The sequence below is a fragment of the Salmo salar genome, chromosome 09 (genome assembly GCF_965601325.2).
Source record: "Salmo salar chromosome 09, fSalSal1, whole genome shotgun sequence".
Taxonomy (NCBI): Eukaryota; Metazoa; Chordata; class Actinopteri; order Salmoniformes; family Salmonidae; genus Salmo; species Salmo salar.
Genome location: NC_138299.1, coordinates 158,786,064 through 158,851,063, shown reverse-complemented (window position 1 = coordinate 158,851,063; position 65,000 = coordinate 158,786,064). Strand labels below are relative to the sequence as shown.

General features: G+C 45.3%; 2 protein-coding genes across 4 annotated transcripts; one reads left to right on the top strand and one right to left on the bottom strand.

Moving 5' to 3' along the window:
* Positions 1-12,181: 12,181 nt before the first annotated feature.
* Positions 12,182-18,911, bottom strand: LOC106613363 (intraflagellar transport protein 20 homolog). The gene is made up of 5 exons (XM_014215517.3): positions 18,793-18,911; positions 15,352-15,522; positions 14,988-15,073; positions 14,561-14,664; positions 12,182-12,545 (listed from the first exon to the last, which is right to left on the bottom strand). The coding sequence occupies exons 2-5, from the start codon at positions 15,476-15,478 to the stop codon at positions 12,464-12,466; spliced, it is 399 nt and encodes a 132-aa protein (XP_014070992.1). The 5' UTR covers positions 15,479-15,522; positions 18,793-18,911; the 3' UTR covers positions 12,182-12,463.
* Positions 18,912-21,075: 2,164 nt separating this feature from the next.
* On the top strand, positions 21,076-34,893 carry tnfaip1 (tumor necrosis factor, alpha-induced protein 1 (endothelial)). 3 transcript variants are annotated; one of them, XM_082956498.1, is made up of 8 exons: positions 21,076-21,265; positions 22,411-22,597; positions 22,640-22,661; positions 22,855-23,043; positions 23,326-23,495; positions 30,576-30,712; positions 32,737-32,932; positions 33,040-34,893. In XM_082956498.1, exons 2-8 carry the CDS (start codon positions 22,523-22,525, stop codon positions 33,286-33,288), a joined length of 1,038 nt encoding a protein of 345 aa, XP_082812624.1. In that variant the 5' UTR covers positions 21,076-21,265; positions 22,411-22,522; the 3' UTR covers positions 33,289-34,893. The 3 variants fall into 3 exon arrangements, with proteins under 3 accessions (XP_082812624.1, XP_014070993.2, XP_045580820.2); XM_014215518.3 differs by having other exon boundaries at positions 22,411-22,661; XM_045724864.2 differs by having other exon boundaries at positions 22,383-22,661.
* Positions 34,894-65,000: the final 30,107 nt, after the last annotated feature.

Genomic DNA, 65,000 nt, shown 5'->3' with positions numbered 1-65,000 from the left:
ATAATGCTGTACTTTAGCACTAGTTTATTCGTTATTATAAACTGGGTGGTTCGAACCCTGAATGCTGATTGGTTAACAGCCGTGGTATGTCAGACCGTATACCACGGGTATCACAAAACATTTACTGCTCTAATTATGTTGGTAACAAGTCTATAATAGCAATAAGGCACCTCGGGGGATTGTGGTGTATCCAGGCTCTCCGTGTTGCGTCGCGCATAAGAACAGCCCTTAGCCATGGTATGTGTGTATGTATATGTATATATCTATATTTATTTCAGCTTTATTTAACCAGGTAGGCTAGTTGAGAACAAGTTCTCATTTACAACTGTGACCTGGCCAAGATAAAGCAATGCAGATTCGACACAATACAACAACACAGAGTTACACATGGAGTAACCAAACATACAGTCAATAATACAATAGAAAAAGTCTATATACAATGTGTGCAAATGAGGTAGGATAAGAGAGTTAAGGCAATAAATAGGCCATGGTGGCAAAGTAATTACAATATAGCAGTTAAACACTGGAGTGATAGATGTGCAGAATATGAATGTGCAAGTAGAGATACTGGGGTGCAAAGGAGCAAGATAAATACATAAATACAGTATGGGGATGAGGTAGATTGGCTGGTATATTGGCCACACCCCCTCGGGCCTTATTGCTTAATTAGAATTACTAAATTCTCTATTATGTGCTGTATACATGATGTTATGCGTGATATAACATGATTATCTACAATATGTGATCATTTGCACAGATCAGCAATAGTCAAGAATGTTGACACCTAAAACAATAGAAACAAATATATATTTTTATTCACGTATACCTGTCTTGAGCCCTATACTACGAATGTAGTTTGAGGAGTTAGCAAGTCAACGGAATTCAACGTGGGATAACCAACACTTGTAAAAGTCTATTTCACATGATAGTCTACTTAATATGCAAGACACCTTTTCTTTGATTTAGGAAATTAAAACGTAGCACTGACATTCCTCTGGTTTTGATGTTTCAACATTGTCTCAATGAAAAGGTCTGCGTTCGATTAGCAACGTGCAACATGCACGCGTGGTTACAAGCCTGCTAGAGTTATAATGGATAAAGCCTGAGCTGGAATAGGAAGCTAACCGAAGCTGGCTAACCGAAGCTGGCTAACCGAAGCTGGCTAACCGAAGCTGGCATACTGAAGCTGGCTAGTTTTAGACAACCCAGAGTAGATCTAGTTTGCTTTGTACTATACCCCTCTGCATAGCCACTGGAAGTAGGGGTGCTGAGGGTACTAAAAAAAAATATATAAAATAATTCCCCCAAATATAATATATTATAAAAATGATTATAATTGAGAAAATAATAATGTCTAACAAAAGTAGTGCATTGGGCCCTTAATAGTCCTGTATTAGCGGATATATCGCTCTGCAGCTCCAGCGTGGACACAAATATTTGCCCAGCCTCCGTCTGTCTTCCTCTCAAGCTCTCCCTGGACTGTCACTCCTCTTCCTCGTTCTCAATCTCTCCCTAGACTGAGGGTCCTTCTCTTCCTCCCTCTCTGGACTGTTGGTCCTCCTCTTCCCCTCTGGACTGTTGCTCCTACTCTTCCTCCCTCTCTGGACTGTTGCTCCTCCTCTTCCTCCCTCTCTGGACTGTTGCTCCTCCTCTTCCTCCCTCTCTGGACTGTTGGCCCTCTGTCTTTTGCTCTTTCTGTCTCTCCTAGCAGGAAACCCCACTCTTCCTCCTCTTCTTCCTCTCCTTCACTCTCTTCCTCCACTAGACCGTCAACCTCCACCTCTATTTCAGCCCTCTCCTCCCTCTCCTTCACTATGCTGATTGTACGGAGATTGTGACAGCTGGTTAAATGGTGTCCCTTGAGAAGGCAGGAACAAGCTGTATGTCAGGAGAAGGAGAAGGCAAGGACAAGCTGTATGTCAGGAGAAGGAGAAGGTAAGGACAAGCTGTATGTCAGGAGAAGAAGGCAAGGACAAGCTGTATGTCAGGAGAAGGAGAAGGAGAAGGCAAGAACAAGCTGTATGTCAGGAGAAGGAGAAGGCAAGGACAAGCTGTATGTCAGGAGAAGGAGAAGGCAAGGACAAGCTGTATGTCAGGAGAAGGAGAAGGAGAAGGCAAGAACAAGCTGTATGTCAGGAGAAGTGCAGAATTATCATAAGGAGATGTGTACTTAGAATACGGAGGAGGAATGGAGGGAAAAAAGAGAGGCAGAGGAGGTCTAAGAAAGAGAGGGAGGAAGACGGTGAGGTTGAGTAGGTTAAAAATGGCGGGAAAAAGGGAAATGTTTTGTAAAAGAAGAATGGTAGAAAGTGTAAGCAGAGTGATCTGAAGACAGGAGGAGAAATGGAAGTGAATGAGGGCGAAGTATCCGAGGTGTTAGGTGTGGTGAAGTTCTCGGAGGCCGAAGCTTGCACACCAAGGGTCAAGATAAAGATGAGTCTGTGACAGTAGGAGTGAAGTTTTTGGAAAAATGTCCTGTGCGAGAGAGGCAGGTTGAGGTTTCCAGGGTTAGAGTAGTGCAGAAGTTGTCATATGCTGAGGGTGTGAAGAAAGTAGAGGAAGATGGGTCAAGGTGGAAGGATACTGAGAGGAGTAGTAGATCTGTACCAGTACAGAGGGAGAGGCCAACAAGTTATATATACACTTCAGTGAGATTGGATTTGTAGCAGTTACAGAAGTGGTTATCTACTGTATTGCAGGGACGGAACGTAAGTCACAGAAAATTTTAGTTGTGGTGGTTTGGTGGCTCGGCACGTGACTAATAAAATTTGATTTGGTGGCAGCTGCAGAGAGGTATTTGGGTGTGTGAGACTTGACATCAGAAGAGTTACAGGGTGTGTTAAGTGGTGGTGTCTCATCCTTTCAAGTTGTTGGCCTGCGGGAGGACTACATAGATTTAAATAGTGGATCACTTGCTTCTACACCTGCATTGCTTGCTGTTTGGGGTTTTAGGCTGGGTTTCTGTACAGCACTTTGTGACATCAGCTGATGTAAGAAGGGCTATATAAATACATTTGATTGATTGAGTAGGGTGTTGTTGTTTTTTTTACATTATTTTTGTGAGTGTAGTGTTAGATGGTAGGGTATTTATTTATTTTTTCAAGCTAATTATAAAGGAGTTGTACTCCAGTCTAGTAGGTGGCGGTAATGCAACATGTACTAGATGCCATCCGCCGTTAAACACCATCGAAGAAGAGCGTAGTCACTCTTTTTGACTAGCTAGCGACGACGTTTGAACTTCCAGATCCGGTGTTTTATGTCTGTTTACGAACACTAGCTACAGGTCAGGCTAGTCTGGTAGTTTATGCTTTACGACACGACATTTTAGACACAGAGGCAAACATGGCTCTTTTTAAAGATGTTATTGCTCGAGGTTGAACAGCTATTACTACAGAGGAGAAGGAGGAAAAAAAGACGGAGAAAATTTAGTTTGTCCACTGAACACTACAGGAGGGGACGATGGAGAATTGAATTGAAGACATGTCTCTTGTCCAACCTATGCGAAGCATTGACGGAAAAACAACATTTCTAATACTTTCGGATGTCGGTTGCCAGATTTGAGGACTTGTTTCAGCGGCTTGCCCGTAATTGCTGCAGAAAGGATGTCTGATACCTTTCGGTTTTTGTCGAGTGGCAGCAAATAGCAAAGTATCGCTGCAAATGATAATTTATAATGTAGGAATCCCGACAGTTTGTGCCATCGTCACTGAAGTGTGCCAGTCCCATGGGGAGGCGCACAATAGACCCAGCGTCGTCCAGGTTTAGCCGGGGGAGGCTGTCATTGTAAATAAGAATTTGTTCTTAACTGACTTGCCGAGTTAATTAAAGGTTAAATAAAATTAAAATGGTTGACTGTTTCATGTTGTGAGCTACACACTTGGTTTTGCTATTTCTATTATTCACATTTGACATCTAAAGAGTAATCACAGTCACTTCCTCCTTGTTTTAGTTTTTCATATTTTTTGGGAGGCTAGACCCTCAAGACATTTACCTAACCTTGTATTGTGTAGTGGTCTTTCAATAGAGAACTTCCTGCTTGGGTACATGTGAGTGTCCAGCTGTAGCCAATGAGGACCCCTAAGACATTAACCTCATCTACATAGCTCAGTACAAGTTTACTGAGTGACTGATTCGAAACAGTAATATTGTCTGTCACAAATACATTTGCAGACCTTTTTAGATATTTAATTCCTATCATAAGAGGTGACTTGTGAAATGTAAATCACAGAAGTGTGATGAAAGTGGACATAAGATAAAACACTCATGTAAACACCAGTAACATGTGAACCCCCCAGTAAATGAACGACCATCCTAAAGTATGAGGAAGAAAATAAAATAAAAAGCGCAGCAGTTTTTGGGGCGAGACAAACGGGAGACGTTCATCAGTAAGAATAGACACCATCCATGGTACCATGCCGTCGAAGGGCTCAACTCCATCTCTCGGCTATCACCCCCCCCAACACCAAGAAGCAGATGGCAAATACAATATAAGCAATCTTAAAACATCCACCTGGGCTCCTTTGAGTTAAAATGTTTACCCAAAATAACTGATTTCCCACTGTCGTCTTGTTTTCTGATGATTTAACTAGCCCTGCTAATCTTATAACACGGACACTGAATATCTCCCACTCACAATTTCTCTCATCCAGAAAAGAGCCGATTTCACATGTTCTAACTAGGTCTGCTAAACATAAGATCACAATCACACTGACTGTACGAAAGGACTCGGCTGCATGACGAGTACACACTGGTGTCTGTCTGACGATGTTTAAGGTGAACACCAAGCTAATCCAGTTGTCTGACAGTCGGTGGGGCACAGCAGCGGCAGCCCCGCTCCTCGTCTCTAACCCTTTTCCAGTTTGAGAACATACCGGCCCTGAATCTTTCTCCATGTTTCTCTGATATCAGTATCGGTGTTCAAATGTTGTGACATCTCCCTACAACTTGTCTTTCACTTGCTTGTCCGATTAACAACCGCATCGAAGGGTTGGAGAAGATATCGTTTAGTCTCACCAGCTCGCACACAGGCTCCTCTAAACTGGACATGGACATAATTGGATTTAGCAAATCTCTAAATAATAAGGCCCAGTTTGTGTATTTTCTGTAGACCCCTTTAATCTCTGGCTTTCCCCTGTGGATATCATTGAAAAGTGTCATGTAAAAAGTTTGCCATTGACAGAATATGCAGTGCATAGGATGAGGCTTGTCTAGATACAGTATTAATACAGTGTGAAAGTAATATTCTGGAATGATTTACCACATGTATGAATGAACCATATTATGTAGTCTGTGATAAAGTATTCCTCTATGATATCTGATCAGATCGACATCTGCACACACGTCAGCAAGTCAAGAATGTTGACACCTAAACAAAAAAAGGCAAAGAAATGTTTATTTTCTAAAACTGATTTCCAATACAAAATAAAATGGCAATTGACATTCAGTGACACAAGATGTCATAACATCTTGTTATAACACTTGGTGTATCATATTTATGACCATGTTATGAAGTACAGTTCAGTGTCACCACCTGTATTGTAAGTTGGTACCCAAACTATGATTGGTCCCTTGTTGTTCAGAGATGTAGCCCAGGCCTAGATCTGTAATCTACAGACTCTTTGTTAGGCTACTTCTCTAATCACTCTCACAGGTGAGGTTTAATCCAAAGTATTCAGTCTCTGAATCCACTGTTGAATCAGAATCCTCTTCCTGTCTGTCATTTCCTTCTAGTGCTGATAATGTTTGTCCCTCTTCCTCTCTTTCTGTCTCTCCTAGCAGGGAACCCCTGTCTTTCTCCTCTCCTCTCTCTTCCTGCACTGTTGATCCTCTTTCGGTCTCTCCTAGCAGGAAACCCCACTCTTCCTCCTCTTCACTCTCTTCCGCCATTGGACCCCCAACCTCCACCTCTATTTCAGCTTTCTCCTCATCCTCCTCCTCTTCTTCCTCTCTTCCGGTCTCCTCTGTCGGTTTAGCAGTAGGAGGTGGTCGTGGGCAGACTTCACCGTTGACACTATGTTGGAAAAACAGCTCACAGTCCTCCCTCCAGCATTTGATGTTGATGTTGTACCCAGCTGCCTTCATCTCGTTCTGCTTACTGCTGGCACATTGGTATGATGTTACAATGCCCATCTTAGAGAGTCTTTTGAAAATGGGCTTAACCCCTCCTTGGGTCAGTGTGGAGTTGATGACATAGGCCAGTGCAGAAAGCCTGGGGTTTCTACCTCTCAGGGCCACAGAGGCGGCTACACAGTTATGGATGGTGGATCCACCTGTTGCAGTATTGATGGTGGTATAAAGCCATGGTGTCTTCTTGGACAACTCATCATCCAACGCTTTGTATGAAAAACACTTCATATTCTCCAACGAGGTACTACTCAAGATGCAAGGTTCAAAAACATTAGGGAGGCTTGCATATGCCTTGTCCTCCGCTTGTATTTTGTTTACAATCTGCTTTCTGATTTCTTGGGATATGTTCTCATTTGTCATTGCAAAATTAGCCAAGGTCACCACATTGCCCATAGCCAAGTTTTCAATCATGCCTGAAAATTCTGAAGAAATTACCTTCCTCTTTTGCTTCCACATCCTTCCCTTGTTGTCAGGGGAACCAACTCCTGGTTTTGGATGACTCCATTTTGTGTCGTATGTAATGACAACCTGCAGAATAATATGGATCAAACATTAGATCTATATTATGAACATACACATCTAGTGTCGAGGGCTTGGTGTTGCACGTCTGGTGTCGGGGGCTTGGTGTTGCACGTCTAGTGTCGGGGGCTTGGTGTTGCACGTCTAGTGTCGGGGGCTTGGTGTTGCACGTCTAGTGTCGGGGGCTTGGTGTTGCACGTCTAGTGTCGGGGGCTTGGTGTTGCACGTCTAGTGTCGAGGGCTTGGTGTTGCACACACGTTCTGGACATTGCAACAGTTCATTCATGCATAGATCATCAGAAACACTACCAACATAACCACCAACATGCATACAGGTTTCAGACCACCAACATGCATACAGGTTTCAGACCACCGACATGCATACAGGTTTCAGACCACCGACATGCATACAGGTTTCAGACCACCGACATGCATACAGGTTTCAGACCACCAACATGCATACAGGTTTCAGACCACCGACATGCATACAGGTTTCAGACCACCAACATGTATACAGGTTTCAGACCACCGACATGCATACAGGTTTCAGATGGAAACGCAACGGTTATCGACAGCTGTATAAGATGCTTGGTTAGTATAGCCAGAGTTGATGTCTCAAGAGACAGTCTACATTAGTTAGAGTTGTAGCTATAAATGATCGTGTTAGGATTATAGAGAGGTATAATGTTATAGCTACCTCAACCATAATGTTTTTCTCGGAGGGCTTTGTAGAGGCATTGCATCTCTTCTTGGCACCCCTGCCTGTAGCTGATGGGCTTTGTTCCCGTTGACGCTTCTTCTCGGGTACCTCATTCAAGGCATTACAGTTAAAACACCTGGTCTTGGTAGCATCTCTTCCTGTCTCTACTTGGCCTTGTTGGGACTTCATAACTTCTTCGCCGGGAGTTCCAAACGCCGGTGTTTGCGTTTTCAACCTTACTAATGTTACGAAAACACTTTTGACATATCATTGTCGATGTATCTTCGTGCAGTGTCAGGTTTATGCCCAGGGTTGATAACCTAGTCAGAATAGTACAATTCGACTTTGACACAAGGGAACGCACATGTTGGAGCGCACCAAATATCCTTAGATTTTGATCGCAGAGACGGCATCTATCAAGATGGTTTGCAGCTTTAGGCATAGTTCAACAAAACAGTATTAACTAAACTGTACCATAACAATGTCAACAAACTGAAAACGTCTCATCCCGACTTTCTGGCTGCCAGTGTCGCGATAAAAATCACGTGTAATTTAGACATATAGGGAGGGCCTGGTTCGAATTGTGTTTATCTACCTCCCTAGGCGTGGGAGTAAATCACTGGTCGGTTGAAAGTCAAGGAAGGGGTTGCTGTGTTTAAAATGTGTACAGAGTCTACAGGTTCAGTACTGCCCCTCAGCTGCAACCAAGCAAAAAGCCCAATAGAATCGAGCCATCCGACCAACCTTACCACCACACTAGCCTACCCCTCTTTTGCTTCAATTCTCGCTAAAACATTTTTTCAATTAAAACTTAGAAAGCTGTATATAGTTTTGGTGTATATTTCCTTTGCTACATTATGGGTATTCTTCGTATATTAGAGATACGTTTTTATATATCTTCAGTTGTTGCTTCCTGCAATTCCTACATGAAAAAAAGGTGTTGTTGTTATTATTAAATGAAAGATATTTGGGGATGAGTTCAGAGACCCCATGATGCTTGATCCCCCCTACCTGGTTCAAGTCCTTCATCTCCTGCGAGGACCTGGTCCAAACAAATGTCTTCCCCGTAGCTGCAAACGCATTCCTCAAAAGGTCCATATAACATGAGATATGTCCCAAATGGCACTCTTGTGCACTACTTTTGACCAGGACGGTCAAAACTAGTGCACTACATAGGGAATCGGGCCCCATACGGCTAGCAAACTAATGTAAACATCTGTGGTGTTGAGATTGACCAAAATTAGGCCCATGTTGCAAGAAGACCTTTGATTTGACACGTAGTAGATAGTAATTTAGTCGTGTGTAACTCAGCCCTTTATCAGTGTATGTATCCCAAATTGCACCCTATTCCCCATGTGCTGCACTACTTTTGACCAGAGCCCTATGGGTAGTGTACAATATAGGGTGCCATTTGAAACGACGACGTTATGTCATAGATCAGACGTGACGACAAGGCTGTCATGACATGAGCTGAAATCAAGCTGATGCGGTTTTCTTCCAAGAGGCTGCAAGTGGATCAGGACCCCCGGCATTGTCTAAACCACCACCCCGGTCCCCCATCCTCTACCACCCCTTCCCCACAGAGCCACCACCCTCTACTACCCCTTCCCCACAGAGCCACCACCCCCACCCTCTACCACCCCTTCCCCACAGAGCCACCACCACCACCCTCTACCACCCCTTCCCCACAGAGCCACCACCCCTACCACCCCTTCCCCACAGAGCCACCACCCTCTACCACCCCTTCCCCACAGAGCCACCACCACCACCCTTACCCCCCCTTCCCCACAGAGCCACCACCCTCTACCACCCCTTCCCCACAGAGCCACCACCCCTACCACCCCTTCCCCACGAGCCACCACCACCCTCTACCACCCCTTCCCCACAGAGCCACCACCACCACCCTCTACCACCCCTTCCCCACAGAGCCACCACCACCACCCTCTTACCACCCCTTCCCCACAGAGCCACCACCACCCTCTACCACCCCTTCCCCACAGAGCCACCACCACCCTCTACCACCCCTTCCCCACAGAGCCACCACCACCCTCTACCACCCCTTCCCCACAGAGCCACCACCACCACCCTCTACCACCCCTTCCCCACAGAGCCACCACCACCCTCTACCACCCCTTCCCCACAGAGCCACCACCACCCTCTACCACCCCTTCCCCACAGAGCCACCACCACCCTCTACCACCCCTTCCCCACAGAGCCACCACCACCCTCTACCACCCCTTCCCCACAGAGCCACCACCACCCTCTACCACCCCTTCCCCACAGAGCCACCACCACCCTCTACCACCCCTTCCCCACAGAGCCACCACCACCCTCTACCACCCCTTCCCCACAGAGCCACCACCACCCTCTACCCACCCCTTCCCCACAGAGCCACCACCACCCTCTACCCACCCCTTCCCCACAGAGCCACCACCACCCTCTACCCACCCCTTCCCCACAGAGCCACCACCACCCTCTACCCACCCCTTCCCCACAGAGCCACCACCACCCTCTACCCACCCCTTCCCCACAGAGCCACCACCACCCTCTACCACCCCTTCCCCACAGAGCCACCACCCTCTACCACCCCTTCCCCACGGAGCCACCACCCTCTACCACCCCTTCCCCACAGAGCCACCACCACCCTCTACCACCCCTTCCCCACAGAGCCACCACCACCCTCTACCACCCCTTCCCCACAGAGCCACCACCCTCTACCACCCCTTCCCCACAGAGCCACCACCACCCTCTACCACCCCTTCCCCACAGAGCCACCACCCTGGTCCCCATCCTCTACCACCCCTTCCCCACAGAGCCACCACCACCCTTTACCACCCCTTCCCCACAGAGCCACCACCCTGGTTCCCATCCTCTATTACTCCTTCCCCACAGAGCCCCCACCCTGGTCCCCATCCTAGCCCACATCCTCTACTACCCGTTCCCCACAGAGCCACCATCCTGGTCCCCATCCTCTACTACCCCTTCCCCACGGAGCCACTACCCCTTCCCAACAGAGCCCCACCCTGGTCCCCATCCTCTACTACCTGTTCCCCACAGAGCCCCCACCCTGGTCCCCATCCTAGCCCACATCCTCTACTACCCCTTCCCAACAGAGCCACCACCCTGGTCCCCATCCTCTACTACCCCTTCCCAACAGAGCCCCACCCTGGTCCCCATCCTCTACTACCTGTTCCCCACAGAGACCCCACCCTGGTCCCCATCCTAGCCCACATCCTCTACTACCCCTTCCCAACAGAGCCACCACCCTGGTACCCATCCTCTACTACCCCTTCCCCACGGAGCCACTACCCATTCCCCACAGAGCCCCCACCCTGGTCCCCAGACCCAGAAAGAGCATTACACCCTGGCAGTCATCTATGCTCTGTACCTCCTGGTTCCTCTGATGCTGCTGCTCACAATGCTCTTCAGATCAGGGAGGAAATGACTCAGTTAAGGCCAAGGATGGGGAAATGACTCAGCTACGGCCAAGAAGATGAAATGAGACACATATTACTAGTCTGACTGACAGTACAGGCGGATTACTAGTCTGACTGACAGTACAGGCGGATTACTAGTCTGACTGACAGTACAGGCGGATTACTAGTCTGACTGACAGTACAGGCGGATTACTAGTCTGATTGACAGTACAGGTGGATTACTAGTCTGATTGACAGTACAGGTGGATTACTAGTCTGATTGACAGTACAGGTGGATTACTAGTCTGATTGACAGTACAGGTGGATTACTAGTCTGATTGACAGTACAGGTGGATTACTAGTCTGATTGACAGTACAGGTGGATTACTAGTCTGATTGACAGTACAGGTGGATTACTAGTCTGATTGACAGTACAGGTGGATTACTAGTCTGATTGACAGTACAGGTGGATTACTAGTCTGACTATACAGGTAGATTACTAGTCTGACAGTACAGGTAGATTACTAGTCTGATGGCCAATCTCAAAGTATGACCCCACTGTCTATCCATCCAGACAATAATCCCTCTAATCTAGACTATAGTACACATGTTCAGAGTGATTTTTTCCCCCCTTCTCAAGTGATGAATTATCAATTGGTACATTTTAAACCAAGAAAAATATCAAGGTTATGTTAAACATTCTTCATAAGCATTTAAATGTTTGATAATCTGCACACTGATGAGCAATGGTCAAGAATGTTGACACCAAGAAAATCTAAATATCATTTTTATTCAAGTATACCTCATCTATTGATGACGTACGTCTATTAACGTTTAACATAGATTAGATGAATGCAGAGTATGAGAATTTTTGAAAATTTCTGGATATATACACTGTAAACATAAAACGATTAATATACTTTTCGAATGTACTTAGTGTTTGGTTCTAAATCTGGCCTGAAATTCCAATAAGGCACCTGAGGGAAAATGTTCTGGTGTGGTCCCAGACAATGGTGAAATGATCAGATAAAACACGGACACAACTTATTCGTACCTTACATGTAAACAAACAGAGTTATGACAACAGTGAGGGGGGGGGGGGGGGGGTGTACAGTCAACACTCAGCAACAAATAAATGATTCCCCCCCACCCCTCAAAATCATGAAATTATTTACAGTAACATGCAAATACCTTACTTAGCCGTTTACCTTTTCTACAAATGGAAAACAATCTATACATAGGAAATCCTTTGATATAAAGTATTAATCCATTCCTTTGTATATAAATAGCTTTCTTCCCCATTTGTACTGTAGTGGTGTGAAAGGTATGACGACTATAAAGACTCAGGTTCTAATTACATTCAAGCGTTCAACACTTAAAATGCAACAAAACAAATCATTATAACTGGGAAGGAGGTCACTTCATACACCTGCTAGTGAAATAAACATGTTTTGCTGTAAAAGACGGGTGACAAGTTACTTCTAACGTCGCATGTAGTCCGTCTGGCTGTCTAAGCAAAAACGTGTCCGTTTTAGTTGGAGCAGTTTTGGATTGCTTGTGTGGGGTGTAAGAGAGGTTGTGTTCAGATGAGCGATTCCCATGAACCCATAGTGTAGTGGATATCACCCATAGAAAACAATAGACACCCTGGAAACATGGTCACACAAACGCACACTAATACTGCAGGCCTTCAACACGCTCCTTATTTCTGCAGAATGAACTGGTCAATGAACTCATTCTGCTCAGCCTCCACTTTGGAGAGAGCTTCATACTCGATACGATACCTGGAATAGATTAAACAAACAAAACTTAATTAAAACCCAGGCGACTAAATAACCGACCGGCCGGCCGACTAAATAACCGACCGGCCGACTAACCAACCGACCGACCGGCCGACTAAATAACCGACCGACCGACTAACCAACCGACCGACTAACCAACCGGCCGGCCGGCCGACTAAATAACCGACCGGCCGGCCGACCGACTAAATAACCGACCGGCCGGCCGACCGACTAAATAACCGACCGGCCGGCCGACCGACTAAATAACCGACCGGCCGGCCGACCGACTAAATAACCGACCGACCGACTAAATAACCGGCCGACTTTAAGGCCAACCCTTGAGAATGAGACACTAACTGACTAGATTTCCTCATCATTATTGATTTCACAAGGAGTTGACACATCTTACATTTCTTTCCTAATAAATTTCCCCAATGACGTTCATTTTTTTTAATTATGTCCTTTTCTTTACCCCTTTTTCTCCCCCATTTCGTGGTAGCCAAATTGGTAGTTTGTCTTGTCTCATCGCTGCAATTCCCGTACGGACTCGGGAGAGGCGAAGGTCGAGAGCCGTGCGTCCTCCGAAACACGATCCAACCAAGCCGCACTGCTTCATGACACAATGCCCACGTAAACCCAGAAGCCAGCTGCACCAATGTGTCGGAGGAAACACCGTACACCTGGTGACCGTGTCAGAGTGCACTGCGCCCGGGCCCGCCACAGGAGTCGCTAGTGCGCGACGGGACAAGGACAACCCTGCAGGCCAAACCCTCCCCTAACCCGGACGACGCTGGGCCAATTGTGCGCCGCCCCATGCGTCTCCCGGTCGTGGCCAGCTGCGACAGAGCCTGGACTCGAACCCAGAATCTCTAGTGGCACAGCTAGCACTGCGATGCCTTAGACCACTGCGCCACTCGGGCGGCCAATCACGTTCGTTTCTGCCTTGAGGCAGAGCGGTCCTCAGAACAAGATGGAAGAAGAAAAACACTACATCTGCTCAGTCTTCTTAGCCTGGGTGCCAGTCCGTTTCTGCTCGCTTGCCAACACCATATGGAATTGTCATTGTGGGCAAAAGCACAAACAGATCTTGGACCATGCTACAGGGTCATTCCATGTCATTTCAGAAAATTATGAAACCCACCATCTCAGATTGTTTCCCCCAAAATAATTTCTGTAGTTAAAAAACAGATAAGATTAGCATTCCTGAAAAACATTATTTTGTTGAAATTGTATTTGACCTAAGAATTTAAGCTAATTGACTCCCACCAAAAAATGTCCCTTTTAATATATAGGATTCACATAATATTAAACAAAAATAGTACCCAACGTCTGATTTAGACCAAACTTCTTCCTGTCATTGAGTAAGAAATGAGGAATCCAACTTTGGGAATGCATTACATAGTATGAAGAAACAATAATACAAGCAGCAGCTCCATACTACATGTCAGACATTAGGAACTGATACTGTATACTGGTTGTTGGGGTGGGAGTGTCTTACTGTATACTGGTTGTTGGGGTGGGAGTGTCTTACTGTATACTGGTTGTTGGGGTGGGAGTGTCTTACTGTATACTGGTTGTTGGGGTGGGAGTGTCTTACTGTATACTGGTTGTTGGGGTGGGAGTGTCTTACTGTATACTGGTTGTTGGGGTGGGAGTGTCTTACTCATGCTTACAAAGAATTGTGTTCCAAATCGTATGTTAGGTACTATATTTATTGAACATTATATGAATCAGTTGGGAACCCCTCCTCCACAATTAAGGTTCCACCAACAACCTGTGATATGAATCCTATAAATAATAAATAAAAAGACCAATTTGGTTGCAATCAATTACCTTATTAATTTCTCAGACATCAAATTATATTTCAACATAATAAAATGTTTCACGAATACTAATCTGTTTCTAACAACAACAAAAAAACGATTTCAGAACAATCTGATATGGTGGGTGTCAATCATCTTTCTTGTGCCTTTTGAGGTGAAAATGATTATTTTTTTATTTGTTTTAAGTCTTAATACCTCTCCAGCTGCATCATCTTCTCTGCTATCAGGGCCTGGAGCTGCTGTTGCTGGGCCTCCCTCTGCTTGGCCACAGACTTCAACAGATTCCTGGCTCCAATAGCCTGGGAGAAGGAGGAAGCAGTGCAGCAGCAGGTTGTTTACCCAGATAAGACGTCCTCAAGTCATTCCCACAGAAAAGTGCAACAGGTGTACTTAGTGGCCTAGCTAGATAGCAGTCAGTCCACTGTTTTGTTTTCAACCTGAGATTGCTTGCAAAAATAGGCAGATTATAGAGCCAGCGGGCACGTTGATCTGACTGACACGTTGAAACCAATTGACTGAAGGAGTGAACAACAAGCAGCTAATATCGGTGTGTGTGTGTGTCTGAGCCCTGTAAAGATGAGACTAAGAAACTCAACACTTTAGAGCCAACGTAGACCCTTACCTTCATCTTCTCTGTCTCTGCCTCTTTTGCCAAATCATCCACCAGCTCGATGAGACCACCTACTATCTTCTGAAACTGGCCCATTTCTGTGTATTGAATGAATGCACAAAAGTTTGTAAATACCCTACGCGGTAATTAGGGGTCAACAACATTTGAAGAAAACAGTTTTAACATTAGGAAGAGATGTGAGTGGACATCTCCACTGATCTTTACAAAAGAATATTCTATGCAAATTACAGAACCACAGTCGTCCATACCAAACTGCACCCTATTCCCTGGGCACTACTTTTTTGCCCAGGGCACACTATATAGGGAATATGGTGCCATTTGGGACACAAATCAGAAGATAATGGACTGCTCTTACTGTCAACAAAGTCTTCACACTCTTCCTTAAGCTCCCTGGTCTTCTGGTCCACCTCTGGTTCCAGCACCCGCAGCTTGTAGAGTTCATCAAAATGAAGACCAGCTTCAGCCAACGGGTCTTTCGCCATGGCCACAAGACCTGTCCCCAAGAGCTGGGTTATAGATTAGGGGGCTGGAAAAAAAACAACTGCTTTAACACCATGGATTAATAATTTATTTAACCATTTTATTTTATCCTGCATCCCAATATAGTCTAAAATAAGTTTCCTGTCCTCATCTCTCGATAATCTGCACTGATCTAAGAGGGAGGAATAGGTGAAAGATAACTTGAGGATTTGTATTATTTTGGGTCAGGTGTGTCACATTATTTTATTTATTTATTTATTTCACCTTTATTTAACCAGGTAGGCAAGTTGAGAACAAGTTCTCATTTACAATTGCGACCTGGCCAAGATAAAGCAAAGCAGTTCGACAACATACAAAAACACAGTTACACATGGAGTAAAACAACATACAATCAATGATGCAGTAGAAAAATAAAAAAATAAAAAATAAATAAACATTAGTATAGTAATGCATATGCCCCGCCCACCTGAGGATATATATTTTTTCAGACATCCATTTCCTGTGTCGGAGGGGTGCAACATCTTGTCACTAAAATTGAACGCTTTCATATTTCACTCATGCGACTCCATACTCTTGTCATGTTTTCCAGTTAACGTTACGACCGCGGAAATGGTTTGTAATGACCTGTCAAACACACCCCCGGGTAATTGCCGAAATGAAACGCAAACGGGGATACATTGTCTTTCCGTTGATTTTATGAGAAGACTTAAGCTTTGTCAGGGATTTAAAAACGCACCGCCTAAACATTTACATCACAGGCATTTCGCTACAACTGCAATACCATCTGCTTTGTATGCGACCAATAACATTTTATTTGAGAAAGAATAAAAGATTGATGGGTGTTCTTTTGAGGAATAAAAAAAAAGTACTAATTTAATCCAGTTTAAATGTTTACAAATGAGATGCGCTGAAATGAAAGCAACTTCAATAAACATTGTTACAGCACCTCCTCTTTCCAAAGATCTAATTTAACTTTAATCTATATAACAATATGTAAATATGAATAGTGTGTAAACAGTATTTGTTGTCTCTAGGCATCTTTCCAACTCATTTTAATGTAATATGTTGTTCTTGTCTATAACTGCATGGGCATTAGCTAATGGGGATCCTAATAAACGAAGCCACACAACAGTAATTAATGAGGCTGTCTAGACAAAAACAAAGCGTTTGATTGTTGCAGCCCTGTTCCACCCCTTTATGTTAACTTATTCACCCCCATCAATCTACACACAACATCCCATAATTACAAAGCAAAAAAAGAGGTTTAGTTATTTATGCTAAATTATTATTATTTTTTTAAATCTAACTTTTACGTAAGTATTCAGACCCTTTACTCAGTACTTTGTTGAAGCACCTTTGGCAGTGATTACAGCCTCGAGTCTTCTTGGGTATGACGCTACAAACTTGGCACATGTGTATTTGGGGAGTTTCTTCCATTCATCTCTGCAGATCCTCTCAAGCTCTGTCAGGTTGGATGAGGAGTGTTGCTTCAAAGCTATTTTCAGGTCTCTCCAGAGAGGTTCGATCAGGTTCAAGTCCAAGCTCTGGCTGGGCCACTCAAGGACATTCAAAGACTTGTCCTGAAGCCACTCCTGCACTGTCTTGGCTGTGTGCTTTGGTTTGTTGTCCTGATGGAAGGTGAACCATCACCCCAGTCTAAGGTCCTGAGTGCTCTGGAGCAGGTTTTCATAAAGGATCTCTCCATTCATCTTTCCCTTGATTCTGACTACTCTCCCAGTCCCTGCTGCTGAAAAACATCCCCACAGCATGATGCTGCCACCACCATGCTTCACCGTAGGGATGGTGCCAGGTTTCCTCCAGATGTGATGCTTGGCATTCAGGTCAAGTAGTTCAATCTTGGTTTCATCAGACCAAAGAATCTTGTTTCTCATGGTCTGAGAGTCCTTTAGGTGCCTCTTGGCAAACTCAAAACGGGCTGTCATGTGCTTTTTACTGAGGAATGGCTTCAGTCTGGCCACTCTACCATGAAGGCCTAATTGGTGGAGTGCTGCAGAGATGGTTGACCTTCTGGAAGGTTCTTCCATCTCCACAGAGGAACTCTGGAGCTCTGTCAGAGTGACCATCAGGTTCTTGGTCACCTCCCTGACCAAGGCCCTTCTCCCCCGTTTGCTCAGTTTGGCCGGGTGACCAGCTCTAGGAAGAGTATTGGTGGTTCCAAACGTCTTCCATTTAAGAATGGAAGCCACGGTGTTCTTGGGGACCTTCAATGCTGCAGACATTTTTTGGTACCCTTCCCCAGATCTGTGCCGACACAATCCTGTCTCGGAGCTCTATGGACAATTCCTTCGACCTCGTCGCTTGTTTTTTTTAAAAAATGTATCTGACACGCACTGTCAACTGTGGAACCATATACAGAGTGGTGTGTGCCTTTCCAAATCGTGTCCAATCAATTATGGGGTATTGTGTGTAGATTGATGAGGGGGAAAAAAATATTTAATCTATTTCAGAGTAAGGTTATATAACAAAAGGTGGAAAATGCAAGGGGTCTGAATACTTTCCAAATACACTGTCTTTATTTTAACACAAAAAAGGTCAAAAGGTGAAAACACTGATACACTAAGAAAATATGAGTGCATTCTAATAAAGAAAGTGAAATTGTACAATAAATGAAATTCCTGAATTCCCACCAAAATCCCTGAACATTCATTATTTGTCCGTGCCAGTAAAATGTGCCATAATTCAGTAAATATCTAATGGACTATAAATATTCTAAAAGTTTGGAGTATCTTCATCCATTGCCCAACTTTTGCATTTATTCACTTTTTTTTTTTATAACCGTTTAACAATTTATGACCGTTGCTACATTGGTAAACGCGAGAAGTAGGTGACAAGAGAGAATGCCTGTTAGGAAAATATATTTACCTATAACAAAAATAAAAACATACCATTTCATTCTGTGACCTTTGACTAATCAATAGCAACATATCTGACATCAATTAGTTACGAATTAGTTGGCACACATGCAATAACCGTTAATCAGTCCTAGACCAGCTGCTACTTTGGCAATATTATGTAGCTAGGTTAACGTTAGCTAGCCAACGCCGGTTCTTCAGTGCGGTCTTACTACTTAACTAGCCATCTTGATAACTAATTAACGTTAGATGGCTATCTCACAACTTGCCCTTATCGGACTGTCCTGTTGTGGGCAAAATAGATAGTAGAGGCCAGTAGCAGAGCTAGGTAGCATTTAGCTGACCAGCTATTAGCCGAGCGTGAGTTGCTAACTACAATATGTATAAAAGTCTTATTGTTTACAAGTGGGAAAAAAAACTATTAAAATCAGTAATTCACTTACCTTTAATGTATTTAAACGTAATATCAACGTGGCGGTTATGTGGCATATAATCCACAGAACACTTCGGCTGCCAGGGAACAGCTGTGTTTGACCAACTAGTGTAACTTCCGGTAGGGAGGGAGGATGAGTGCTTGATGGGAATTGTAGTACACAAGCGTTATTTGTAGTAAAACTCGTCGTGTTGCGGGAAAGGGTATCAAGCTAGACTGCGGTGGATGGTGGTTGGAAGAGCGCGTTTATTTAAAATGGAAAAGAGTCGCGGTAGCTTTTGATGAAGAAGAACATCAAAACGAAGCAGCTGTTTTATAAGTTGGATGCACTGATTGTACGGAGATTGTGTCCCTTGAGAAGGCAAGGAACTAGATGTAACGTTATGTCAAAAGATGTGCAATATTAACATAAGGAGACGTATACTTAGAATACGGAGGAGGAATGGAGGGGAAAAAGGCAGAGGAGAGAGGAGAGGAGAGGCAGAGGAGGTCTAAGAAAGAGAGGGAGGAAGACGGTGAGGTTGAGTAGGTTAAAAATGGCGGAAAAAAAAATGTAAGATGGTGTATTAAAGAAGAATGGTAGAAAGTGTAAGCAGAGTAATCTGAAGACGGGAGGAGAAATTAAGTGAATGAGGGCGAAGTATCCGAGGTGTTAGGTGTGGTGAAGTTCTCGGAGCCCGAGGCTTGCACACCAAGGGTCAAGATAAAGATGAGTCTGTGACAGTAGGAGTTGTTAGGGTTGAACTGGCTATTTGTATGCATAACCTTTATAATATACTGGGGAAGCTATGCTAAGTACATAAACTACGAGTAAATCATCTGTTGAAGACAAGAACTACAACCGGCAACAGGAAGTGCGTCACGACGCTGGGATCAGCCTACACGCCGACGACAGGAGGAGCAAGTTTAAACCACGCTCCTCCTCTCTCGGACAGGCCAGCATTGAGCAGGAACTATCTCTGTTAGAGTATAAAAGAGAAAACAATAGGATGTGTCACTCTCTTCTTCTGTTTTGCCCTGCGAGGTGTCACAGAGAGACCGTATACGAACGACACATTTACCATACACGTGTTTGCATTAATTAAAGTACAGCTAAATCAGAAGTTACTATGTGCTGACTATTTTGTTCTGTTACCAGAAACGAACTGTCGCAACATTAACAGAGTGAAGTTTTTGAGAAAAGTGGACCCTTGCCTTTTGGCTGATCCATTTGTGGTTTCAGGGTGGGTGAAAACAGTGGTCTTGTGATAATTGTTTGTATTTCTGCTGGTTAGAGGGAGAAGGTGCTCCGTGATAAACAAATGGGGGCAACAATGTGAATTGTTTTGGTCTCAAGAAAAGGGTGCCATTGAAAGGAGTGATTTACTGGGGTAGCAGTAAAAGTTGACCAAGTGAAGGGAAAGATTCCAGGTGTTTGTGCTGCTCGTTGTTTGGTGTGACGCAGACAGGGTGGCGTGAGTGGTGAAACAGAAGAGTTGTTGTCTGTTTTGATGTTGAGTCTTTTCCCTGCAAAGTGATGTTAGGATATTTAAGTTATCCTGTACGAGCTTTTGTGCCGAATACATTACGTTGTTACAGGTGTCAAGCTTATGGGCATGTGGCAGCAGTGTGTAAGAGGGAGGTTCCTAGGTGTGAGAAGTGTGCAGAAGAGCATGAGACAAAGGAATGTGTAGCATTGGGGAAAGCAGTTGTATGTGTTAATTGTATGGGTGCCCATGGGGCTGGGGATCAGAAACGTCCCGTGCGAGAGAGGCAGGTTGAGGTTTCCAGGGTTAGAGTAGTGCAGAAGTTGTCATATGCTGAGGGTGTGAAGAAAGTAGAGGATGGGTCAAGGGGGAAGGATACTGAGAGGAGTAGTAGATCTGTACCAGTACAGAGGGAGAGGCCAACAAGTTATATATATACTTCAGTGAGATTGGATTTGGATTTGTAGCAGTTATAGAAGTGGTTATCTACTGTATTGCAGGGATGGAATGTAAGTTGCATAAAATTGAGGTTGTGGTGGCAGCTGCAGGGATGTATTTGGGTGTGGGAGACTTGACATCAGAAGAGTTACAGGGTGTGTTAAGTGTTGGTGTCCCATCCTTTCAGGTTGTTGGCCTGAGGGAGGACTACATAGATTTAAATAGTGGAATAGGGTGGTTTTATTATTATTTTATTATTTTTTGTGAGTGTAGTGTTAGATGGTAGGGTATTTATTTATTTTTTCAAGCTAATTATAAAGGAGTTGTACTCCAGTCTAGTAGGTGGCGGTAATGCAACATGTACTAGATGCCATCCGCCGTTAAACACCATCGAAGAAGAAGAATTATTTGTAGTAGTCAACTCTTCTATAGTTGGCGATAGTTATTTAACGTCGTTGCCTTGTGAATATCTACAATTGTAGTCGGCGTATTCTAGGTGGCATAGCTACATTTACATAGCTTATAATGTACTGAACTGTTCAGCAAAAAAAGAATTACCCCGAGAGAAAGACGGCGTGGGTGAGTATCTAGATAATATACTACCTAGCTCATTTTAGCTTATCTTCTTCAGCTAGCTGTTGTCGGGGTGGCAAAGGAGAAAGTCCGTAAGAAACACATTTCACACTTTATCTTATCAAGTTAGGTTTGCCAGCTAACGTTAGCTAGTTATTAAACACTAGGACAAGGTCATTTTTATGTTCGTCTCAATGATCTTGAACTTGTGCTTAGACAGATATTTATATATATATATATATATATTTGTTTTTATTAGACAGATTATAAATGGCTAACAACAGTAAGTTAGCCAGTAGCTAGCAAGCAAGCCAGCACAGCTAACTTTAGGTAGCAAGTTGAAATACAATTTGTGACTCAACCTTTATGGCATGTTGCTAGTTAGCTTAATCTCATAATTATACGTACATACGTTGTATACTTATTGCAGTAATCTCTAATACGACTACTTATTAGGACTTATGCCATGACCGTTATGAACATACACGACATTGTATTTTTATAGTAGTAACCATAATATGTAGAATGGATTGATATGAATACACAATTTCCCGTGCTGGTTTGAATTACACTGCTGCACCCAAGTTCCCCAGAGACTCTCTCTCTTCCCCTGGTATGCAACGTTTTTGGGGACATTCTCCCAAATAAGACAGTTTGTTTATTGTATGAAGATGGACATGGCCTTCCCTGTGGCTCAGTTGGTAGAGCATGTTGTTTGCAACGCCAGGGTTGTGGGTTCGATTCCCACGGGGGGCCAGTACGGAGGAGAAAAAAATGTATGCAATGAAATGTATAAGAGTGTCTGCTAAATGACTAAAATGTAAATGTAATGGAAATACATAGTGGGCCCTACCACATTCCATGCTAGGGGAAAGGGAAATCGAGAGGAAGATAGTGATTGGGTGGGTGGTTTCCTCCAGCCATTGTGTTCACAATGTTCTCGACTATTGGTGTTTACGTATGATCGCGTTGGGCCAACTCTGGTCTAATTTCAGTCAACGACTATACATTTTAAAGTTTCAGATTTCAGTCCTTTCAGAAGGACGTTGTCCCAACTGTGACCTTGTTAGTCTGTCATCTCAGCAGAGGCCAGGGCTTTGAGAGCAAGGCCTAAAGAAAGCAGTGGTTTTCTATTGCCTACCCTCCACCAGGTATGATCTGCAGGGCCAGTGAGAGGCTGTGGCGGCCCCCCCAGTAGCTCTCACCACGGCGGGGGACATCAAGACCTCCGTCTGCAGGGTGGTCATCTACCTTCAGAGGGACATGTCCGGGGACAGCTGCCAGCTCCCCCTGCACCGGCTATGCCTCCAGACCCAGGCCATCTCCACTGGCTCCCAGGCCATCTCCACTGGCTCCCAGGCCATCTCCACTGGCTCCCAGGCCATTAGACCTCCCTATGAAGGTATACATGGAACAGTGGGCAATAAGAGCAGTGGTCTGTTATGAATGAATTAGCCAATATCCTCTGTGTTTTATATAGGCTATACAGTGTGCTAGGCTGACAGTTTTGTTGTTGTTATGTGTATGATATCTTTTACATTCTTGTATGGTGATGCCAACGAGACATTTCCATCCTATTATCGACCATTCCCCAGCCTCCCACATGGTGTGTCCCAAGTCCAAGACGTGCAGCTACAGAGCGGCGGTGGGCCTGGGTAACAAGTATGTGCGTCTAAACGTAGGGGGGACCCTGTTCTACACCACGCTGCAGGTGCTCACCAGGCAGGACTCGATGCTGAAGGCCATGTTCAGTGGCAGGAAGGAGGTCTTCATTGACAGAGAAGGTGAGAAAGACTTGTCAATTAACAATTTACAAAATAGCTGAGTTCCCTGTCACTCTTATGGATCAGAAACACAGAGGAAACTCTACTTAGTCTAATATAGACTTCAGAATGGAACAGGTGGCTAAAGCAACAATCATCAGCAATGATTAGAAATACCATTTAGATGTACAGGTCCTATGGCAGGCACATCATCAAAAAGATACACGGAAATACACTAATCTAAAAATCTGACCGGAAAAATCTGACCGTTGCCTTTCACTTGCCTTGCATGGCCCTTTCCAGGCTGGATCCTGATAGATCGTTGTGGGAAGCACTTTGGCTCCATCCTGACATACCTGCGGGAGGAAGCGGTTACCTTGCCCCCTGGCAGGCAGGCGGTTCTGGAGCTGCTGGCAGAGGCCAAGTATTACCTGATCCAGGGTCTGGTGGAGCTGTGCCAGGGAGGCCTGCAGGTCAGTGACACAGAGAGAGACGTGTGCCACAAATGGTCCATAGGACTCTGGACCAAATTATGGCACTACATAGGGAATAGGGTGCTTAGGGTGCAGGCTGTGTGTTCCAACCTGCAGATTTGCTAGATCCTAAATGTGTGAATGAAGGCAACAGACTCTACTGTAATGTAATGTGTATTTGCTGCTGTTTGGGTCATGCCGACTTGAACATGACATTCGCTCCACACGTTGCTTCATCGTGTTGTGATAATTGCTTTAGCCAGTGTGTCTACTCTGTTAGTGGCTGAAGAACAACGGTACTGTTTGTTTACTAGAAGTGGCAGTTAGGGCTAACACAATTATCATTTAACTGATGGTTATGGATGAAGACTGTCGTGAAAATAAAATAGTTTTGTGGAATGAACAGCCGATTGAAGACGGGAGTCTAGTTGAGTCTGTTTCGGCCCTAAGGTGGACTCTTAACAATGGGATTAAATGTTTTTTGTTCCTTGCTGAAGCAAGTAAACAGCTCTTTAGTTGCCAAGGCAATGCCCCCCCACAATGCATCAGCAGTAATGTAATTTGAGTTGAATCGACAAATCATAGCACATATACTATAAATACAAAAGTATGTGGACGCCCCTTGAAATTTGTGGATTCGGCTATTTCAGCCACACCCGTTGCGGACAGGTGTATTAAATCGAGCACACCGCCATGCAATCTCCATAGACAAACATTGGCAGTAGAACGGTCTTACTGAAGAGCTCAGTGACTTTCAACGTGGCACTGTCATAGGATAACATTTCAAGTCAGTTTGTTTCGTTTCTGCCCTGCTAGAGCTGCCCCCGGTCAACTGTAAGTTCTGTTATTGTGAAGTGGAAATGTCTAGGAGAAACAACGGCTCAGCCACGAAGTGGTAGGCCACACAAGCTCACAGAACGGGACCGTCGAGTGCTGAAGCACGTAACAATCGTCTGTCCTTGGTTGCAACACTCACTACCGAGTTCCAAACTGCCTCCGGTAGCAAAGTCTGTTCGTTGGAAGCTTATTGAAATGGGTTTCCATGGCAGAGCAGCCGCCACAAGTCTAAAATCACCATGCGCAATGCCAAACGTCGACTGGGGTGGTGTAAAACTCATCGCCATTGGTCACTCCGTTCTCTGGAGTGATGAATCACAGTTCACCATCTGGCAGTCCAACGGATGAATCTGGTTTTGGTGGATACCAGGAGAACGCTACCTGCCACAATGCATAGTGCCAACTGTAAAGTTTGGTGGAGGAGGAATAATGGTCTGGGGCTGTTTTTCATGGTTCAGGCCCCTTAGTTCCAGTGAAGGGAAATCTTAACGCTACAGCATACAATGATATTCTAGATGATTCTGTGCTTCCAACTTTGTATCAACAGTTTGGGGAAGGACCTTTCCTGTTTCAGCATGACAATGCCCCCGTGTACAAAGCGAGGTCCTTACAGAAATGGATTGTTCGAGATCGGTGTGGAAGAACTTGAATGGCCTGCACAGAGCTCTGACCTCAACCCCATCAAACAGCTTTGGGATGAATTGGAATGCTGACCGCGAGCCAGGCCTAATCGCCCAACATCAGTACCCGAGCTCACTAATGCTCTTGTGGCTGAATGGAAACAAGTCACCTCAGCAATGTTCCAACATCTAGTGGAAAGCCTTCCCAGAAGAGTGGAGGCTGTTATAGCAGCAATGTTCCAACATCTAGTGGAAAGCCTTCCCAGGAGAGTGGAGGCTGTTATAGCAGCAATGTTCCAACATCTAGTGGAAAGCCTTCCCAGGAGAGTGGAGGCTGTTATAGCAGCAATGTTCCAACATCTAGTGGAAAGCCTTCCCAGGAGAGTGGAGGCTGTTATAGCAGCAATGTTCCAACATCTAGTGGAAAGCCTTCCCAGAAGAGTGGAGGCTGTTATAGCAGCAATGTTCCAACATCTAGTGGAAAGCCTTCCCAGAAGAGTGGAGGCTGTTATAGCAGCAATGTTCCAACATCTAGTGGAAAGCCTTCCCAGAAGAGTGGAGGCTGTTGTAGCAGCCAACTCCATATTAACCTTTTTATTCAACTAGGCAAGTCAGTTAAGAACAAATTCTTATTTACAATGAAGGCCACCATTGACTTGAATGGGGATGCCTGTTCTATTCATTCTATTTATATGGCAGCATACATAGTTGGGAGCAAAGGAGACAATGGGCATCTAAAAATAAAAAAAGTAAATTATTTTTTATTTATTTTGATTATTTTTTGCTGTTCGAACAGGGACCCACTGTCATTTGGCTGGACAATCAATCCTCCAAAATTCCATGACTGTCACAACCCTAGTGGCAGTGGGTATAATGTGTTTGCGTCTCAAATGGCACCCTATTTCCTATGAAGTGCATTACGTTTGACCAGGGACGCTAGTGCACTATATTGGCAATAGGGTTCCATTTAGGATGCAGGCTGTGTCAGTGTGATGTCATTGGAATGCCTGGCATTCAGTATTTGGACTAGCCAAGGTTCTACTGGGGAGATTCTGCTGTCTCCATGGTGACCGGTGACAGCCACACATGCGGTAATGAGATCAATCGAACCCGACCAAAACAATGGAAATGCCATGGAAACACATGGGGGGGGGGGAAAGATCCCGAATCTCTTCCTTTCCCCCTCCCAGCCTAAATTAGCCTTCATTTAAGCTAATGTTTCTGTGTTTTTCACGCTGTTGAGGGGGGGAAAAAATCGGAGTATAATGTTTGTATGGATGTCAACCCCAACAATATGTTTTGTCATCGTCACCAACCAATGGCATTACAGTTAAAAATGACTGACTACCACCACCGATTTCTGTATGCTAGCTATGCTACCAGCTTGTACCAACAGGAGTTAGCATTTAGCTGTCGCTTCTTTTTAAACCTGGAAAAGGGACAACTTCTAAATGTTGTGCAGTGAAAACAGCCAAATATATTCAAATCGGACTTCAGTTAACACATTGTAGGCCTGTTACAATACATAAATCGTGACGGTTTTGACAAATATCCACCAATCCGGCATCTTTCCTCTATCCCCCACGGTCTGCGTTCCGTTGACCTCTTTACCTCATCTATGCTGAGGAGTCTTGAATCAATGTCATGTTGAATTTAAAAACCCCTCTGGCTTTCATTTATGTCATGTCCCCTTTTTTTGTTGTTGTGACGGATAGGGGATGTTACTCAACAGTTTATGAATGAAGTGTAGTCTATTTTCAGATTGGAATTTACTGCTCAGAGATTTATATGAATTAATCTTTGAGCAATTTTAAGACTGAAATGATAGAGCTTTATAATAGAGATTTGCTCAACCTCAGAGATGCTTTACATTTTTTACAACGTTTGATGTAATATGCTCTACACTTGTGGTAGTTTAGTAAATACAAGTTTAAACTATTTTAAATTATTTGTATTTGGAAAAGTCCACAGGATGGTTTTTCAATACCATTTTAAACGATTTTCTTAATTCTTTTTTTATATATATTTGAATCTTTTTAAAACTACTTAAGTTAATACCTGCAGTCAACTTGTTCAAAACGTTAGACGATAAAGAACATTGCGTCACATTTATGAAGCTTACGGTAGTGACACACAATGATGAGAAGCCGGAGCCTTGTGAGTCACTCTCTGTCATGCAGCATGCTCCGGGTGATGAAATGAACACTATGGAATTCACAACTAAATGTTTACCAGCTAGATATCTTATACAGTGAGGGAAAAAAGTATTTGATCCCCTGCTGATTTTGTACATTTGCCCACTGACAAAGAAATGATCAGTCTATAATTTTAATGGTAGGTTTATTTGAACAGTGAGAGACAGAATAACAACAAAAATATCCAGAAAAACGCATGTCAGAAATGTTATAAAATGATTTGCATTTTAACGAGGGAAGTAAGTATTTGACCTCTCTGCAAAACATGACTTAGTACTTGGTGGCAAAACCCTTGTTGGCAATCACAGAGGTCAGATGTTTCTTGTAGTTGGCCACCAGGTTTGCACACATCTCAGGAGGGATTTTGTCCCAGTCCTCTTTGCAGATCTTCTCCAAGTCATTAAGGTTTCGAGGCTGACGTTTGGCAACTCGAACCTTCAGCTCCCTCCACAGATTTTCTATGGGATTAAGGTCTGGAGACTGGCTAGGCCACTCCAGGACCTTAATGTGCTTCTTCTTGAGCCACTCCTTTGTTGCCTTGGCCGTGTGTTTTGGGTCATTGTCATGCTGGAATACCCATCCACGACCCATTTTCAATGCCCTGGCTGAGGGAAGGAGGTTCTCACCCAAGATTTGACGGTACATGGCCCCGTCCATCATCCCTTTGATGCGGTGAAGTTGTTCTGTCCCCTTAGCAGAAAAACACCCCCAAAGCATAATGTTTCCACCTCCATGTTTGACGGTGGGGATGGTGTTCCTGGGGTCATAGGCAGCATTCCTCCTCCTCCAAACACGGCGGAGTTGATGCCAAAGAGCTCCATTTTGCTCTCATCTGACCACAACACTTTCACCCAGTTGTCCTCTGAATCATTGATGTTCATTTGCAAACTTCAGACGGGCATGTATATGTGCTTTCTTGAGCAGGGGGACCTTGCGGGCGCTGCAGGATTTCAGTCCTTCGCGGCGTAGTGTGTTACCAATCGTTTTCTTGGTGACTATGGTCCCAGCTGCCTTGATCATTGACAAGATCCTCCCGTGTAGTTCTGGGCTGATTCCTCACTGTTCTCATGATCATTGCAACTCCACGAGGTGAGATCTTTCATGGAGCCCCAGGCCGAGGGATATTGACAGTTCTTTTGCGTTTCTTCCATTTGCGAATAATCGCACCAACTGTTGTCACCTTCTCACCAAGCTGCTTGGCGATGGTCTTGTAGCCCATTCCAGCCTTGTGTAGGTCTACAATCTTGTCCCTGACATCCTTGGAGAGCTCTTTGGTCTTGGCCATGGTGGAGAGTTTGGAATCTGATTGATTGATTTCTTCTGTGGACAGGTGTCTTTTTTACAGGTAACAAGCTGCGGTTAGGAGCACTCCCTTTAAGAGTGTGATCCTAATCTCAGCTCGTTACCTGTATAAAAGACACCTGGGAGCCAGAAATCTTTCTGATTGAGAGGGGGTCAAATACTTATTTCCCTCATTAAAATGCAAATCAATTTATAACATTTTTGACATGCGTTTTTCTGGATATTTTTGTTGTTATTCTGTCTTTTCACTGTTCAAATAAACCTACCATTAAAATGATAGACTGATCATTTCTTTGTCAGTGGGCAAACGTACAAAATCAGCTGGGGATCAAATACTTTTTTCCCCTCACTGTAACTAAGTTAACTGTCTAAAATGTGCTAAATGCTCTGCAGTTGTGCATTTGGTTTGTTAATTAAGTATCTAGTTACCTTTTTAAGGGGGTTAGCATCTTCAAAAATCAACCATTCGCTTGGTAACAGTAGAGAATCCCTTCCTGGACCAAGAGCCTTGCTGGCTAATGTTTGTTTTTGGGGGGTGCAGCAAACTGTGAGTAGCATTTTTGAGGTAGTTCTATACTTGACAGGAGGTTGGTGGCACCTTTTAATTGTGGAGGACGGGCTTGTGGTAATGGCTGGATTGGAATCAGTGGATTGGTATTTGTTCCGTTCGCTCCGTTCCAGCCATTATTATTATGTATAGTCCTCCCCTCAGCAGCCTCCTCTGGTATACTGGTATTAGTTCAGGTCAGAAATCGTAAAAAATGTTCAATGCGCTTGTTAGCATTTAGTTAGCGTGGATGAATTTTGGCCAACATTCTGCACATTTTCTCATCAATGAAACATTTAATCTCAATGCAATTTTCTGTTCCAATAAACTCATCTGTTACGAACACAGTGGACAAAGTTTTTTGTTGTTGTTATAGACTTTAGTCTTTGCAAACGTTTTTTTTTTAAATGTCATTGTTTAGAAGTGCAAAGGTGATTTGAGTTAATGCACACGCGCACTTCACAGAGTAGGCGTTTCCCTAATGCTAAATATTCAAATGTATGCTAGAATGCACTAAATAAGATCTTGCTAGCTCATGCTTGGCTCTGCCCACTTCCTTGCTTGGCTCTGCCCACTATGACTCATTTGTTCCCATTGGAAACGACAGGCTGTGGTTTATCTTAGTTATAATAATCTTTGGGAGCTTTGTGAGGTGATAAAGTTACTCTTCTACTGTTTGCCAGCAATATATCTTAGAACTATTATTAAGTTAACTATCTAAGATGTGCAAAATTTTCTCCAGCTGGATTTTGCTAATGTTAGCTAATTGGCTAACGTTAGCTTGCAGCACACAATCTCCTCCTGGATTAAGATCCCTGCTACCTAATATTTGTTTTGTTGGGTGCTGCAAACTGTGTTTTTTAAAACTTTATGAGCTGGGTTGTCTATCCTAGAAGTAAATGTTTGCATTTGCTCATTAGCATCCGCTATGAGAATGCCTTAGTACTTGTTAGCATTTGGGTACATTTTTTAAATTTATGTTACCAGGCCCCCCCAAAAAAAATGGTTTGAAAAAACCCAAAACATTGCGCCCCCTTGTGTGCACTACCAGTAATGTCATATATCCCGGGATGGCATGGTATGGAAGTCTGGATACAGCCCAATCCTAGTTACAACAATGTTTAACCTCTTATATTTAGGGGTTGAGGGTTAAGTTCTGGTCCATTCCAATTCTGTGAACATGCTTCAATCAATAAAGGAACTTTGACTTAACCTGGCCTTCTGACCTCACTGAGTTGTTGAAATGGCATTGACCCGAGACCTAGTATATGTCCTGACACAAAGCCCTTTGTATTGTTCAGCAGCACAGAGCCAGTGAGAGTGGAACTAGGCATTGTTTAGACTGCTTCTGGCCCTTTTATCTCTCTATGTACTGTAACGGGCTGCCTGTGGTGTCTGCTGTGTACTGTAACGGCCTGCCTGTGGTGTCTGCTGTGTACTGTAACGGCCTGCCTGTGGTGTCTGCTGTGTACTGTAACGGGCTGCCTGTGGTGTCTGCTGTGTACTGTAACGGGCTGCCTGTGGTGTCTGCTGTGTACTGTAACGGGCTGCCTGTGGTGTCTGCCGTGTACTGTAACAGGAGCAGAAGGAGCTGTCTCTGTGTGTAATCCCTGTGGTCACCTCTGCCAAGGAGGAGATGAGACTGATCCAGGCCTGCACCAAGCCTGTAGTGAAGCTGCTGTACAACCGAAGCAACAACAAGTACTCCTATACAAGGTACTACTACTACTACTACTACTACTACTACTACACAGTCAAGTGCCTTACAAAATGGCAGCACTATGCTGGTTCTATTGTTTGGAGAGTCAATACTAGTTAATGACTGTTGGAAAGTGCTTAGTGAGGGCCTCTAAAATACTCATCATGTACTGTGTTGACAATGAAATACTTACTGTACCTCTTGACCCATGGATTGTAATTCCTCCACAGTAACTCAGACGACAACCTGTTGACCCGTGGGTTTGTAATTCCTCCACAGTAACACAGACGACAACCTGTTGACCCGTGGGTTTGTAATTCCTCCACAGTAACACAGACGACAACCTGTTGACCCGTGGGTTTGTAATTCCTCCACAGTAACTCAGACGACAACCTGTTGACCCGTGGGTTTGTAATTCCTCCACAGTAAGACAGACGACAACCTGTTGACCCGTGGGTTTGTAATTCCTCCACAGTAAGACAGACGACAACCTGTTGACCCGTGGGTTTGTAATTCCTCCACAGTAACACAGACGACAACCTGTTGACCCGTGGGTTTGTAATTCCTCCACAGTAACACAGACGACAACCTGTTGACCCGTGGGTTTGTAATTCCTCCACAGTAACTCAGACGACAACCTGTTGACCCGTGGGTTTGTAATTCCTCCACAGTAAGACAGACGACAACCTGTTGACCCGTGGGTTTGTAATTCCTCCACAGTAAGACAGACGACAACCTGTTGACCCGTGGGTTTGTAATTCCTCCACAGTAAGACAGACGACAACCTGTTGACCCGTGGGTTTGTAATTCCTCCACAGTAAGACAGACGACAACCTGTTGACCCGTGGGTTTGTAATTCCTCCACAGTAACACAGACGACAACCTGTTGACCCGTGGGTTTGTAATTCCTCCACAGTAACACAGACGACAACCTGTTGACCCGTGGGTTTGTAATTCCTCCACAGTAACACAGACGACAACCTGTTGACCCGTGGGTTTGTAATTCCTCCACAGTAACTCAGACGACAACCTGTTGACCCGTGGGTTTGTAATTCCTCCACAGTAACTCAGACGACAACCTGTTGACCCGTGGGTTTGTAATTCCTCCACAGTAAGACAGACGACAACCTGTTGACCCGTGGGTTTGTAATTCCTCCACAGTAACTCAGACGACAACCTGTTGACCCGTGGGTTTGTAATTCCTCCACAGTAACTCAGACGACAACCTGTTGACCCGTGGGTTTGTAATTCCTCCACAGTAAGACAGACGACAACCTGTTGACCCGTGGGTTTGTAATTCCTCCACAGTAAGACAGACGACAACCTGTTGACCCGTGGGTTTGTAATTCCTCCACAGTAAGACAGACGACAACCTGTTGACCCGTGGGTTTGTAATTCCTCCACAGTAAGACAGACGACAACCTGTTGACCCGTGGGTTTGTAATTCCTCCACAGTAACACAGACGACAACCTGTTGACCCGTGGGTTTGTAATTCCTCCACAGTAAGACAGACGACAACCTGTTGACCCGTGGGTTTGTAATTCCTCCACAGTAAGACAGACGACAACCTGTTGACCCGTGGGTTTGTAATTCCTCCACAGTAACACAGACGACAACCTGTTGACCCGTGGGTTTGTAATTCCTCCACAGTAACTCAGACGACAACCTGTTGACCCGTGGGTTTGTAATTCCTCCACAGTAACTCAGACGACAACCTGTTGACCCGTGGGTTTGTAATTCCTCCACAGTAGCAGACGACAACCTGTTGACCCGTGGGTTTGTAATTCCTCCACAGTAAGACAGACGACAACCTGTTGACCCGTGGGTTTGTAATTCCTCCACAGTAAGACAGACGACAACCTGTTGACCCGTGGGTTTGTAATTCCTCCACAGTAACACAGACGACAACCTGTTGACCCGTGGGTTTGTAATTCCTCCACAGTAACTCAGACGACAACCTGTTGACCCGTGGGTTTGTAATTCCTCCACAGTAAGACAGACGACAACCTGTTGACCCGTGGGTTTGTAATTCCTCCACAGTAACTCAGACGACAACCTGTTGAAGAACATTGAGATGTTTGACAAGCTGTCTCTGAGCTACAACGGCCGTGTTCTCTTCATCAAGGACGTGATCGGTGACGAGATCTGCTGCTGGTCGTTCTACGGACAGGGACGCAAACTGGCAGAGGTCTGCTGCACATCCATAGTTTACGCCACAGAGAAAAAACAGACCAAGGTTGGTTCAGAGTTACACACACACACACACACACACACACACCCCCGCTACTTTTGCCCTGCAGCTAATCTTAATGTTGGCCCTGTCCGTCCATCTCTCTATCCCAGGTGGAGTTCCCGGAGGCCAGGATCTACGAAGAGACCCTGAACGCTCTGCTCTACGAGACACTTCCTGTCCCTGACGACACCTTATTGGAGGCTACACGCCGTCGCCACGCCCATAGCCACGCTCACTGTGGTTCTCACAGCGAGGAGGAAGAAGGTCCCACCCACTCGGGGGCGGACCTTAGGGAGCGCGTGCGCCGCATCCACGTCAAGAGGTACAGCACCTACGAGGACCGGCCGCTGGGACACTAAGGATGCGTCTCAAATGGCGCACTATGAAGCGCACTACAATTCGAATCCTCAACTTCCCGTCTCCTGGTCAGTCACATCTCAAAGAGAGCCTCCAAAAAAAAAATTGGTCCGAGGATTCATCAAACTTATCAGCACCAATTGCTTCTTCTGCAGTCCTTGGTGAGAGTGAGTGATGGCTCGCAAATGGTGCCTTATTCCCCATCCTATGCCCATATGGCACTGGTCAAAAGTAGTGCCTTTTTATGTAGGGAAAAGGGTGCAAGAGAGAGGAAACTGGCTCCCCGCTGTCTCTTCACTCATTCACTACACCCACCGCTGAGGCACTGTTGTTGTTGGCCACGAATATGGCCTTGGGCACAAAATGGCTGCCATGCTGCATCACCCTGGTGCCTGACAGACTTTTTGTCGATGGACAACTCATGATTTTTAAAACGTTGAGATGCTTACGCTATTTCTCCTTTTTTTAATTTATATAGAACTCTCTTCTTCTTCAACACAATCAAATCTGTGTTCAATCAATCGAAATGACGACCTTCATCTTATAAGTCGGTCTAGAAGGGAACCGAAAATATATATTTTCTCACATGAGTTTTTATTCAGATAATATAGACTGCATTCTATTTCCTGTATTGTGCACTACTTTTGACCAGGGTCCAAATGTAGTGCACTACAGAGTGTCGAAGTATGGGTAAATACAGGCGACTATATTGATAAGTCACCTTGTCCGAGAGAGAGTTAAATCATCAAAACGTCACGCCAGGGTAAGTATACATGAAACGCAGCCCTTATTTTAAGTGTTTCTAAAATCTCCTATGAGGGGTTAAAATAAATGGTGGAAATACGATTGGAACCATTTCCCTGTTTTGACCGCTAGGTTTTATGGGTATTGTGGGGATCTATATAGGGAATAGGGTGCCATTTGAGACAGTCCTATACTGTCATCACTTCAGCAGCCAATCACATATCAGATAGGTCTCCAAGACCACGAATAGGAATCCACCAGACTGTTAGACACAGGTTCATTTATTATACAGCTATAGACTTTTTTTTGTTTTTTTGGCATTGTGTGACAAGTTATAGATTCAAAATCAGCTATCATAGCCCTATTGCCTTCTATGACTAGACAGGGAAGACAGTGAATGGGTTTTTCTTTTTTTTTTTAGAGTGTATATTTATAGTTTTGAGAGTTTCTCATATCACATTTTGACATATAATCATGCCAAAGACTTTCGATGAAATGAACATGAGGGGAGACATTCAGTGACAGTCTATGAATCGTTCATCTCGTCACCAGATACTGCCGGCCCAATGCTTTGTGCTGTAGCCCCTGGGGACGAGGTTAATGAATGGCAGATCGTGCTTATTAACAATTTTAATCAAGTATTCACTCGAAGACATTTCCTCTTAAAACTTAAGAGCCTCTTGTATTTTTAATGCAGTTCAATCTTTATTCCTTTTATTTTTCACTTGGTTTTCCATAATAAAAAAAACGTTTCAAATAATAATAATAATAATAATAATACAACAAATATCCCAGTCTTTGTGTAACAGTGTTAGGTTCTAATTCTCAGAGTAATAAACTCTACGGACGCTATGAAAGCTTAACCAAGTTTATTCTTCCTAGAGGATCAATACAGCTGCGTTAGACAAAACATGTTTCCAACAATACAAGTGTGTGTGTGTGTGTGTGTGTGTGTGTGTGGGGGGGGGGGATTTATTTTTTACTCCAATTTAGATGCACTCCTCCTCTCCAACCCTTACATATTTTATGGTTCGACAGGAAGAGGAAGTGATGGGGTTAATAACTGTTATTTCTCCCTTAAGGTGACCTGACCTCAACCCCCTTGATGCCTAATCCAAAGATCTCCACCCGTATCACCTATAGCGATCCTGTAACTTCCTCCCGTCTACCCAGCACATTCCAAAGCCATCTGTCCCCTATAGATAACCATTAACTTGTGATTTAAAAACCAGTCTCTATCATTCCTCAGATACTATAGTATTACTCCTGATGTATCCTGTCTCTAGTATAGCAGTGTTCCAAGTTTAACCCAGAATCTAACGACAGGCTTCACTGTGCTGCTTAGCAGAATTGCTTCCTCGCTCTCGTTGCTTCCTCACTCAGGCACGACTACGTGTCCTCTCACAGTTTCAACTCCATCATCAAGTTCGCTGACGACGCGACATTAGTAGGACTGATCACCAACAATGACGAGACAGCCTACTGGGAGGAGGTAGGCACTCTGACTGCATGGTGCCAGGTAAACCTCTCCCTCAATGTTACCAAAACAAAGGAGCTCATTGTGGACTTCAGGAGGAACCAGGCTGGACACGCCCCCATCCACATCAACGAGGTCGCCGTGGAGATTGTCAATAACTTCAATTTCCTCGGCGTACACATCTCCGAGAAGCAGAAATGGTCTAACCACACGGACACCGAGGTAAAGAAGGCACCACAGCGACTCTTCAACCTCAGGATGCTGAAGAAATTCGGCCTGTCCCAGAGGGGCTCCTCAGTGTTCTACAGGAGCACCGTCGAGAGCATACTGTCGTGCTGCATCGCAGCCTGGTACGGCAACTCCACCGTGGACCACAAGGCTCTTCAGAGGGCCGAAACGCACCATTGGATGCACACTGCCTGCCCTCCAGGACACCTACAACACCAGGTGTCTCAGGAAGGCCAAGAAGATCATCAGGCACCCCGTTAAACACCCCCTGTTCTTCATGCTTGGATCACTCAGACACGGGCAGTGCAGGAGCATCATGGCAAAAACTGAGAGACTAGCCAGTAGTTTCTACCATCAGGCAGCTGAATAGCCACCACAAGTCAGCTAGCTGCTCCCTCTGCTACTCACCCTATGGACCGTTTCATCAGCTGTCCGGGTGGCTGGTTTCAGACGATCCTGCTGCTGAAGAAGCCGGATGTGGAGTTCCTGGGCTGGCGTGGTTACACAATGTTGGACGTACTGCAAAATTCTCTGAAAGGATGTTGGATGCGGCTTATGGTAGAGAATTTAACATTCGATTCTCTGGCAACAGCTCTTGTGGCCATTTCTGCAGCTCACTTTCCGGGATGTAAACTAATTTGTGCACACAACTTGAGAGGAATATGCTTTTTGTGCGAATGGAAGATTTCTGGGATCTTTTATTTCAGCTCATGAAACATCTCTCCATATTCCACTTGGACAGTGGAGGGAAGCAGGAATGGTTCTGGAACTGACGGTTCTGGAATCGACGGGTATGCTTCTGGAACCAGTGGAGGGAAGCGACGGGCATGGTTCCGGAACCAGTGGAGGGAAGCGACGGGCATGGTTCCGGAACCAGTGGAGGGAAGCGACGGGCATGGTTCCGGAACCAGTGGAGGGAAGCGACGGGCATGGTTCCGGAACCAGTGGAGTGAAGCGACGGGCATGGTTCCGGAACCAGTGGAGTGAAGCGACGGGCATGGTTCCCGAACCAGTGGAGTGAAGCGACGGGCATGGTTCCCGAACCAGTGGAGTGAAGCGACGGGCATGGTTCCCGAACCAGTGGAGTGAAGCGACGGGCATGGTTCCCGAACCAGTGGAGTGAAGCGACGGGCATGGTTCCCGAACCAGTGGAGTGAAGCGACGGGCATGGTTCCCGAACCAGTGGAGTGATGCGACGGGCATGGTTCCGGAGCCAGTGGAGTGAAGGGCATGGTTCCGGAACCAGTGGAGTGACGCGACGGGCATGGCCCTGGGCAGACATCTGTAGTTCATTGACAGGCCACAGGGGGCGCTAGTTAGAGCTATAATGACAAATAATTCCCAGTGAAAAAGGTTCTTCTGTTTATCATGATGGTAATGACTCCATTGATCTATTTCTAAAACAGGGAGCAGTGATCATCTTCATTCAAGATATTCCTAGCCTCAGAATAGGCTCAGACAAACCCATGCCCTAGATCAGAATAATGGCATGTGTTTCTTAATTGAATGAAGCACTAGTGCAAGTAGGGCTATTTGCTTTGACATATGTTACATGACAATCTCATTAATCAATTTAATGATAGTCACATAAATGACTGGAGCATAAAAAAAATGAATGAGAAATTGTGTTGTCAGTTATGGTATTCTGTGTGTCCTGTGTTTTTGTTATTGTATTATGTTTGTTTGTCCTATCGGTGTTGTTGTTCTGTGAGTCAGTCTGTCTTTGAAACCCTCATGGCTCTTTCATATTACATACAGAAAGACTACACATAAAATGCTCCTGAGCATCACACCTCAATATCCCCCGAATCGTCCTGTCCACACACACGCACACACACACAGAGAGAGAGAGGAGCTATAAATAACTAGCTGTCATAGTGCTGGAGCTGTGTATGGAGCGTGAGATACGTCAAGTGATTGACTCCATTGATAAACAGTGGTAAAGGGGGTGGGTCAAGCACCGCTGGCGTCATTCTGGGGGGGGGGGGGGGAGTGAAGATGACGACTCAATGCTCCGCGGCAGGACCGCATCTACCGCCGCACAGATGAAATGAAGATGACTCCTCAATGCTCCGCGGCAGGACCGCGTCTACCGCCACACAGATGAAATGAAGATGACTCCTCAATGCTCCGCGGCAGGACCGCGTCTACCGCCACACAGATGAAATGAAGATGGGTCCTCAATGCTCCGCGGCAGGACCGCGTCTACCGCCACACAGATGAAATGAAGATGGGTCCTCAATGCTCCGCGGCAGGACCGCGTCTACCGCCACACAGACTCAATGCTCCGCGGCAGGACCGCGTCTACCGCCACACAGATGCGTCAACGGCCTGCTATCTGGAGACCCGAGCACTTTGCTGTGAGAGGGAAGGAAGGAGGGGGGAAGTAAATAAAAGCTTTAAGAAAGGGCGGAGAGCACCAGACATCCGAGATTGTGGACAATCACGTTGACGCTTTTTACAGTCGTAACTTTGTCTGTCACAGAGACGGACACGACCACCGAGAGCCATGGGTTCGTGCACAGATGAAGAATTCAAAGATAAATTACTATGGAACGTGAAAAGAGAGGTAAGTGCATTTTGTTTCACGCCTCTGTTGAGCTCTTGGTCTATAATGAATGAGGGTTGTATGGGGAAATGTCAGCAAATAAGGTTGATCATGTTATTTCTTGGTCAATTTCCGTGATGCATGATGATGAAGAACGATAATGTTGTGGATCCGTCGCGAGAGAGGAATTGATACACTATATTCCTGTTATTACTGTTTAGCCTACTCTAACCACCGGCTGGAATAATGCAACGCACGTTAGAAGTACATTTACAAAATTTGAACACACTACATTTAGGTTTTTTCACGTTTTGTAGCCGCTTCCCTCAGTTTCCCTTTAAATGTTGACGCTTCAGTACTTTTAGTTTCCCCAAGGGAGTATGATGTGGAAGAAAGAGCCATTGGAATGAAAACCTTCCTGTGGGAGCCTTTTATAGAAACAACCGATGGCTACAGGTGTTGCAGTGCCATATAGACAACAGCTCTATGATCTATCTACTGGCGGGGCTAATTGCGCCATTGTGCAGTGAAGACTAATGTCCATGTCGATATTATTAAGTCATGCTGAAGATCCTCCGGCACTATATGTTGGTGCAGTTTACATTAGCGTATAATAGTAGTAATAGCCATATGTTTCTCCAATGGTAAATTAATAGGAAGGAGTCCGTTGTTACAATCTAATCCAGCAGTTTTTACAGCAGTTTAAAAAGGCTACCCATTTCCTTTCTGATTTGTTCATAACTATACAGTACAATAGTATCAGCAGATTGTAACTCCGCGATCACAGAATGTTAACACTTCACATTAAGTTACCTTATACCTGTGTAGCGACACTGTAGTTTCACAATAACAACAGGTGTTATGGGACTTTGCCTGAAGAAATCCCCCCCACATTGCTGGCCAGTAGAGCCTATTAATATGATTGTAAGAGGGTGTTAGTTGGATGCCTTTAATAAAATGATTCTTAAATAACTATGTGGAACATAGCTTATTCACTGCTATTAACAGATTTGACATAAAAGGACCTGAAAGCGTGTTTGATTTATTTTGTACGCTAATGATATCTCTTCCTGCTGTACATTAGGGGTGGCAAGTAGCCTAGTGGTTAGTTAGAGCGTTGGGCCAGTAACCGAAAAGTTGATGGATCAAATCCCCGAGCTGACAAGGTAAAAATCTGTCGTTCTGGCACTGTTCCTCCGGTAGGCTGTCATTGTAAATAAGAATTAGTTCTGTCTAGTTAAATAAAGGTTAAACATTTTGTTTTTTAAAGATTCTGAAATGCAGAAAGAAATAGGGTAGTTTGAGTTAACCAATAGCTTTTCACTGCAATAGTCATTTCATAGTGCTTAATAAATCCTCTTTGGGCTAGACGTGCTGCTAGCAACCCACCTCGACAACATCCGGTGAAATTGCAGAGTGCGAAATTCAAATTACAGAAATAGTAACATTTAACATTCATGAAAATACAAGTGTCATACATCAGTTAAAAGCTTAACTACTTGTTAATCCAGCCGCTGTGTCAGATTTCAAAAAGGCTTTACGGCGAAAGCACTCCATACGATTATCTGAGGACAGCGCACAGCACACAAAAGCATTAGAAACATTTTCCAACCAGGCAGATGCGCCACGAAAGTCAGAAATAGCGATAAAATAAATGCCTTACCTTTGAAGATCTTCTTCTGTTGGCACTCCAAAAGGTCACCGCTACATCACAAATGGTCCTTTTGTTTGATAAAGTCCTTCTTTATATCCCCTAAAACTCAGTTAAGCTGGTGCGCTTCATTCAATAATCCACCGGTTTCCCTCCTTCAAAATGCATACAAAATGAATCCCAAACGTTACCAATAAACTTCTCCAAACAAGTCAAACAACGTTTATAATCAAACCTCAGGTACCCTAATATGTAAATAAGCAATACAATTTAAGACGTAGAATCCTTATTGTCATTACCGGAGATAAACAACAAAGTACGCGCATTCACCAGAACGCGTAACAAACTACTGCCAAAATGGGAGCCACTTAGAAAAACTACAAATTCTAGTTCATTTTTCCAAAAACAAACCTGAAACTCTTTCTAAAGACTGTTGACATCTAGTGCAAACCCTAGGAACTGCAATCTGGGAGGTTTTCCCTTCATATTAAAAATGACAGCCATAGGAATCAATGGTGGGCTGAATTTGTTTGTTTTTTTGTAGATGGTTTGTCCTCAGGTTTTTGCCTGCCATATCAGTTCTGTTATACTCACAGACATTATTGTAACAGTTTTAGAAACTGGAGAGTGTTTTCTATCCAAATCTACCAATTATTTCCATATCCTAGCTTCTGGGCCTGAGTAACAGGCCGTTTACTTTGGGCACGCTTGTCATCCAGACAACAAAATACTGCCCCCTAGCCCAAAGAGGTTTTAATCATGTGGACAAGTATCCTGCTTCTATTTTGGATAAAATGGGGGTCATGTTAGCAGTAACTGCATAAAGTTACTTTGAAACGAAGCTAAATAAAAGCTAATTATTTTATCAGTTCCACGCTGTGAGCAGTTACTGCCTTTTTGCTAGGGCAGAATAGTCATTTTATTTCCGAATACATTTGTAGTTTTGCATAAAATAAATGCCAGTAAACCATTACTATTCCATTCTATTTCATTTGATTGAAGTGTAATGAACACATCTGATTGTCCAGCTTTTAGGACACTATTTGTTGGACATGACAATTGGTAGGCTGACACATCAGCCAAACAGAGTTTTCTACTGTGTTTTGGGTCCCCTGCCATATAAAATGAGACTTGGCATAATTATACAAATAATAATAGAACTATCATAACATCTGTGATGCTGAGAATAAAATAGGGCCAGAAGACTCTCTGGCTGTAGCTGAGATGTGACATCACCGCTTCCCAACACAGACCAGGCAGTCAGACCAGGCAGTCAGACCAGGCAGTCAGACCAGGCAGTCAGACCAGGCAGTCAGACCAGGCAGTCAGACCAGGCAGTCAGAGACCAGGCAGTCAGACCAGGCAGTCAGACCAGGCAGTCAGACCAGGCAGTCAGAGACCAGGCAGTCAGAGACCAGGCAGTCAGAGACCAGGCAGTCAGAGACCAGGCAGTCAGAGACCAGGCAGTCAGAGACCAGGCAGTCAGACCAGGCAGTCGGGGAAAGACTAGGTGGTGTACCTGTGGGGTACCGACAGAGACCGACAGACAGACAGAAGTAGAGGCAGCAGCATGGTGCTCTGGGCTGTAGTCTTTGTAAATTGCCTCTGGTTATATTCGCTGGTGTTTTTTAAAACAGCGAAGATGAATAGTTAATGTTTCCTGTTGATGTTAGTTTTCATAAAACCTAATTGCCTGCTGTGCACCAAAGACAAGTTTTGAGGAATTTGTTTCAATGTCTGGTAGTGATGCAGTCATATGAATGTCCTTAGGTGGTTTAGTGTAGGATGAAATGCACAGTTGTGGCCAGTTTCCCAGACACTTTCCAAGGAGGTACTCATTGAGCTTGCTTTTTAGCCTCGGACTAGACTTGATCTGCGTCCAGGAAAACCTTCACGTACAGTTTGTTTCATTGAGTTCATTTCTTGACACTGATGAAGACAACCTTTTGTGGAGGTCTCTCTTTCTGTGCAGCTTAGGCCTTGTACTGGCCAGACAGACTGGTCAAGATCAGTTTGCCAACTTGGAAGACACTGATTGTCTCTGTGTAGCCTATTGCTATAGTCAGTGAGTGCATCCCAAATGGCACCCTATTCCCTATATAGGGCATTTGGAAAGTATTGAGACCCCTTCCCTTTTTCCACATTTTGTTACGTTACAGCCTTATTCTAAAATTGATTAAAACATTTTAAAAAAATCCTCATCAATCTACACACAAGACACCACAATGACAAAGCAAAAACAGGTTTTAAGATTTTTTTTTGTGTGTGTTTCATATATATAAAAAGATACTGTATTTACATAAGTATTCAGACCCTTTGCTATGAGACTCGAAATTGAGCTCAGGTGCATCCTGTTTCCATTGATCATCATTGATGTTTCTACAACTTGATTGGAGTCCACCTGTGGTAAATTCAATTGATTGGACATGATTTGGAAAGGCACACACCTGTCTACATAAGGTCCCACAGTTGATGGTGCATGTCAGAGCAAGAACCAAGCCATGAGGTCGAAGGAATTGTTGAGGATTGTGTCAAGGCACAGATCTTTAACTCTACCTACATGTACATTTTACCTAAATTACCTCGACTAACCAGTGCCCCCGCACATTGACTCTGTACCGTAACACCCTGTATATAGCCTCTACATTGACTCTGTACCGTAACACCCTGTATATACCCTCCACATTGACTCTGTACCGTAACACCCTGTATATAGCCTCCACATTGACTCTGTACCGTAACACCCTGTATATAGCCTCTACATTGACTCTGTACCGTAACACCCTGTATATAGCCTCTACATTGACTCTGTACCGTAACACCCTGTATATAGCCTCTACATTGACTCTGTACCGTAACACCCTGTATATAGTCTCCACATTTGTTATTTTACTGCTGCTCTTTAATTATTTGTTCATTTTATTTTATATTTTTTACTTTACATATTTTTTTCTAAACGGGATTGTTGGTTAAGGGCTTGTAAGTAAGCATTTCACTGTAAGGTCTACACCTATTGTATTCAGCATTTCACTGTAAGGTTGTATTTGTTGCATGTGAGAAATACAATTTGATTTGTATTCACACCCCTTGACTTGTCCAAATTTTTGTTGTGTTACAGCCTACATTTTAAAATGAATTAAATTGAGATGTTTTAAAGCCTACATTTTAAAATGAATTAAATTGAGATGTCACTGGCCTACCCACAATACCCGAACCACTGATATACAGTGACAGGCCCATTACTGTTGATAAGTTAGAGATGTCTGGCGTAAGCGGATTTCTGCCACCTGTAATGGTTTGTAGCTGATACATCACTAGATGGGCAATATATTGAAAGCTTTTAAATTAAAATGTATTGATCTCTTTGGGAAAAGCCCATGAAATGCTTCTAAGCTGTGAATAGAGTAAACAAAATCCCATTTCCAAGACTTTTAAAAGATGTATCCTTCCTTTCTGCTAAAGGCGACTCTTGGATTAATCACTGATCTGGAATGATTTCCGGAAGTTATGTAGTGGAAACCCTCAGACTGAGTCCCAAATGGCACCCTAATCCCTATATAGTGCACTACTTTTGACCGGAGCCCAATGGGCCGTATGGGCCGTGGTGCACTGTGAGGAAATTGTGTCCCAAAATGGCACCCTATCTTCATCTCTGTCTCAGTCAGAGGTGGCATGACGGGTGTTAACGACCTCAGTACCACACACACACACACACACACACACACACACACACACACACACACACACACACGCTCAATCGCCCAGCCATTCTGGCAGGAGAACAAGCATCTGTATCACTGCTGCTGCGTCCCAAATTGCACCTTATTTCCTAGAGCAGGGATGGGAAAACATTTTTTTTTTTAGATTGGTAAATTAGTCTAGCGGCTAGCTCTCTAATCTTGCAGTAGTCATGGTCAAATTACTGACCAGTAGAGCTCTGCTCCCCAACCCGATGGGCCCAGACGTTATACATCAGGTTAGGGCCGGGTAGGCCATGTTTCTTCATCAATAACTAGTGTACAGGTAGGGCATGTTTCTTCATCAATAACTAGGGTACAGGTAGGGCCTGTTTCTTCATCAATAACTAGGGTACAGGTAGGGCCTGTTTCTACATCAATAACTAGTGTACAGGTAGGGCATGTTTCTTCATCAATAACTAGGGTGCAGGTAGGGCCTGTTTCTTCATCAATAACTAGGGTACAGGTAGGGCCTGTTTCTTCATCAATAACTAGGGTACAGGTAGGGCCTGTTTCTTCATCAATAATTAGGGTACAGGTAGGGCATGTTTCTTCATCAATAACTAGGGTACAGGTAGGGCCTGTTGTCTCATCAATAACCAGGGTACAGGTAGGGCCTGTTTCTTCATCAATAACTAGGGTACAGGTAGGGCCAGTTTCTTCATCAATAACTAGGGTACAGGTAGGGCCTGTTTCTTCATCAATAACTAGGGTACAGGTAGGGCCTGTTTCTTCATCAATAACTAGGGTACAGGCAGGGCCTGTTTCTTCATCAATAACTAGGGTACAGGTAGGGCCTGTTTCTTCATCAATAACTAGGGTACAGGTAGGGCCTGTTTCTTCATCAATAACTAGGGTACAGGTAGGGCCTGTTGTCTCATCAATAACTAGGGTACAGGTAGGGCCTGTTTCTTCATCAATAACTAGGGTACAGGTAGGGCCTGTTTCTTCATCAATAACTAGGGTACAGGTAGGGCCTGTTTCTTCATCAATAACTAGGGTACAGGTAGGGCCTGTTTCTTCATCAATAACTAGGGTACAGGTAGGGCCTGTTTCTTCATCAATAACTAGGGTACAGGTAGGGCCTGTTTCTTCATTAATAACTAGGGTACAGGTAGGGCCTGTTTCTTCATCAATAACTAGGGTACAGGTAGGGCCTGTTTCTTCATTAATAACTAGGGTACAGGTAGGGCCTGTTGTCTTCATCAATAACTAGGGTACAGGTAGGGCCTGTTGTCTCATCAATAACTAGGGTACAGGTAGGGCCTGTTTCTTCATCAATAACTAGGGTACAGGTAGGGCCTGTTTCTTCATCAATAACTAGGGTACAGGTAGGGCCTGTTTCTTCATTAATAACTAGGGTACAGGTAGGGCCTGTGTTCTCATCAATAACTAGGGTACAGGTAGGGCCTGTTTCTTCATCAATAACTAGGGTACAGGTAGGGCCTGTTGTCTCATCAATAACTAGGGTACAGGCAGGGCTCTGGTATGACTAAATTGATCACTAACATTTTGAAGCTGAACCATTTGCTCGTACTCTGCTGGTGTCAGAAGTGCGTCAACCTTGTCAAATATAAAATAGTAGAGATTATATATATATTTTTAATGATGTTCCTTGAGTTTTGTCTGAGTTTGTGATGAAAAGTAGCTAACTGCTAGCTGCTCTCATGTTTCTTAATGAAGCATGGCAGCCCAAGCAGAGCCGTTGCTATGGATACTCAGTCATGAGTGCCATGAGCAGAGCGCATGCAGAGCGAGCAGGGAGGGAGTGAGTGACCGACAGAGAGGTGCAGCTAATGGATTTACTAACAGAGGAAAGAATTTCTGATTTCGGGCCTTAAATTTGACAGAAGCAATCGGGTTAGTCACTCAGATATCATATTAAAAACTGCAAACATTTCTCTCCACCCTATGTCAAAATGTGTAGAATTGCATTAAATTAGATGTAAAACTGCCACATTTTCTCTACACCCAATGGCAAAATGTAGAATTGCAGGAATTCATTCAGAAACTTTAGGGGCCACTAAATTGTTTTGAAAAAAATGTCCCTAAGGGACACCAAGTGACCTCTGTTCTTATGTTTCGTTTTTTGCGTCTTTTACTTACGGTTTTGTACACCAGCTTCAAACAGCTGAAAATACAATATTTTGGGTTATGGAAAATATATTTCACAGTCGTTTAGATGGTATAATGATTCTCTACACTGTACTTAAACTGAAATTAGACAAACTATTAGAATTTTAGCAATCAGAAAATGTAAAAAGGTTTATGCCAAATACCCCCTCAATTCGAGGTGATGGTGATAACGATGAGGATTGCTTTGATGGTAATGATGGTGATGGTAATGATGATGATGGTGGTGGTGGTGGTGGTGGTGATGATGATGATTGTGGTGATGATAATGATGCTGACGGTGGTGATGGTAATGATGGTGGTGGTGGTGATGGTGATGATGATTGTGGTGATAATGATGCTGACGGTGGTGATGGTAATGGTGGTGATGGTAATGATGATGATGGTGTCGTGTCTTTGGCATCATTAAACTGAAGACATGTTTATCAAATAACTCTCTGTAATTATTATTACGCGATTAAACTGATTAATCGTGTAACTGTAATTAACTAGTAGGTCGGGGCACCAAGGAAAATATTCAGATTACAAAGTTATAATTTTCCTAATATAACTTTCAGATATCATAATATCTGATCTATGAGTCTCCTGATTAATGACGTATTAGTCTCATTCCAAACGTCGTAAATTGTTGGTTATCTGCACGAACCCAGTCTTCACTATGAGTCATCCATACATCAATTGTCTTAAAATAATTTATTTACTTATCTAAGTAATTCACAGAAATGCATAACAAACAGATATGGTTACAAGGAAATGATAGGAGAATGTGCCCTAGTGGGCTAAACCGGAATGGCGGCTTGTTAGACAACAGGGGAGTGGGGTCAGCGGAGAAGGCACTACAGAGTTGTTAAATGTTAACAATTGGAATGCTAATCCTTTGTACATGAACGCTCACTCATTCGGGAACAATTGCAATCAATATATATATTTACGCTCAGTGTGTCGTCGGGATCTTTGTTGGAGAGTTTTGTTCTGTTGGAGAGTCTGTCCGCTCTCTCTCTGTCGTGGTTAGAATGGGTAGTTCAGAGTGACATTCATTAATGTCGTTATAGAATAGATGTTTTCGGCGGTTGTCGGTCTTCGCGTTCAATGATACCTGCAGACTAGTAATTAACATCGAAGACTTGTTATTATTCTGTCGGTATCATTAGTCTAAGAGTTGAACCACGTGGTATGGTTAAAGTTCAGAACGAGGAATGCATGGTCAAACCTTGGCCCTCTCGTTCTCGAGGTAAGCTGGTCTCCTGATAGAAACCCTGGGTGGGGGTTATATTCGGAATACAGAAAAAGGCTGTCTCATGACGCCAGGTCCTGTCTGTGTCCCTGGGGGCGTGCCAAGGACTTAGTTAAGACTCCAAAGGGAATTTGAGTTTCCTTCATTAAACAGTCCAAAATCACATTTACACAATTTCACAAACAGTTCCATCCTTATTCATTCATTTTATACAACCATTAGATATAAGTCTCACAACTGAGGCTATTATATGAAGAGAGCCATGGTAATGTGGCCGTATTGTCTCTCATGAGTTTCATAAAATTGTACCAAACGGACCAGTTCATAGCTGGATTCTTCACAGATCTTTTATACCTTCTCCAGAACATAAATGTCGTTCGGTTCTCCAGTCCTGTGAGGTGGAAGAATTCCTTTGTCTTTCCATGAAAACACCCTGTCTTTATACTGTGGCCATGAGGCGGGACATTTTCATAGGAATTTACGACCCCTTCTGACCACAGCAGCCTGGGTGTAGGAGACATAGGGAGATGGTGCAGAAGTAGGGGCATGGTGCAGGGGGAGGGGGTCAACTGTGCTCGCTGTGCCCAAAGAGGGCAACGTCATGACAGTGGTGATGGTAATGGTGATGGTAATGATGGGGGTGATAGTAATGATGGTGGTGGTATTGATGATGGTGGTAATGATGATGATGGTGGTGGTAATGATGATGATGATGATGGTGGTGATGGTAATGATGATGATAATTTTGGTGTTAATGATGGTAATGATGGTGGTAATGATGATGATTGTGGTGGTAATGATGATGATGATGATGTTTGTGGTGTTAATGATGGTAATGTTGGTGGTGATGATGGTGATGATGATGGTGGTGGTAATGATGATGATGATGGTGGTGGTAATGATGGTGGTGATGATGGTGATGATGATGGTGGTGGTAATGATGATGATGATGGTGGTGGTAATGATGGTGGTGATGGTGATGATGATTGTGGTGTTAACCTGTTTGGGCTAGGGGGCAGTATTGAGAATTTTGGAAAAAATATGTGCCCATTTTTAACTGCCTCCTACACCAACTCAGAAGCTAGAATATGCATATTATTGTTCAGGTTTGGATAGAAAACACCCTAAAGTTTCTAAAACTGTTTGAATGGTGTCTGTGAGTATAACAGAACTCCTATGGCAGGCAAAAACCTGACAAGGTTTCATGCAGGAAGTGGCCTGTCTGACAAGGAGTCGTGCGTCTTGCATCTGTTTATTGAAGAGTAAGGATCTTAGCTGTAACGTGACAATTCCCAGGGCTCCAATAGGCTCTCAGAACCCGGGAAAAACCTGAACGATGACGAGGCAGCCTCTGGCTGAAACAGATTATCGCCTTATCCAAGTGGCCGATCAGAGGACCATTGAATGAGGCGCGTGCACGATTCGCCCCCGTGGAGAAATTTCATTCGGCTGTTTAGCTTATTGCAGATTCCCGGTCGGAATATTATCGCTTTTCTACGAGATAAATGGCATAAAAATTGGTTTTAAACAGCGGTTGACATGCTTCAAAGTACGGTAATGGAATATTTAGACATTTTTTGTCACGCCATGCGCACGACCGTTATTTACCATTCGTATAGTGTCTAGAACGCACAAACAAAACAGAGGATATTTCGTCCCGCCTTGCCCATAGAGGTTAATGATGGTAATGATGCTGATGATGATGGTGGTGGTGCTGATGATGGTGGTGTTGATGATGGTGGTGATGGTGATGATGATTGTGGTGTTAATGATGGTAATGATGACGATGATGGTGATGGTAATGATGCTGATGATGATGGTGGTGGTGCTGATGGTGGTGGTGGTAATGATGGTGGTGATGATGATGGTGGTGGTGCTGATGGTGGTGGTGGTGTTGATGATGGTGGTGATGGTAATGATGATGATGATGGTAATGATGATGATGATGGTGGTGCTGATGATGATGGTGGTGGTAATGATGGTGGTGGTGTTGATGGTGGTGGTAATGATGGTGGTGATGGTGATGATGATTGTGGTGTTAATGATGGTAATGATGATGATGATGACGATAATGATCCTGTGTGTTGACTGTCGGGTACAGGTGAAACAGATCATGGAGGAGGCGGTGACTAAGAAGTTTGTCCATGAAGACAGCAGCCACGTCATCGGCCTATGCCGTAAGTAAACACACACACACACAGACACACACACACTCCCTCTCCTCAGCTCCGCAGCTGATGATGTGGGGTGTCTGGGTGAAGGACAGTACTTGATGTCGTTGCACATCAATGGAAAGCTAATAAACACACTGGAGTCAATGGAAACTAATCTTAGATGTTCCCTGGCCGCAAAACATATACTTTCGCTAAGAAAGACTAGGTGTGTGTTTGTAGGTGTGTGTGTGTGTGTGTGTGTGTGTGGGTGAGTGTGTGTTTGTAGGTGTGTGTGTGGGTGGGTGGGTGAGTGTGTGTTTGTAGGTGTGTGTGTGTGGGTGAGTGTGTGTTTGTAGGTGTGGGTGAGTGTGTGTTTGTAGGTGTGTGTGTGTGGGTGAGTGTGTTTGTAGGTGTGTGTGTGGGTGGGTGAGTGTGTGTTTGTAGGTGTGTGTGTGGGTGGGTGAGTGTGTGTTTGTAGGTGTGTGTGTGTGGGTGGGTGAGTGTGTGTTTGTAGGTGTGTGTGTGGGTGGGTGAGTGTGTGTTTGTAGGTGTGTGTGTGTGGGGGGGTGAGTGTGTGTTTGTAGGTGTGTGGGTGGGTGGGTGAGTGGATGAGGGTGAGTGTGTGTTTGTAGGTGTGTGTGTGTGTGTGTGTGTGTGTGTGTGTGTGTGTGTGTGTGTGTGTGAGGTGTGTGTGTGTTTGTAGGTGTGTGTGTGTGTGTGTTTGTAGGTGTGTGTGTGTGTGTGTGTGTGTGTGTGTGGGGGATGAGGGTGAGTGTGTGTTTGTAGGTGTGTGTGTGTGTGTGTTTGTAGGTGTGTGTGTGTGTGTGTGTGTGTGTGTGTGTGTGTGTGTGTGTGTGTGTGTGTGTGTGTGTGTGTGTGTGTGTGTGTGTGTGTGTGTGGGTGGGGGGTAGGTGTGTGTGTGTGTGTGTGTGGGGGTGTGTGTGTGTGTGTGTTTGTAGGTGTGTGTGTGTGTGTGGGTGAGTGTGTGTGGCCCCGTAGTGCAGTCAGTATTTTCTGGAAGGCTGCCACAGTGTAGTGGGATGGGTTTATGTAGTTTCCGTCGGGATGACTGCGAGCCGGTGAGCTGGCGACTCACACCTTTACCACCTTATGCTCCCGCCACACCGAGGGAGGTGGCGGGGCCTGTATATCTTTCCCTGTTTGCTTGTGTGTATCTATCTCTCTTTGTGTGTGTGGTGTTATAACTTCCTTTGTTCTTACGACACCCAGATAACCGTTGAGGATCTCAGCAGGTGGGGGCGTTTTACCAACCTGGGTCGGGGCAGAGCCGTAGAGGCTGTGTCCCTAATGGTTCTCTGTTCCTTATTTAACGCCCTACTGTTGACCATACTCACTAGAAAGATAGATGTTGTACCATTTCACCGACATTTTAGTTTATTGTTTAGGTTATTAAACAACTGATTTACCCGACGTCGGTTTAAATTGCTTGAATTCCATTCAAAATCAATTCACGAGAGAAATCAAGTCAGTGTCTTGAAGTGCTGTGTGTAGATTAAATTATCAGTGGCAGGCTGTAATTGTTGCCATTAAAGGGACAATCTGCAGTTGCTACGTCCATTTTTGGACAAAACCCGTTGGACAAAACCCATTGATTGTTGAAGAATATAACTTTTAAATGCCTCAGGAGCTCAGTTCAACTGTCACACTCCATCAGAACCCAACATATCAACTAGTTTTACTCCAATTTTTGTAAACACACACTAATATAGCCTCATAACATGGTCAAAACCTACAATCTTGATATCATGGATGGTCAGTCCTTGCATCTATAGCTCTGTTTTATGCATTTGAAAGTGGTTGTATTTCTCCATCCCTCAGTTTTTTTTACTCAAACAGAGACGGGGTATCCTCGTTGTTATTTTTTTCAACTGCTGATTGCAATTTCTTCAGACGGAGAATGTGTCCTGGAGGCAGAACTGAGCGATTTCCCCTTAGATAGGCCAGCTGCAGTCAAAATTGAAAACCCCAAAAATGTTTTTTTTTTTTTTTTTTAGGCATTGGGGTTAGCAGTGTGATTAAGGTTAGGGCTATGTGTCAAATCACATTGTGGCTGTGTTAGCTAGTGACCACTCTGCAGAACTGCCTCCAGAACACTGTTAACCTGCCCAAATGGCACCCGGCCTATTTTGTATATAGTGCACTACTTTAGATTAAGGGACCATTGGTCAAGATTAGTTCAATATATAGGGAATAGAGTGCCTTTTGGGATGCGGACTGGGATTCCCTCCCAGGGCTGTTATAACGTCGCTATCATACACACTACCAGTCAAAAGTTTGGACACACCTACTCATGCAAGGGCTTTTCTTTATTTTTACTATTTTCTACATTATAGAATAATAGTGAAGACATCAAAACTATGAAATAACACATATGGAATCATGTAGTAATCAAAGAAGTGTTAAACAAATCAAAATATATTTTATAGTTGAGATTCTTCAAAGTAGCCCCCCTTTGCCTTGATGACAGCTTTGCACACTCTTGGCATTCTCTCAACCAGTTTCACCTGGAATGCTTTTCCAACAGTCTTGAAGGAGTTTCTACATATGCCTTCACTCTGCAGTCCAACTCATCCCAAACCACCTCAATTGGGTTGAGGTCATGTGATTGTGGAGGCCAGGTCATCTGATGCAGCACTCCATCACTTTCCTTCTTGGTAAAATAGCCCTTACACAGCCTGGAGGTGTGTTGGGTCATTGTCCTGTTGAAAAACAAATGATAGTCCCACTAAGTGCAAATCAGATGGGATGGCGTATCGCTGCAGAATGCTGTGGTAGCCGTGCTGGTTAAGTGTGCCTTGAAATCTAAATAAATCACTGACAGTGTCACTAGCAAAGCACCCCCACACCATCACACCTCCTCCTCCATGCTTCATGGTGGGAACCACACATGCGGAGATCATCCGTTCACCTACTCTGCGTTTCACAAAGACATGGCGGTTGGAACCAAAAATCTCTCATTTGGACTCATCAGATCAAAGGACAGATTTCCACCAGTCTAATGTCCATTTTCTTAGTTTCTTTGCAGCAATTTGACCATGAAGGCCCGATTTCACGCAGTTTCCTCTGAACAGTTGATGTTGAGATGTGTCTGTTACTTGAATTCTGTGAAGCATTTATTTGGGCTGCAATTTCTGAGGCTGGTAACTCTAATGAACTTGTCCTCTGCAGCAGAGGTACATTTTACAAATTGACTGACCTTCATGTCTTAAAGTAATGATGGACTGTCGTTTCTCTTTGCTTATTTGAACTGTTCTTGCCATATTATGGACTTGGTCTTTTACCAAATAGGGCTATCTACTGTATACCACCCCTACCTTGTCACAACACAACTGATTGGCTCAAACACATTAAGGAAATCAATTCTACAAATTAACTTTTAGCAAGGCACACCTGTTTATTGAAATGCATTCCAGGTGACTACCTCATGAAGCTGGTTGAGAGAATGCCAAGAGTGTGCAAAGCTGTCATCAAGGCAAAGGGTGGCTACTTTGAAGAATCACTTTTTAGCTTACTACTTGATTCCATATGTGTTAGTTATTAGTTTTTATGTCTTTCTTCACTATTATTTTACAATGTTAAATAGTAAAAATATATAAAAACCCTTGAATGTGTAGGTGTGTCCAAACCTTTGACTGGTACTGTGTATATATATTAAAATACCACTTTTCTGCTTTTTGTTCATGAGTGTCCTAACCAGGACTATGGAGAATGGTCATATTTAATTCCAATTCTACATCCACATCCAGGGTGTGTGTGAGACGAGCCACCATCCCCGTCAAGCCATCAAAGACACATTCACAACAAGCCAGTGTCTTCTCAGTGCTGGGTCTCCATCAGTGTCTTCTCAGTGCAGGGTCTCCACCAGAGTCTTCTCAGTGCTGGGGTCTCCACCAGTGCTGGTTCTCCACCAGTGTCTTCTCAGTGCTGGGGTCTCCACCAGTGCTGGTTCTCCACCAGTGTCTTCTCAGTGCTGGGGTCTCCATCAGTGTCTTCTCAGTGCTGGGGTCTCCACCAGTGCTGGTTCTCCACCAGTGTCTTCTCAGTGCTGGGGTCTCCACCAGTGCTGGTTCTCCACCAGTGTCTTCTCAGTGCTGGGGTCTCCACCAGTGCTGGGTCTCCACCAGTGTCTTCTCAGTGCTGGGGTCTCCACCAGTGCTGGGTCTCCACCAGTGTCTTCTCAGTGCTGGGGTCTCCACCAGTGCTGGGTCTCCACCAGTGTCTTCTCAGTGCTGGGTCTCCACCAGTGTCTTCTCAGTGCTGGGTCTCCATCAGTGTCTTCTCAGTGCTGGGGTCTCCACCAGTGCTGGGTCTCCACCAGTGTCTTCTCAGTGCTGGGGTCTCCACCAGTGCTGGGTCTCCACCAGTGTCTTCTCAGTGCTGGGTCTCCATCAGTGTCTTCTCAGTGCTGGGTCTCCATCAGTGTCTTCTCAGTGCTGGGGTCTCCATCAGTGTCTTCTCAGTGCTGGGTCTCAATCAGTGTCTTCTCAGTGCTGGGGTCTCCATCAGTGTCTTCTCAGTGCTGGGTCTCCACCAGTGTCTTCTCAGTGCTGGGGTCTCCATCAGTGTCTTCTCAGTGCTGGGTCTCCACCAGTGTCTTCTCAGTGCTGGGTCTCCATCAGTGTCTTCTCAGTGCTGGGGTCTCCACCAGTCTTCTCAGTGTTGGGTCTCCACCAGTCTTCTCAGTGTTGGGTCTCCACCAGTCTTCTCAGTGCTGGGTCTCCTAGAAGTAACAAAAGCATGGATTAATTTTTCTGCATCATTTGTGGACAGAAAGTTTCTGATTTTTGCAATGTCACGTAGATGGAAAAAAGCTGTCCTTGAAACAGTCTTGATATGTTCTTCAAAAGAGAGATCAGGGTCCAGAGTAACGCCGAGGTCCTTCACAGTTTTATTTGAGACGACTGTACAACCATCATGTAAATTATTTTATCAGTTTCCACCAGTGTCTTCTCAGTGCTGGGGTCTCCACCAGTTCTGGGGTCTCCACCAGTGCCTTCTCAGTGCTGGGGTCTCCACCAGTGCTGGGGTCTCCACCAGTTCTGGGGCCTCCACCAGTGCCTTCTCAGTGCTGGGGTCTCCACCAGTGTCTCCACAAGTGTCTTCTCAGTGCTGGGGTCTCCATCAGTGCTTGGGTCTCCACCAGTGTCTTCTCAGTGCTGGGGTCTCCATCAGTGCTTGGGTCTCCACCAGTGTCTTCTCAGTGCTGGGGTCTCCATCAGTGCTTGGGTCTCCACCAGTGTCTTCTCAGTGCTGGGGTCTCCACCAGTGCTGGGGTCTCCACCAGTGTCTCCACCAGTGCCTCCTCAGTGCTTGGGTCTCCACCAGTGTCTCCACCAGTGCTGGGGTCTCCACCAGTGCTGGGGTCTCCACCAGTGTCTCCTCAGTGCTGGGGTCTCCACCAGTGTCTCCTCAGTGCTGGGGTCTCCACCAGTGTCTCCACCAGTGTCTTCTCAGTGCTGGGGTCTCCATCAGTGCTGGGGTCTCCACCAGTGTCTTCTCAGTGCTGGGGTCTCCACCAGTGCTGGGGTCTCCACCAGTGCTGGGGTCTCCACCAGTGCTGGGGTCTCCACCAGTGCTGGGGTCTCCACCAGTTCTGGGGTCTCCACCAGTGTCTCCTCAGTGCTGGGGTCTCCACCAGTGTCTCCACCAGTGTCTTCTCAGTGCTGGGGTCTCCACCAGTGCTGGGGTCTCCACCAGTGTCTCCACCAGTGTCTTCTCAGTGCTGGGGTCTCCACCAGTGTCTCCACCAGTGTCTTCTCAGTGCTGGGGTCTCCACCAGTGCTGGGGTCTCCACCAGTGCTGGGGTCTCCATCAGTGAGAAGACACTGGTGGAGACACTGGTGGAGACCCCAGCACTGGTGTGTCTCGGGGGGGGGGGTGATAATGTCATCAGGACCGTGAATTGTCAGGCACACCCTACGGACGGCTCACCCTACGGACGGCTCACCCTACGGACGGCTCACCCTACGGACGGCACACCCTACGGAGGGCTCACCCTACGGACGGCTCCCTTAATGCAGAACATCCGCTAAAGAATGCTGAGGGCTGCATCCTAAATGATACCCTATTCCCTTTATAATACACTACTTGTGACCAGGGCCCATAGGGTCATGGGTCCTATTATGACTCACAGCAGTTGGGACAGCTTAATTAACACATTCACATGCAAACCTCCTGCTGACAGAGACAGAGAGCGACTGTGGGTGGAGGAATGGTATGGAAGCTTTAGGGCTGGTCATTAGAGATGCTGTTGAGGGGTGCAGCAGGACCTGGGGGTGCAGCAGGACCTGGGGGTGCAGCAGGACCTGGGGTTGCAGCAGGACCTGGGGGTGCAGCGGACCTGGGGGTGCAGCAGGACCTGGGGGTGCAGCAGGACCTGGGGGTGCAGCAGGACCTGGGGGTGCAGCAGGACCTGGGGGTGCAGCAGCAGTTAGTAGACAACACCACTCTGCCTCGTTCTGTACTGGACGTAGTGAAGCTATGTGTCTGTGACTCTGTGTGTGAGAGGCATGGTGTGAACAGAGAGAGTGTGTTTGGGAGCATGTCTGTGGGAGTGTGTGTGTGTGTGTCGTGCTTTACACACTGTATGTTTTTGAGTGTGTGTGTGGAGTGGGTGTGTGATTCTCTGTGGCTGAGAGTAGTTGAGAGAAAGGCTGTAGTGAGTCGAGACCAGCTCAGAACATAAGGGTTCAGTCACCATTCACGACTCAGCGTTTCAAATGGCACCCTATTCCCTACATAGTGCACTACTTTAGATATGTCCCATGGCACCCTATTCCCTATATTGTGCACTACTTTAGATATGTCCCATGGCACCCTATTCCCTATATTGTCCACTACTTTAGATATGTCCCATGGCACCCTATTCCCTATATTGTGCACTATTTTTGAGTGTGTGTGTGTTGACCTGAGTAGTTCTGGCCACCCTCCACTGGTCCTAGCTGGGTACACTGTGTGTGTGTGTGTGTGTGTGTGTGTGTGTGTGTGTGTGTGTGTGTGTGTGTGTGTGTGTGGTGTGTGTGTGTGTGTGTGTGTGTGTGTGTGTGTGTGTGTGTGTGTGTGTGTGTGTGTGTGTGTGTGTGTGTGTGTGTGTGTGTGTGATTTTTATTTTGCTTTTATTTAACCGGTTAAGTCATTGAGAACACGTTCTCTTTTACAGTAGCGACCTGACCAGTACTGTGTGTGTGTAGCTGGGAACACAATGTCGTGGTTTGCCTCTCTCTCAGACACTGGGAGATTACTCAGAATACAGCAGGATATTGACCACCAGCTTACACACACACACACACACACACACACACACACACACACACACACACACACACACACACACACACACACACACACACACACACACAGAGAGAGAGACAGCCACATTTACATGCACACAGACACAAACATGAACTGTACCTGCTATTTTCAGGATCTCATGGTAGAGTGTGTGTATTTGCGACTGTGTGTACAAAACAAATGGAGGGAGGGTCAATGTAAATAGTCCGGTGGCCATTTGATTAACTGTTCAGCAGTCTTATGGCTTGGAGGTAGAAGCTGTTAAGGAGCCTTTTGATCCTAGACTTGGCTCTCCAGTACCGCTTGCTGTGTGGTAGCAGAGAAAACAGTATTTTCAGTACAGGTAGGGATGGTTCAGTACAGATAGTGATGGTTCAGTACAGGTAGGGATGGTTCATTACAGGTAGGGATGGTTCAGTACAGGTAGAGATGGTTCAGTACAGGTAGGGATGGTTCAGTACAGGCAGAGATGGTTCAGTACAGGTAGGGATGGTTCAGTACAGGTAGGGATGGTTCAGTACAGGTAGGGATGGTTCAGTACAGGTAGAGATGGTTCAGTACAGGTAGAGATGGTTCAGTACAGGTAGGGATGGTTCAGTACAGGTAGAGATGGTTCATTACAGGTAGGGATGGATCAGTACAGGTAGGGATGGTTCAGTACAGGTAGGGATGGTTCAGTACAGGTAGAGATGGTTCAGTACAGGTAGGGATGGTTCAGTACAGGTAGGGATGGTTCAGTACAGGTAGGGATGGTTCAGTACAGGTAGGGATGGTTCAGTACAGGTAGGGATGGTTCAGTACAGGTAGAGATGGTTCATTACAGGTAGGGATGGTTCAGTACAGGTAGTGATGGTTCAGTACAGGTAGTGATGGTTCAGTACAGGTAGAGATGGTTCAGTACAGGTAGTGATGGTTCAGTACAGGTAGGGATGGTTCAGTACAGGTAGAGATGGTTCAGTACAGGTAGGGATGGTTCAGTACAGGTAGGGATGGTTCAGTACAGGTAGGGATGGTTCAGTACAGGTAGTGATGGTTCAGTACAGGTAGGGATGGTTCAGTACAGGTAGAGATGGTTCAGTACAGGTAGGGATGGTTCAGTACAGGTAGGGATGGTTCAGTACAGGTAGGGATGGTTCAGTACAGGTAGGGATGGTTCAGTACAGGTAGGGATGGTTCAGTACAGGTAGAGATGGTTCATTACAGGTAGGGATGGTTCAGTACAGGTAGTGATGGTTCAGTACAGGTAGTGATGGTTCAGTACAGGTAGTGATGGTTCAGTACAGGTAGAGATGGTTCAGTACAGGTAGGGATGGTTCAGTACAGGTAGAGATGGTTCATTACAGGTAGGGATGGATCAGTACAGGTAGGGATGGTTCAGTACAGGTAGGGATGGTTCAGTACAGGTAGGGATGGTTCAGTACAGGTAGGGATGGTTCAGTACAGGTAGAGATGGTTCATTACAGGTAGGGATGGTTCAGTACAGGTAGAGATGGTTCAGTACAGGTAGGGATGGTTCAGTACAGGTAGGGATGGTTCAGTACAGGTAGAGATGGTTCAGTACAGGTAGGGATGGTTCAGTACAGGTAGGGATGGTTCAGTACAGGTAGGGATGGTTCAGTACAGGTAGAGATGGGTCAGTACAGGTAGGGATGGTTCAGTACAGGTAGTGATGGTTCAGTACAGGTAGTGATGGTTCAGTACAGGTAGGGATGGTTCAGTACAGGTAGAGATGGTTCAGTACAGGTAGAGATGGTTCAGTACAGGTAGGGATGGTTCAGTACAGGTAGAGATGGTTCAGTACAGGTAGGGATGGTTCAGTACAGGTGGGGATGGTTCAGTACAGGTGGGGATGGTTCAGTACAGGTGGAGATGGTTCAGTACAGGTAGAGATGGTTCAGTACAGGTGGGGATGGTTCAGTACAGGTAGAGATGGTTCAGTACAGGTAGAGATGGTTCAGTACAGGTAGGGATGGTTCAGTACAGGTGGGGATGGTTCAGTACAGGTGGGGATGGTTCAGTACAGGTAGAGATGGTTCAGTACAGGTAGGGTTGGTTCAGTACAGGTAGAGATGGTTCAGTACAGGTAGAGATGGTTCAGTACAGGTAGGGATGGTTCAGTACAGGTAGAGATGGTTCAGTACAGGTAGGGATGGTTCAGTACAGGTAGAGATGGTTCAGTACAGGTAGGGATGGTTCAGTACAGGTAGAGATGGTTCAGTACAGGTAGGGATGGTTCAGTACAGGTGGGGATGGTTCAGTACAGGTGGGGATGGTTCAGTACAGGTAGGGATGGTTCAGTACAGGTAGAGATGGTTCAGTACAGGTAGAGATGGTTCAGTACAGGTAGAGATGGTTCAGTACAGGTAGAGATGGTTCAGTACAGGTAGGGATGGTTCAGTACAGGTAGGGATGGTTCAGTACAGGTAGAGATGGTTCAGTACAGATGATGCTGCCATGACAGCGTGAAGCTAGCGATGAGCACGGACATATTTTGTACCTCATTAATGTGATAAACACAATTAATTTGTCTGACACAGCTTTTAAGATTTCTTACCCATTCACGGCAGTGTGTGACTCATAGGTTCATCTTCATGGGAGCTGGCCAAATCTCACTCTGTTCCCTGTATAGTGCACTGCTTTTAAACAGGGCCCACAGGGCATAGGGTGCCCTTTTGGGACAAAACCGGCTGTGAGAGCTGACCAAACACAGCCCTGTTGCTAATGTGTCAAAATAACGTAGCACTATTGGTAAGACATGAATTCTATCAGTCCCTTCAAGTGCTCTCACTACTTATCTGAAAGGTTGGACAGTTATTTAGAAGTCTCCTTCATGGCGTGTTATGTAGGCTACAGTCCTACATTACATCCTACGTTACACCCCTATATTTATCCCAACCTGTTTTGAAAAGTTGGACTGGTGTGTTGGTGAGAATCTCACATCCTCCTCACCAGCGTTATGTAGAAGTCAGCATTATGTAGCTATAGACAGAGTCTATGGTAAAGAAGGAGCCAACTGCCCACGTTATCATCCTAGTTAACAAGCTGTGGGCTGTTTGGGAGGCCAGCCAACGCAGGCGGGGTGTCCTAGCTCCTAGCCAGGGACCAACGGATCGATGGGGTGTCCTAGCTCCTAGCCAGGGACCAACGGATCGATGGGGTGTCCTAACTCCTAGCTCCTAGCCAGGGACCAACGGATCGATGGGGTGTCCTAACTCCTAGCTCCTAGCCAGGGACCAACGGATTGATGGGGTGTCCTAGCTCCTAGCCAGGGACCAACGGATTGATGGGGTGTCCTAACTCCTAGCTCCTAGTCAGGGACCAACGGATAGATGGGGTGTCCTAACTCCTAGCTCCTAGTCAGGGACCAACGGATTGATGGGGTGTCCTAACTCCTAGTCAGGGACCAACGGATTGATGGGGTGTCCTAACTCCTAGCCAGGGACCAACAGATTGATGGGGTGTCCTAACTCCTAGTCAGGGACCAACGGATTGATGGGGTGTCCTAACTCCTAGCTCCTAGCCAGGGACCAACGGATTGATGGGGTGTCCTAGGATCCTAGCCAGGGACCAACGGATTGATGGGGTGTCCTAGGATCCTAGCCAGGGACCAACGGATTGATGGGGTGTCCTAGGATCCTAGCCAGGGACCAACGGATTGATGGGGTGTCCTAACTCCTAGCTCCTAGTCAAGGACCAACGGATTGATGGGGTGTCCTAACTCCTAGTCAGGGACCAACGGATTGATGGGGTGTCCTAACTCCTAGTCAGGGACCAACGGATTGATGGGGTGTCCTAACTCCTAGTCAGGGACCAACGGATTGATGGGGTGTCCTAACTCCTAGCTCCTAGTCAGGGACCAACGGATTGATGGGGTGTCCTAACTCCTAGTCAGGGACCAACGGATAGATGGGGTGTCCTAGCTCCTAGCCAGGGACCAACGGATTGATGGGGTGTCCTAACTCCTAGCTCCTAGTCAGGGACCAACGGATAGATGGGGTGTCCTAACTCCTAGCTCCTAGTCAGGGACCAACGGATTGATGGGGTGTCCTAACTCCTAGCCAGGGACCAACAGATTGATGGGGTGTCCTAACTCCTAGTCAGGGAACAACGGATTGATGGGGTGTCCTAACTCCTAGCTCCTAGCCAGGGACCAACGGATCGATGGGGTGTCCTAGCTCCTAGCCAGGGACCAACGGATCGATGGGGTGTCCTAACTCCTAGTCAGGGACCAACGGATAGATGGGGTGTCCTAACTCCTAGCTCCTAGTCAGGGACCAACGGATAGATGGGGTGTACTAACTCCTAGCTCCTAGTCAGGGACCAACGGATCAATGGGGTGTCCTAACTCCTAGCTCCTAGCCAGGGACCAACGGATTGATGGGGTGTCCTAACTCCTAGTCAGGGACCAACGGATTGATGGGGTGTCCTAACTCCTAGTCAGGGACCAACGGATTGATGGGGTGTCCTAACTCCTAGTCAGGGACCAACGGATAGATGGGGTGTCCTAACTCCTAGCTCCTAGTCAGGGACCAACGGATTGATGGGGTGTCCTAACTCCTAGTCAGGGACCAACGGATAGATGGGGTGTCCTAGCTCCTAGCCAGGGACCAACGGATTGATGGGGTGTCCTAACTCCTAGCTCCTAGTCAGGGACCAACGGATAGATGGGGTGTCCTAACTCCTAGCTCCTAGTCAGGGACCAACGGATTGATGGGGTGTCCTAACTCCTAGTCAGGGACCAACGGATTGATGGGGTGTCCTAACTCCTAGTCAGGGACCAACGGATTGATGGGGTGTCCTAACTCCTAGCCAGGGACCAACAGATTGATGGGGTGTCCTAACTCCTAGTCAGGGACCAACGGATTGATGGGGTGTCCTAACTCCTAGCTCCTAGCCAGGGACCAACGGATTGATGGGGTGTCCTGGGATCCTAGCCAGGGACCAACGGATTGATGGGGTGTCCTAGGATCCTAGCCAGGGACCAACGGATTGATGGGGTGTCCTAGGATCCTAGCCAGGGACCAACGGATTGATGGGGTGTCCTAACTCCTAGCTCCTAGTCAGGGACCAACGGATTGATGGGGTGTCCTAACTCCTAGTCAGGGACCAACGGCTTGATGGGGTGTCCTAACTCCTAGTCAGGGACCAACGGATTGATGGGGTGTCCTAACTCCTAACTCCTAGTCAGGGACCAACGGATTGATGGGGTGTCCTAACTCCTAGTCAGGGACCAACGGATTGATGGGGTGTCCTAACTCCTAGCTCCTAGTCAGGGACCAACGGATTGATGGGGTGTCCTAACTCCTAGTCAGGGACCAACGGATAGATGGGGTGTCCTAGCTCCTAGCCAGGGACCAACGGATTGATAGGGTGTCCTAACTCCTAGCTCCTAGTCAGGGACCAACGGATAGATGGGGTGTCCTAACTCCTAGCTCCTAGTCAGGGACCAACGGATTGATGGGGTGTCCTAACTCCTAGCCAGGGACCAACAGATTGATGGGGTGTCCTAACTCCTAGTCAGGGAACAACGGATTGATCGGGTGTCCTAACTCCTAGCTCCTAGCCAGGGACCAACGGATTGATGGGGTGTCCTAGCTCCTAGCCAGGGACCAACGGATCGATGGGGTGTCCTAACTCCTAGTCAGGGACCAACGGATAGATGGGGTGTCCTAACTCCTAGCTCCTAGTCAGGGACCAACGGATAGATGGGGTGTCCTAGCTCCTAACTCCTAGTCAGGGACCAACGGATAGATGGGGTGTCCTAACTCCTAGCTCCTAGTCAAGGACCAACGGATAGATGGGGTGTCCTAGCTCCTAGCCAGGGACCAACGGATAGATGGGAAAATGACCATCTTCCTCCTTAATCATTGGGGCTCCATCTCAATTTGCATCCTATTCCCTATTTATTGGCTCTGGTTGAAAGTAGAGCCCTATGTAGGGACAGGGTGCCATTTGGGACTCACCCTAACATATTATTCCAAAAGTGAGCCGCTCGGCCGTGGATGGTGGGGATGAGAGGAGAGGAGGAGAAGAAGGGCTGCAGTTATGGTTTAAAAATATTTTACAGTGCTGGGAATATAAAATGGTAAATAATGGTTGGAAGTGCCAAGAGGGATTTAAAGCGGCAATCAGCAGTTGAAACAATAACAAAGTGTACTCCCCACCCCTATTTCTGTAAAAAAGCTGAGGGATAGGGCTGGAAAAATGTGACCACTCTCAAATGATAGAGAGGACTGACCATCTATGATATGTAAATGATGGTTTTAACCATGTTACGAGGGTTTATTGTGTTTGTTTAAATTTACTTACAAACATCGGAGTAAAACAAGCTGATATTTTGGGTTCTGATTGGTAGGACAGTTGAACTAAACTCATGAGGCATACAGTGCATTCAGAAAGTATTCAGACTTCACTTTTTCCACATTTTGTTATGTTACAGCCTTAGTCTAAATGGAGTTAATAGTTTTTTCCCCTCATCAATCTACACACAATACCCCATAATGACAAAGCAAAAACAGGTTTTTAGACATTTTTGCGAATGTATTAAAAAAAAATAACTGAAATATCACATTTACTTAAGTATTCGGACCTTTTACTCAGAACTTTGTTGAAGCACCTTTGGCAGCGATTACAGACTCGAGTCTTCTTCAACAGTGCCGCCTCAACCTCAGCAGGCTAAAGAAATTTGGCTTAAAACCTAAAACTTTTACAGATGCACAATTGAGAGCATCCTGTCGGGCTGTTTCACCGCCTGGTACGGCAACTGCACCGCCCACAACTGCAAAGCTCTACAGAGGGTGGTGCGGTCTGCACAATGCATCACCGGGGGCACACTGCCTACCCTCCAGGACACCTACACCACCCGATGTCACATGAAGGCCAAAAAGATCATCAAGGAAAACAACCATCCAAGCCACTGCCTGTTCACACCGCTATCACCCAGAAGGCGAGGTCAGTACAGGAGCATCAAAGCTGGGACCGAGAGACTGAAAAACAGCTTCTATCTCAAGGCCATCAGACTGCTAAACAGCCATCACTAGCACATCAGGGGCGGCTGCCTATAGACATACAGTCGTGGCCAAAGGTTTTGAGAATGACACAAATATTAATTTCCACAAAGTTTGCTGCTTCAGTGTCTTTTTAGATATTTTTGTCAGATGTTACTATGGAACACTGAAGTATAATTACAAGCATTTCATAAGTGTCAAAGGCTTTTATTGACAATTACATGAAGTTGATGCAAAGAGTCAATATTTGCAGTGTTGACCGTTCTTTTTCAAGACCTCTGCAATCTGCCCTGGCATGCTGTCAATTAACTTCTGGGCCACATCCTGACTGATGGCAGCCCATTCTTGCATAATCAATGCTTGGAGTTTGTCAGAATTTGTGGGTTTTTGTTTGTCCACCCGCCTCTTTAGGATTGACCACAAGTTCTCAATGGGATTAAGGTCTGGAGAGTTTCCTGGCCATGGACCCAAAATATCGATGTTTTGTTCCCCGAGCCACTTAGTTATCACTTTTGCCTTATGGCAAGGTGCTCCATCATGCTGAAAAGGGCATTGTTCGTCACCAAACTGTTCCTGGATGGTTAGAAGAAGTTGCTCTCGGAGGATGTGTTGGTACCATTCTTTATTCATGGCTGTGTTCTTAGGCAAAATTGTGAGTGAGCCCACTCCCTTGGCTGAGAAGCAACCCCACACATGAATGGTCTCAGGATGCTTTACTGTTGGCATGACAAAGGACTGATGGTAGCGCTCACCTTGTCTTCTCTGGACAAGCTTTTTTCCAGATGCCCCAAACAATCGGAAAGGGGATTCATCAGAGAAAATGACTTTACCACAGTCCTCAGCGGTTCAATCCCTGTACTTTTTGCAGAATATCAGTCTGTCCCTGATGTTATTCCTGGAGAGAAGTGGCTTCTTTGCTGCCCTTCTTGACACCAGGCCATCCTCCAAAAGTCTTCGCCTCACTCTGCGTGCAGATGCACTCACACCTGCCTGCTGCCATTCCTGAGCAAACTTTGTACTGGTGGTTCCCCGACCCCGCAGCTGAATCAACTTTAGGAGACGGTCCTGGTGCTTGCTGGACTTTCTTGGGCGCCCTGAAGCCTTCTTCACAACAATTGAACCGCTCTCCTTGAAGTTCTTGATGACAGGGTTTGACACAGTGGAAATGTTTTTTGGGGATTCAGTTCATTTGCATGGCAAAGAGGGACTTTGCAATTAATTGCAATTCATCTGATCACTCTTCATAACATTCTGGAGTATATGCAAATTGGCATCATACAAACTAAAGCAGCAGACATTGTGAAATTTGTATTTGTGTCATTCTCAAAACTTTTGGCCATGACTGTCGATTAGGAATCACTGGCCACTTTAAGGAAACGAAGCACTTTAATAATGTCTCCGTATCTTGCATTACTCATCTCATATGTGTAAACTGTACTCTATACTATGCCACTGTATCTTAGTCCAATGCCGCTCTGACAGGTATTTAAA

What these genes read in the sequence shown, in the direction of transcription:
- LOC106613363 (XM_014215517.3), bottom strand. Translation starts at nt 15,478, where the DNA reads ATGGCGAAAGACCCGTTGGCTGAAGCTGGTCTTCATTTTGATGAACTC. An exon ending in CAGAGACAGAGAAGATGAAG is followed by an intron (nt 14,665 to 14,987) that starts GTAAGGGTCTAC and finishes TCCTTCTCCCAG; the next exon opens with GCTATTGGAGCCAGGAATCT. An exon ending in AAGATGATGCAGCTGGAGAG is followed by an intron (nt 12,546 to 14,560) that starts GTATTAAGACTT and finishes AATCTATTCCAG; the next exon opens with GTATCGTATCGAGTATGAAG.
- tnfaip1 (XM_014215518.3), top strand. Translation starts at nt 22,523, where the DNA reads ATGTCCGGGGACAGCTGCCAGCTCCCCCTGCACCGGCTATGCCTCCAG. An exon ending in CATTAGACCTCCCTATGAAG is followed by an intron (nt 22,662 to 22,854) that starts GTATACATGGAA and finishes ACCATTCCCCAG; the next exon opens with CCTCCCACATGGTGTGTCCC. An exon ending in TGTGCCAGGGAGGCCTGCAG is followed by an intron (nt 23,496 to 30,575) that starts GTCAGTGACACA and finishes GTACTGTAACAG; the next exon opens with GAGCAGAAGGAGCTGTCTCT.